The sequence below is a fragment of the Pistacia vera genome, unplaced genomic scaffold, assembly GCF_008641045.1.
Source record: "Pistacia vera cultivar Batoury unplaced genomic scaffold, PisVer_v2 Contig1207, whole genome shotgun sequence".
NCBI classification, from domain to species: Eukaryota; Viridiplantae; Streptophyta; class Magnoliopsida; order Sapindales; family Anacardiaceae; genus Pistacia; species Pistacia vera.
The window spans coordinates 177063-249151 of record NW_022195257.1 but is presented as its reverse complement, the minus strand read 5'-3'; the positions used below and the strand labels follow the sequence as shown (position 1 = coordinate 249151).

General features: G+C 35.2%; 2 protein-coding genes and 1 non-coding gene across 4 annotated transcripts; 1 reads left to right on the top strand and 2 right to left on the bottom strand.

Annotated features, from left to right (window-relative positions):
• Positions 1 to 24195: 24195 nt before the first annotated feature.
• On the bottom strand, positions 24196 to 32450 carry LOC116112829 (beta-amyrin synthase-like). 2 transcript variants are annotated; one of them, XM_031398956.1, is made up of 20 exons: positions 32371 to 32390; positions 31985 to 32210; positions 31362 to 31576; positions 30525 to 30710; positions 30242 to 30331; positions 29960 to 30157; positions 29790 to 29874; positions 29488 to 29654; positions 29199 to 29390; positions 28991 to 29104; positions 28679 to 28798; positions 28435 to 28557; positions 28256 to 28354; positions 27634 to 27690; positions 27488 to 27534; positions 27247 to 27390; positions 26717 to 26894; positions 25009 to 25089; positions 24834 to 24917; positions 24196 to 24512 (listed from the first exon to the last, which is right to left on the bottom strand). In XM_031398956.1, exons 3-20 carry the CDS (start codon positions 31560 to 31562, stop codon positions 24390 to 24392), a joined length of 2289 nt encoding a protein of 762 aa, XP_031254816.1. In that variant the 5' UTR covers positions 31563 to 31576; positions 31985 to 32210; positions 32371 to 32390; the 3' UTR covers positions 24196 to 24389. The 2 variants fall into 2 exon arrangements, with proteins under 2 accessions (XP_031254816.1, XP_031254808.1); XM_031398948.1 differs by lacking the exon at positions 31985 to 32210 and having other exon boundaries at positions 32371 to 32450.
• Positions 32451 to 36001: 3551 nt separating this feature from the next.
• LOC116112850 (18.1 kDa class I heat shock protein-like) lies at positions 36002 to 36545 on the top strand. The gene has a single exon (XM_031398980.1). The coding sequence runs from the start codon at positions 36037 to 36039 to the stop codon at positions 36508 to 36510; it is 474 nt and encodes a 157-aa protein (XP_031254840.1). The 5' UTR covers positions 36002 to 36036; the 3' UTR covers positions 36511 to 36545.
• A 23904-nt stretch (positions 36546 to 60449) lies between these two features.
• On the bottom strand, positions 60450 to 60556 carry LOC116112860. Its single transcript, XR_004125317.1, has one exon. It is a non-coding gene; the product is annotated as a small nucleolar RNA R71 (small nucleolar RNA).
• Between the last annotated feature and the right edge of the window lie 11533 nt (positions 60557 to 72089).

Here is a 72089-nt window from a genome sequence, read left to right as displayed (position 1 = left end):
GGCAAAATTTTAGGGTAGAATCGGAATCGACAGGTATCCGGGTGTCAATTCCGGCTCCTACCCAGAACCGACCGTAACAAGGTAGGTTCCGATTCCAAAAAATTGGAATCGATACTGTGCGGTTCTGGTTTCGATTCCAAATCAAAGGAACTAGAACCGGAATCGGAAACTGGGGCTAAATTGATATAATATTAAAGAATAGAGGTTTTTTGATATTTTGCATATGGGGTTTTTTTAATATTTTGCTTATCATATAAATATATAAGAAAATTTTGGTTTTTTTTTATATTAGTATCAAAAGTCTTATTGATTTTCATTAAAAGATCAGTTTTTCAAAATATTCTTATTAATATTTAAGTTTCACTTATTACTTGATTAAGAAATTAATATACATTAAGACATTTACGTTAAATAATAGCTTTTAAATGTTTATTATTGGTGAAAACAAACAATTAAATACTTATAATCAAGCATCAAATATCAAGTAAATATAAACAAATATATTATTTAATGTTTTTCACTTAATTGTTAGGGGTGTAGTTGTAATTTTATAAAGGTTTATTTATCATTTTAAAAAAAAAATTAGGAGGGTAATTGATATTTTTCAGGGTACCGGGAACCGGAACTGTAACCTGTAACATAGGTTTCGGTTCCAATTTTTAGGAACTGGAATCGAGGGTTTCGATTCTGGTGATTTTGGGTGGGTACGTAGCCCCGCCCACCCCTAAGTATCGAGTAATGATCACAATTTTTCTTTCAATGGTCCAGGTTTGATGCGATCAAACCTTGCCTCTCCCAATAAGTATCCAATTCGAACTTCTTAGTGGCACTAAAGTCACTCTTGTAGTAGTCAAATTCCTACACCATTTAAATATTGAAATTTAATAAGAAAAATTACAAAATAAACAAAACCTTATTAATCACAAGAATATACAAATGTATAGGGAGTAATGACTTACACAAATATCATCTCTAAGGATATTAGGACTACTAGTCTGTATTGAAGGGCTGGCGGGAACTTCATCGCAATTTAGACGCTCATAAGCAGCAAAAAACTTATAAAACTCCTGCTTGACCGACTCCAACTTTCTTGTAGCAACTGTTGGGTCATCAAATTTTTTGTAATAAAACTAAACAAACTCAAACTTGAAACATGGGTCCAAAATTGCTACAATGGCTAACACAACACAATAAGAATCCCAATATTTGTCAAACTTTACTTTCATTTGACTTGCCATGGTACTAATAGCTTCATCCTCATTCTCCATTTCTTCGTATAAACGCACTTGAACTCTCCACACATTTCTAAGGTACAAGTTTGTTGTGGGGTATTTGGAACCCGAAAAAAGAGTAGTGATATTATAAAATGGTTGCAAGAACTTGCAAATCCTCACCCTTCTGTCCCATTCTTCATCTGAAAGACAGTTTTTATAATTGGGATCTATCAATGACAAATGAATAAACACAAGACGGTATATTAACGCACTTTCAAGCAGTAAATAAGTGTAAGTGGAATTCCATCTTGTGGAGACATCCATTTACAATCCTTTTGAGCTTATCACACCAATTTGTGTAGCAAATTCTCCAAACTTGATTCTTTTAGCCTCACTTCCTTTAACATATTTCACACTTTCTCAGATCTTCTGTAAAGTTGCGCTACTAACTTTTAACCCTTCTTGGACTATGAGATTCAAGATATGTGCACAACATTGCACATGAAAAAAGGAACCACCACATAATAAAGCATTTTGCACACAAAGTTGACTATTTAAAATGTCTTCCATCTAATTATTATTATGTGTATTGTCCAAAGCAAGAGATAAAACTTTCTTTTAAATTCCCCAATCTTTTAAGAAACCATACACTGTTTCTAACAAAAAAACCCCTGAGTGTGGAGGAGGAATATGGCAAAAATTGAGAATTCTACTTTATAACTCCCAATTCTCATCAATATAGTGAGCCATTAAAGAAATGTACTCGTCGGTCATATGAGAACTCCAAATATCATAAATCAAGCATATTCTACCCCGAACCCTCTCTAAAGCAAGCTTAATCTTTTCCTTTTCCCTACTATATTTCTTTAAGCAATCCGCCTTAGCGGTGTCCCTAGTATAACGCTTAACTTCATGATTCAAATACATATGGACATCCCTATTTCCTTCATGCTCCACTATTGAATATGGGTAATTATGTTTCATGATTCCCATTGCCATCTTCTCACGATAAATCTCTTGAGAAATCCTCAAATGTCACAATTAAGTATCACAATCCATCATTAATTGATCTACATTACTGATGGTACGTTTAGGACAACCTTCCATATGATGCTTCAATTTTTTAGTCTAATGAGTAGAACTACCATATGCATAAAACTTATGAAAATCAAACACTTTGCCCTCTCATTCCCTTTCTGTAACGCCCACATGGAGGTACGTAATTTAATTTATGCTCTTATACCTTTAGTTGATTTTTGCTAAAGTTATTTTGAGAAAATGTGAGAAAAATGGCTTAAACTTGCATTTAGGGTAAAATGGTCTTTTCACTCAAAATTAGTTGAAAAAGTGGAGAGTGAAAAGAGATAGAATTTCATGAAGAATGCAATAAAAATGAAAGCATTATGGTAATTGACTAAGGGACATAGATGGAATTTTAAAGAAAGCGCAAGGGAAAAATGGGAAACTAATACATATATATATCTATGTTATATCAAATTGAAGAGTGAAACCCTAGCCACTCTTACCTATTTTCACGCCACTTTCACCTCCATATTCTCTCAAATTCTTCAATTCTTCTTCAAAGGAAATTCATAGGTTTTGGGTATTTTTTAGTGGATTTTCAATCCCAAGCAACTTTAGGTAAGATCCTTACACTAAGAAGTGATTTTTCATTTTTAAAGTGTTGAATTTTGATGGTTTGTGCTCATAGGATTTAAGAAGAAGAGAGTCTGATCAAAGAAGAGTCTTAAAGGGTTGGATTGCTCATGTCAAAGGTAAGTAAATCCCACCCAAGTTATGATTTGAGAAATCAAGTGTGTAGAGATTTTACATACATGTATATACTTATGATTTTGAGAATACTTATGATTTTGAGAATTGTTGATGAAATTGATGAATTATTGATGAGTTTGATTATTATTGATGAATAGAATTTAGCCATGAGAAGTGGTTTTGATTGTATGATGATTAATTGAAGTTTGGTTGAAGTTAGAAAGAGTTGAGTAGAATTTTTGGAGTGTATTGTTTTGGACAGGTTTGGTAATTGTTTAAGGGAGTTTTACTCCAAATATTGGTGGCTTGAGAAAGAGATAGAATTGTAGTCAAATTAGAGTTTGATTATGCATGCAATATGTTTGATGAAATGTCCAAGAGAAGTGTATGCATGAGTTTTATTCATTATGAATTGATAGAGTTTGTAGATGGTAGAAAGAAACTTATTTTTATGCTACATGCATCCTTGCATTTAACATTGGCATTTAGAAAGAATTATAAGCATGAAACCATCTACATGCATACATCTTCATAAAGCATGAAAAACCCCTAATATGTTTAAATGAGAAAATAGAAATAATGAAATATTAAAGATATTCAAATCTGAATTTTAGTTAAAGAAGTGTTAAAATAAAAAAAAAAAAAAAAAAAAAAAGGAAGGTTGTTGTGATGGGGAGCCCGTGAGTGACATAGTCCCACATGCACGCCGCCTTTAGTGAGCAGCCTCATAATTCAGAAAGAAGAATTGTACAGTCCGTTAGAAGTGTGTGTGGATGAGGGATGTACCCAGAATTAGAGAATTCACTAACACGGCCAAGGCTCCAAATCCATGCCTCAACCGAGTCCAATCGGCAAGAAAAGAAAGAATAGAAAAGAAAGAAAGAATAGAAAGAAAGAACAGAAAGAATAGAAAGAATGAATAGGAAAAAAAAAGAATAAAAAAAAAAAGAATAGAAAAGAATAGAAAAGAAAGAAAAAATAGAAAAGAAAGAAAGAATAAGAAACAGGAAACAGAATGAGAAAAATAGAAAGAAAATGCATAATTTATGCATTTGTGCATTTGCATCATGAAAATGCATAATACCATGCTCATTATCATGAGTAGTGAAAAATTAGAAATTGAGAGAAAAACAGTGAGCAAAACAGAGAAAGAATGAGAAAGAATAGAGAAAGAACAGAGAGAAGAACAGAGAAAGAATAGAGAATAATCGGGAAATGAGATGTAAGGAAAGAAAATTCATGACTTAAACAACGAAGAGAGAAGGGTAGCATAGCAGGTTTACTTACTGAGCAATTAGTGCTTACTCCGTTGTTTTTAATGTTTTACAGGTAATAGGTGAGTTGCGATTGCTCGGATCGTCACGCAATGGAAGGGATTGGGCTACACTGTCAAGTTGTTGTTTTTGAGTAGATTTTGTAAATATTTGTATATAAAGAAAAAATTAAATATGGGCCCATACTTTATTACTCGTTTATATATATGTGTATTTTCTTATATATTTTTTTTTATGAGTTTGGTTGATTATTTTACGAGTATACTAGCTAGAAAGAAGGTATTACATTTTTGGTATCAGAGCAAAGGTTTTGGGATTTGACAGTGTGCCCCTCTTACCACGTTGATGTTCCGTAGCCGACCGCTGTAAGTTATTTGTTTCCTTATTTGTAGTAGATGAGTAAATTGAGTTGATTAAAAGTGTTGGTTTATGTAGATGAGACGTAGAACCTGAGGAAGCAGTAGGAAGGAAATGAGCACGGGTGAACCTTCCAACCCTCCAGAATCTACTCCCCCTATCCTCGATGAAGCGAGGATTCGTAATATTATACAGCAAGTCTTGGCAGAAAATCGGGGAGGATCCGTAACGGACAGAGTTGAGACCCCGATTATTGTACCGACCCCCAGAGAGGAGAGAGAGAGGCTGGTACCCACAGTAGTGCAGAATTGTATTGAGCCGATTTACGGGTTGTCAAGTTAATATCAGCCGTCAGAATTTAGGGGTACAATGGACATATTAGAGACAGATGAATAGTTTAGGTCCGTGGAACGTACAATGGCACTTTTCCTCATGACAGATAGAGAAAAAATTCAAGAATTTATTAGTTTATAGCAAGGGTATAGTTTGGTAAAATAGTACTCGGTGAGATTTAATTCCCCTGCAAGGTTTGCGCTTGGTGTAGTGAGACAGCCTATTAAAGATGGATCTCTATGGATGTGTATAGATTACAAAGAGTTCAATAAAGTGACAGTGAAGAATAAATACCGTTACCTCACATAGATGATTTGTTTGATCAGTTGAAAGGAGCAACAATGTTTTCAAAGATTGATTTGAGGTCGGGTTATCACCAAGTAAGGGTTGCAGAGCAAGATATTGCCAAGACTGCTCCAAATATGGGCATTATGAGTTTGTGGTGATGCCTTTTGGGTTAACCAATGCCCCAACAATCTTTATGGACTTGATAAACTGGGTGTTTCAGGATTGTCTTGATTGATTCATAGTGGTGTTTATTGATGATATCCTAGTGTATTCTAAGAAAGAAAAGGAACATGAAGAACACCTAAGATTTGTGCTACAGCGATTGCAAGATAAAAAGCTGTTTGCCAAATTTTCTAAATGTGAGTTTTGGCTAGATCAAGTTATCTTTCTAGGTCATACCGTCTCAAAGGAGGGTGTATTAGTGGATCCAAGTAAGGTAAAAGCAATACTAGAATGGCAACAACCAAAGACAATAAAGGAAGTGAGAAGTTTCTTGGGGCTAGCAGACTATTATAGGCGGTTTGTAGCAGGGTTTGCTTAGTTGGCTAAACCGCTTATAGCTCTCACTAAACAGAGAACTCCTTTCATTTGGTCGAATGCCTGTGAAGAAAGTTTTCAAGAGTTAAAAAGAAAATTGACCACAGCTTCATTCCTGTGTTACCATAGGAGGGTGTAGATTATGACATTTATACAGATGCTTCATTTTAGGGACTTGGTGCAGTATTGATGCAGTTGGGTAAAGTAATAGCCTATGCTTCTCGTCAGTTAAAAGAGTATGAGACGAGATATCCGACACATCATCTAAAGTTGGCTGCTGTAGTTTTTGCACTGAAAATATGGAGGCATTATTTGTATGGAGCAAAGAGCAACATTTATACAGATCATAAAAGCTTGAAGTATTTCTTCACCCAAAGGGAGCTGAATATGAGACAGAGGAGATGGTTAGAGTTGGTTAAAGATTATGACTGTAAATTAAGTATCAACCTGGGAAAGCCAATGTAGTAGTCAACACCTTGAGTAGAAAAGCTTACTTGTCCCGACTCACAAGACAGAAAGAATTAATAGAAGAACTGTGCGAAGAACAGATTGAGGTCATACCAAGAAGGATTGCCAGATTAGAGGTACATTCCACTTTACTGGAAGAAATCAGAGAAAGCAAGCTGCCGATGAGTGGTGTCAGAAAATAAGTCAACAAGTGCTTGAGGGTAAGATACCAAAGTTCCATCTGTTAGATGGTGTCCTCCGTTTCAGGAGTTGTTTGTGCATTCCTCAAGATGATGAGTTAAAGAAGAGAATTCTTACGGAAGCTCATGACACACCATACACTGCTCATCCTGAAGCAACCAAGATGTATCAAGACTTAAAGAAATGCTATTGATGGCTAGGTATGAAGAAGGATATTGGAGATTTTGTAGCTAAGTGTCTGGTTTGTCAACAAGTGAAAGCAGAACACCAAAGGCCATCAGGGTTGCTTCAGCTGCTTAGTATTCCTGAATGGAAATGGGAGAGTATTTCGATGGATTTTATTATAGGTCTCCCTAAAGTGCAAAAAGGTTTTAATGCTATATGGGTAATAGTAGATAGATTAACCAAGTCAGCCCATTTTCTTCCAGTAAATGAGAGCACTACTTCGGATCAATTGGCCCAGATTTATATTAAAGAGATAGTGAGACTGCATGGAGTACCCAAGACCATAGTATCAGATAGAAATTTTAGATTTGTTTCAGTTTTCTGAACTAGTTTACAGAGGAACTTGGGTACCAGATTGGCTTTTAGTACCGCCTACCATCCTCAAACAGAGAGAACGAATAAGATACTTGAGGATATGTTGAGGGCTTTTTGCATAGATTACAGAATGTCCTGGCATGAGATGTTACCCTTGGTGGAGTTTGCTTATAATAATAGCTATTAGTCTATAATTAAGATGGCTCCTTACGAGGCCTTATATGGTAAACGTTGTAGATCTCCACTACATTGGGATGAGATAGGTGAGAAAGATGAGCTGAATACAACTCTCGGGCCAGAACTAACTCAGAAAATGATAAAAGATGTCAAGTTAATCAGAAGTAGAATGAAACAAGCCCAAGACAGGCAGAAAAGCTATGCAGACTTGATGAGGAAAGATGTTGAATTCGAAGTGGGTGATAAAGTGTTTCTAAGAGTTACCCCCTACAAACGGGTGATGCGTTTCTGTAACCAGGGAAAGTTAGCACCGAGATAAATTGGTCCATTTGAAGTATTACAGCGAGTGGGAAAGGTAGCCTATAGGTTGGTTCTACCACCCAGCATGGACAGAGTACACAATGTATTTCATGTCTCGATGCTTCGGAAATATGTAAGTGATCCCTCCCATATATTAAGTGTAGAGGATGTGGATTTAGAAGAAAATCTTGTGTAAGAGGAGCGTCCAGTTCAGATATTGGAAGAAAGATTAAAGAGCTCCGAAACAAGAGTATCCCTTTAGTGAAAGTCCTCTGGAGAAATCATAAAGTTGAAGAGGCTACATGGGAGGTGGAGCAAGATATGCAGAACTATTACCCGGAGTTGTTTGTTTGAATTTCAGGGATGAAATTCTTATAAGAGGGGGAAAATTGTAATGCCCACATGGAGGTACATAATTTAATTTATGCTCTTATACCTTTAGTTGATTTTTGCTAAAGTTATTTTGAGAAAATGTGAAGAAAATGCCTTAAACTTGCATTAAGAGTAAAATAGACTTTTAACTCAAAATTAGTTGAAAAAGTGGGGAGTGAAAAGAGATAGAATTTCATGGAGAATGCAATAAAAATGAGGGCATTATGGTAATTGACTAAGGGACATAGATGGAATTTTAAAGAAAGTGCAAGTGCAAAATGGGAAACTAATATATATATTTTTATGTTATATCAAATTGAAGAGTGAAACCTTAGCCACTCTTACCTATTTTCACGCCACTTTCACCTCCATATTCTCTCAAATTCTTCAATTCTTCTTCAAAGGAAATTCATAGGTTTTGGGTATTTTTGAGTGGATTTTCAATCCCAAGCAACTTTAGGTCAAGATCCTTCACTAAGAAGTGATTTTTCATTTTAAAGTGTTGAATTTTGATGGTTTGTGCTCATGATTTAAGAAGAAGAGAGTCTGATCAAGAGAGTCTTAAAGGGTTGGATTGCTCATGTCAAAGGTAAGTAAATCCCACCCAAGTTATGATTTGAGAAATCAAGTGTGTAAGAGATTTACATACATGTATATACTTATATTTGAGAATACTTATGATTTGAGAATTGTTGATGAAATTGATGAATTATTGATGAGTTTGATGATTATTGATGAATAGAATTTAGCCATGAGAAGTGGTTTTGATTGTATGATGATTAATTGAAGTTTGGTTGAAGTTAGAAAGAGTTGAGTAGAATTTTGGGAGTGTATTGTTTTGGACAGGTTTGGTATTGTTTAAGGGAGTTTTACTCCAAATATTGGTGGCTTGAGAAGAGATAGAATTGTAGTCAAATTAGAGTTTGATTATGCATGCAATATGTTTGATGAAATGTCCAAGAGAAGGGTATGCATGAGTTTTATTCATTTATGAATTGATATAGTCTGTAGATGTGTAAAGAAACTTATTTTTATGCTGCATGGCATCCTGCATTTAAACATTTGCATTTAGAAAGAATTATAAGCATGAAACCATCTACATGCATACTCTTCATAAGCATGAAAAAGCCCTAAAATAGTTAAAGAGAAATAGAAATAAATAGAATATTAAAGATATTCAAATCTGAAATTTTAGTTAAAGAAGTGTAAAAAGATAAAAAAAGAGAAGTTGTTGTATGGGAACCCGTGAGTGACATAGTCCCCATGCACACCCCCTTAGTGAGCGGCCTCATAATTCAGAAAGAAATGTACAGTCCTTAGAAGTGCGTGTGGATGAGGACTATACCCAGAATTAGAGAATTCACTCACACCCAGGCCCAAATCCATGCCTCAACCGAGTCCGCCGCAAAAAGAAAGAATAGAAGAGAAAGAATAAAGAAGAAAGAAAAATAGAAAGAATAGAAAAGAATAAGAAATAAAGAATAAGAAACAAAAAACAGAATGAGAAAATAGAAGAAATGCATAATTATGCATTTGTGCATTTGCCATGAAAATGCATAATACCATGCTCATTATCTGAGTATGCAAAATTAGAAATTGAGAGAAAAACAGTGAGCAAAACAAGAAAGAATGAGAAAGAACAGAGAAAGACAGAAGAAGAACAGGAAAGAATAGAGAATAATCGGGAAATGAGATGTAAAAAGAAAATTCAAGACTTAAAACGAAGAGAGAAGGTAGCATAGCTGGTTTACTTATAGCATTAATGCTCACTCTATGTATTTTAATGTTTGCAAGTAATAGGTGAGTTGCGATCGCTCGGAACGTCACCGCAATGGAAGGGATTGGGCTACACTGTCAAGTTGCTATTTTTTAGTAGATTTTGTAATATTTGTATATAAAAATAATATGGGCCCATACTTTATTACTCGTTTATATATATGTGTATTTTCTATATATTTTTTTTTATAGGTTTGTTGATTATTTACAGTATACTAGCTACAAAGAAGGTATTGCACTTTCTCATCTAGAAATGTTTATAAATTGACCCCAAACACTTAACTTTACGGGTTTTTTTGGACAAACAATATTAGCACTAGAGAGAGTTCAGCTACATTACGGCCACTTTCTATCACCTCATTAAACATATTTGTGGACTCCTTTATGCCAATCTAAAGGACACGACAAATATTATATTTAATCAACCACCATAACAATTCATCCGAAAGAATAAAAAACAAACACTCCGCAATTTTTACAAGCAAACCAACCGGACCAAATGGTTGGATTTTCCAATTGACCACTCCGCAACTCAAAAACAGCAAAAAACATTAAGACACAAAAACAGCACTAACTAAAAACAGAGCTTTGGGACAAACTAACCTAGTATAATTCAGGGTTCTTCTGCAACTCAGTAAGCTTCGGGACAAACTAATTTGCTAGCAAATAAAATAAGAAATAAATCCAGTAAGAAATAAGAATAATCTCCACAAAATAATAAATATCCATCCAACATTCACACAAAGAATAATTAGTAGCAAAATATAGTAAATTACTGTATGAGGGAAAAAATATTGTTGACAAAAATACAGGTCATTCATTCATTTCATTGTGCCTTGACCAAATCTTGCAACTTCACCTATGGAGGCCAAGAATCATGAAGGGCTTTTGGTTTCTTTGAGATAGTGATGTCAATACATATATATGTGCACAGAAAGCTTAATGTTTGGCCATTAATGGCATCCATTGAACTGGCTCTCTAAAGTTTGTTTAATCGATAAAACTTTATAGCTTGTTTACTTTTTTCCACAAAGGCACAAATACAGCTGCCATCTTTAAAGCTAACAACATTTGAATAAATCAGTAGCAAAATATATTAATATACCAGAGTGAGGAGTTGCTACCTCGCAGGTTGCAATATGGGAGTCGGTGGTCGAGAGTGAGACAGCGATGGCGTTAGAGTGATAGAATTGAGAGATTGAGCTACTTCAGACAACTACAGCGTGAGCAAAAAGATGTGAGAGATTGAGTACATGAGATGGCGACGGCTTCAAACGGCGATGACGAGACGATGAGAGTGAGAGAGATTGTTAGATTCAGAGTGTGTCGTGCTGCGTGAGACGGCATGACCGTGAGAGTGACTGCATGAGAAGCTTTCCGCAGAGTGAGAGAGATGAGAAGCTGCTGTTCGTCGGCGTGAGTTTGATAGCTAGTGTTCTGCATTGTTGACGTTAGTTTGAGAGAGTTTCCGTTGATTTTTTTTTTCACTTTAGGCTTAGGGTTTTTGTTTGTTTCTTCAAATTTTCAAATTAATTTTTTTTTTTTTATTTATTTTAAATCGAGTACTGGCGGGCATTACTCGGCCCACCCCTTTTTTCACGAGCGAGCCGGTACGAGCAATTATACAAGTAATTTTCAGATTAATTTTTTTTTAATTTATTATTTAAATACGAGTACTTGCGGCATTACTCAGCCACACCGCTTTTTTCACTAGCGGCCGGTACGGGCAATTTTTATACAAGTAATTTCAAAGGTGTAACAACTACTAACTAGTTAACATGCATGCATAATAACAATAAAATTGGGCCCAAACTTCTTTTCATATAATTCATATGTCTTTTATACACAAGAGTACCGTTTACAAAATTCAGTTTTAAAAGACAAAACAGGGGAAACAGTGTAGCTATTGCTCTTTCGCTTGCCGACGCCCCCTCCGACTGCATCAACACCTAGATCCTGCATCCACAAAGGAAAATAACGGGGTGAGCACAAAATGATGCGCGTAAGTAAAATCCTCTATCTGTCTGTCCCCGTAGTATAACTCTTAATTCTTTCCTATACTATTTCTGTTTCTACTAAATATCATGGCCTCATCTTACCGGAGGTACGGCCCGATGGCGTTCCACAGCACCATCTCACTCTCTATGACTATCGGGTGAATTCACACAGTACCAACCCGTTCTAGTGACTACCGAGTGGGGATCACAAAGCACCTCCTCGGTTTTCCTAACTATCTGGGAGACCACCTAGCACCTACCCTTTCTCATGACTTTGGGTAACGATCACCAAGCATTAACCCGTCTTAGTCACGCTGGGTGATGGTCACAAGCATCAACCCACTTCTACTAAATGTCGGATGAGGATCACAAAGCATCAACCCACTTATCTAATAACTAACCAGGGTGGTGGTCACAAGACCTCCACCCTTTTCTACTACTCATCGGGTGACGATCACAAAGCATCGACCCGTCTCTAAGGGCTATTCGGGTGGTGATCACGAAGTATCAACCCGATTCCCAATAACTGTCGGTGAGATCACAAAGCATCAACCCATCTATACTACTCTTCTAATTCACCTATTCTAGCATTTTCATTTCTCTCTACCCTTAGAGTAGTTGTACCCACCAAGCTCTCTACTCATAGGTAATTGCATACACAAGTTTCCACACTTTCTTAGGTCACTTTTCAATGCACAATTAGTACCTATGGATGGTTCAACTCCACCAATGCACTTATGAAATGCCAACATGCAATGTTGCAAGAATTAAGGTTCACTACTCACACTCAAACCTCTATTAGGCATTTCATCAAACAACTCAAGTGCACTATAAAACTCTACTATAACAATGATTCTAAACTTTTTCTCATCATCCAAAATGGGGAGAAACCCCTTCACATAACCATAAAACCTGTCAAATAAACACTTCCAAAAGGGATCCACAATCCCCTTCAATTCCATCTCAACTACTTTCCAACCAACAACTCATTTCTCATATTGCAAGGTGTAAACATTCCACAAGGCATGGAAATCTCTATTTAAACCTCCATACATGGCATATCAATGTATATCACAACATACATCTTCTATCAAAACCCTAATCAAGAAAATTCTTAATCTCAACTTGGGTTGGGATTTACTCTTTTTATGGAGAGACTTCACCACTATTCCTTTCACTTGGTTTGCTTGACTTTTTCTCTACTCTAACCAAAGAACAAAACCCTCAAACCTCAAAACTAAACTCACAAGTTTTCACAACTAAAGTAAGAATCCTTACCTTAGGAAGCCTTAGGTTGATTTTCTACCCCAAATCACTTCAAAAACCCCTTGGAACCCTTATCAAAAGAAGAGAAGTTGGGAGGAACAAGAATGGAGAGTTCGTTTTGAGAAAAGACTGAAGTTTGCTAACTCTTAATTCCTTTTAATGAAATTTATACCAAAGCATTCCCATTTTGCCCTTACTCTTCTTTGGGAATTCCATCTATATCCTTTGATTCATTACAAACTCACCCCCATATCAACATATTCTCCATGAAAAATCCTTACAATTAACTCCCCACTTTTCCTACTAATTAGGGGTAGAATGGTCAAATTGCCCTTAGGGAAGAAAATATCTAAAACTTGACAACATTTTAATCGGCCTGTCGCCGCGGCGAAGAAACTTCTGTCGCCGCGGCGAAACTATCCAGAGAGTTTCCCCGTGGTTTCAACACATCTTCGCCGCGGCGAAGATTCTTCTTCGCCCCGGCGAAGCTTGGCACACTAAATTTCTTCTATTTTCAACCAATTTCAGGGCAAGCATTCAACACAATACTCAGTCAAACAATATTACCAAAAACCAACTCAATTAAGAGTGAAAGAGGAAACAATAACTATGTACCTCAGGTGGGGCATTACAAAAGGTACCCGTACCGCCCGTTTGATGCAAGTACCCGTTGACTCGTGGGTACATGTACCTTTTTGCCAAGTCTAATTATTCACATAAAAACACACATTCTGTAACTAATTTCGTAGTATCGGAAAGTAATTTACCAGATTTGGATTCAACATTTAGCGTCTAAAATTGTTGGAATTTACCACTGATTTTTTGCTCACTAGATGATACATTCTTCGACTAACAGAATAGTCATGAAACACTTTTACCAACTTACCCTTACACATTTAGCGTATAATTTTTTTGGAATTCGCGACTAATTTTTGTCTCACTAAAAGGTATATTCTTCAACTCATTGATTAGTCGCGATACAATTTTACCAAATTATCCTTACACATTTAGCGTCTAAGTCAAAAGACTATTTCAAACAGCAATTAGTAACAAAATTGTTAGTTGCTAAAAAAACTTTCTGCGCCTAACCTAATATTTAGTTTCCCATTCTTTCTGCGACAGTGATTTTGCAAATACATGGCAATTACGTAAATTTAGACGCGTAAAACAATTAACATCTACATTGGACGATTTGCGTCTAATTTTGCTAGATGCCGAAAGCCATTTTTCTTGTAATGTTTGTTTTTAATTAGGTTTCATATACTTTGGTAGGCTTACAAATACCTTTGTTTAACCTTGCTTGTTAATGGTTGGAATGTGGTTCCATTGGTGATGCTTGATGGGATTTCAAGCTATTGGAGCTTAAGTGCGTCTTTGGTGTTGATTATTGAGAGGAGCTCAAGGTTGTTCAGGAGGTATCTTGGCGTGAAGCTTGCTGTGGTAGTTCGAAGTTCAACCAAAGGGTGAACTTTGAAGTATTGTGAAATTAGGGAGTGTTCTTAACTTTGGGTTTATAATTGAACTATAAATGTTTATCATAGTGGATTAGCTTCATCTGAACTTGGTCTTATGGATGTAGGTAGGTTGCTGAACCATGTAAAATTGCCTTGCGTGCTTTACTTTTTGTCTTGGATGTTTAGTTTATGTTGATGATGAATAACTCAACTCAAATGCACAAATCAATATTAGGCTAGTGTCAAACTGCACCAATCGGTGCACAAGGCGCTCCGATGTCTTAAGTCTAAGGATCACATGCACCACCATTCGTTAGAGGATTTGTTCCATAGACACTGGGATCCATCCATATGGAATCCTCTGGTGGGTCAGTCCAGTGAACTTACGCGGTGTTTCGCCTACAACAAGCACCATGTGTTGCACCAAGCTGTCAACAACAACCTTGACAGTGAGATGAGTACGCCTTCGATAGGGTCGTTCATACTATGATAGCCTTACCGTATTATTTATGCCTACTTTAGAATAATACTAAGGCTACGGACGTTTTAGAATGGCCACCATATGGCTCATAGGGTTCTCAATATCAAGATTTGAAAACACTTCATACCCTCGTCATGGTTACCATTCTAAAGACATATATCAATACATATTGCAATAATAATGATTTACGCGATATAGAATAAATACCTTATTGATTAATGAACATTATTACAAGAGGCAATTCTACAATAATTGATTGGCTCTACGGCATCTACTCAACACTTCTTAAAACGTACAAATTTCTTTCTTTATTCTTAAGCCACTCACTGAAGGCGGGGTGATGTAGGTAACTGTGGGTACAGTCCTCGTCCACATGCACTTCTTACGGACTGTACAAATCTTCTTCTTATTCTTAGGCGCTCAGAAGGGGCATGCATGTGGGAATATCTTCTTCTCTGTCACTCACGGGTTCCCATCACAACAACCTTATTTCTCTTATCTTTCTTTTAAAAGTAGTACTCAGTTTCTTCTTTTTCTTAATCATTTTCTTTCTTCTCTTTGTTCTAGTATGCTATATGCATGTATACATGTAGGTAGGCTTTTCTTATTATCTTTCTTAATTAACTATTTAAATGCAAGAATGAAATATGGCATATAGACATGCGATTTCTACTTTCTTTACCATTTACAAACTCACACCAAAATAACATGCATCATATCAATACATGCACTTCACTTTGAAATTTCATCAAACACTTTGTATACACAAAACAAACACTAAATTAGCTACACTTCTATCTCTCTTTCTAACTACAAGATTTGGGCCAAAATTCTCTAAAATCATCTTCAAACCTGGCCAGGAATTCTCACTCCATAATTCTACTCAAATTCTTTCTTAACTAATCCAAACTTCCATCAATCACAATATACGCAAACCCTACTTCTTATGGTGGAATTCTAACCAACACTCAACATCAATTCCAACAATTCTCAACAAGCACATAAATACATATAAAATATTTCTCTTACACGATTCTTGCTTAAATCATGACTAGGGTTGGATTACTTACCTTGAATTTGAGTAGTCCCAACATAGAATCTCTTTGGTAGACTTCATCTTCCTCTTAAACCTAAGCATTTAAAACTATAAGAGTTCAACACTTTAAAAATCTAATCTCACATCTTGGTGCAAGAATCTTACCTTGGATGCTTAGGATTGAAATTCTGCCAAAATCCTATAAATTTCCTTGGAAATTTGGTGAAGAAAATTTGAGAGAATATGGGGTAAAAGTGGCGTGGATAAGGCAAATGTGTCTAGGGTTTCAATTTTGAACCCTTAATATCACATAATATTATTTAACTTTCCTATTTTACTCTTGCATTCTATGAAATTCCATCTTTGCCCTTTAATCAATTACAATAGTGCCTCATTTCCATTGCATTCTACTACTTTTCACTTCCCACACTTTCAACCAATATGGGTGGAATGACCATTTTGCCCTTAAGCAGTTTTTCCAAAATTTTCCAAAAATTCTAGCAAGTTCTTTGCCCTAGTGAAAACGTTTTCTTCGCCTCAACGAGACACTTCCAGAGCATACGTTGCTGCAGGAACTTCTTTCCTTGCCATGGCTAAGTTTGTAATTCTAAGAACATGATTTGGGCGTGGGTACAATGCCGCGGGCGAAAAACTCCTTTGCCGCAACAAGGTCTGCAAATTCTAATTTTTCAATCTTTCACCTTGAAATAAGTAAAACTAAGGGCATTAGAACATAAATACGTACCTCATGTGGGTGTTACAAAATATAGTAGATACTATTTGAGGGAAAAAATATTGTTGATAGAAATACATGTCATTTCATCAATTTCTTGCCTTGACCAAATCTGCAACTTCACCTATGGAGGCCAAGAATCATGAAGGGCATATTTGGATTTCCTTGAGATGAGGGTTGTCTAAATACATATAATGGGCAACAGAGAGCTTGATGTTTGGCCATTAATGGCATCCATTGAACTAGCTCTTTATAAGTTTGTTTAATCAAATAAAACATTTATAGCTGTTTACTTTTGTTCCACAAAGGCACAAATACAGTGTCATCTTTAAAGCTAACAACATTTGAATAAATCAGTGGCAAAATATAGTAATATACCAGAGTGAGGAGTTGCTACCTTGTGGGTTGCAATACGGTGATTCAGTGGCTGAGAGTGAGACAGCGATAGCGTTAGAGTGACAGAAATGAGAGATTGGCTGCTTCAGACAACTACGAGTGAGAGCGACCAAGATTGAGAGATTGAGCTGCGTGGCGAAGCGATGGCTTCAGACGGCGATGATGAGACGATGAGAGTGAGAGAGATTGTCATATTCAGAGCTGTTGTCATGCTGCGTGAGATGGCATGACCATGAGAGTGAGTGCAGGGACGCGTCCATCAGAGTGAGAGAGATGAGAGCTGCTGTTCATCAGTGTGAGTTTGATAGCTGTTGTACTGCGTTGTTGATGTGAGTTTGAGAGAGTTTCAGTCGATTATTTTTTCAATTTAGGCTTAGGGTTTTGTTTTGTTTCTTCAAATTTCAAATTAAGTTTTATTTTTTATTTTTTATTTAAATACGGTACCTGCAGGCATTACCCGGCCCACCTGCTTTTTTCACGGCAAGCTGGGTGGGCAATTTTTAACAAGTAATTTTCAGAGGTAACTAGTACTAAGTACACACAATATGTGTACTACTCTACTATGCCTATAACGTGTTTATCAACCTTCGCTTTGGCGAACAAGCAAAACCGTCATTTTAAGTCGACCCATCACCATTAAGGAAAACTCCAATGCATTTTAACCTCCCACTGGTAGAAGTGTACCCTTCGCTTTGGCAAACAAGGTTTCGACGAACAGTGGTTTAATTAAAATCATGGTGATGGAAGGCTCACGTGACTTAATATCCTTTAATTGAGGGTTTGTTATTTAATGTCTCACCAGATTATTATCTTTGTTAGAATAACATTGTTTGGCATGATATTCAACATTCAACACTAGCATGCATTCTAAACACAATATTAAAACGTGCCAGTACATGTCCCAACTAAAACCGATTTCCTCGAGCCTAGAGGAATCTGTGGGTCACCTAGGGGTCTTGTAATAAACATCTTGAGTCTTCAAGTATGGTTGCCTAATACTTTGTTCCGTCTTCAAGTACATTACAAAAACATCATTCTAAATTTACAATAAGAATAATTATACAAAATTCTTTACATCAATAAAATTTAGAAACCTCGATTTACATTCGAGGGGAATGAGATGAGAAGAGAATGTACATTGAGAAGAGGAGAAAGGCAGGACACGCAGGCCCTATTTAATAAATTATACAACCATACATACCCAAAAATATTTTAAAACATTCACCATAGGTCTAAGGCTCGTGTACCGAGTACCATGCAATATACAAACAAGTACATAGCATACATTTAAAAAACAATCAATTTTTGAATCGGGTGGGTTATTTATTAATTACCCTCTTAAATGTGCAGAATGATCATTGGCTTTATAGGTTATTAAAACTGTAGTTCAGTCCCCTCGCAAAAAACACAAAATTGGGGCAGCAGCCACGTCGCCGCGGCAAAGTTTTATCTTCACCGCGGCGAAACCTGGAAATCCCCAATATGAACAATTTGCGTTTTTTTGCAGTTTTTGTGTAATAACACGAATCCAAATCAAGTCGAATGCACACACGTTCAATCAGGACATCAACCAACCAATATAACATCCATCAACACATTATTAAACCAATTTATCATTTGAATCATTCATCCATAAGTAGATTCTTCAGATTTTGCAGATTTTTCAAAAATAACATGTTATCAACCAAATACATGTTATAGTTCATACAATAAACTGTGAAAATTTGATACCTGAGGCTCTGATACCACTGTTAGTGAACGACCTAGTTACGCAGTGGAAAACAAAAACATAAACTACATGGACCGTTCCTTAGAACCAACATCTAGGTACAAAAATCACAGTTTATACAATATATATATTAAATCTGTAGAAAAATCTTTTCAAGGTTTAAGGAATCATACGCACATTTGGAAGCTCCTCCAAGTTGTCTCTGAATATATTTTGCTACCGACCCAAGTGTAGGATCGAACCGACGTAGTCCACACCAAGATAATCGCAAGGAACTAAAGAGGGATTTGCTAGATCCTCTTTAGCCTTTAGAACAAAGAAGAAAAATCAAAGAAAACTTTGATTCTTTGCAAAAAGCAAAACCTAGCGTGAGAGTGAGAAAAGGAGTCGTGTGTGTTTCTCTCAAATGAAATATTGAAAAATGAAAAATCTCTTGTTTTACAACTAAAACTTTTCTTTTATAGTAATATTTTAATTGCCCTATTCCCATATGAAATAGGCTTGGGCTCCAACCCAAACACCCAATGTTTCCAAACACTCCCAATTAGATATTTATTTTAATTCATCATTATCTCAATTAAAATCCATTAGTATATATTTAATATATATATATATTAACATTTAACAATAATGATAATTTATTTAAATATATGCTAGCAAATATTTAAATGTAATTTCACTTATTTAATTTTTCTAACAAATTAAATAAAAGGCTACGACCTTAGCAAATTTAATTGCACTGTGAAATTACCAAAATACTCCTTCGCCTAAAAATACAAAAATGCCCTTCTTACTTCCTGAGTCTTAAATTATCTTCTATGTGTGTGACCCATGGGCTCCTCATCATACCGGTAGTGTATAGCATCGCGATTAACACCAATTAATCGTCTTACTAATACACAGACCAAGATTGACCCCTAGCAAGGCACCATGGCCACTCGATAGATTCGGATTCAGCAAAGTAGCTACCTATCAACAATATGGTTATCCTACAATTCAATTCTTTCATCATACGTTATCTCGACGAGAGGAAGGCATAGAAATGGTGTCAACCCTCGATTACTCTTGATATTATGTATTCAGTTTCTGGACCAATGACCTGTATTATAAACTGGATAGAGCAACAACTCAATCCCACTGTGGCCACAATTTTAGTGTCATTTCCATATACTGAATTGCGCCGTGAGATAACTTCTCCCGTACCCGGCAGTGATGAATCCTCTGTCTATCCACCATAGTCTTGATACACTCCTTGATGCAGCCAATCACCACCGTATTGACAGCTTTGAATAGAACTGCATTAGGCTAGTGTCAAACTGCACCAATCGGTGCACAAGGCGCTCCGATGATCTTAAGTCTAAGGATCACATGCACCACCATTCGTTAGAGGATTTGTTCCATAGACACTGGGATTACCATCCATATGGAATCCTCTGGTGGGTCAGTCCAGTGAACTTACTGCGGTGTATTCGCCTACAACAAGCACCCATGTGTTGCACCAAGCTGTCACCAAACAACCTTGACAAGTGAGATTAGTCACTGCCTTTCGATAGGGTCGTTCAATACTATGATAGCCTTACCGTATTATTTATGCCCTTACTTTAGAATAATACTAAGGCTACGGACGTTTCTAGAATGGCCACCATATGGCTCATAGGGTTCTCACTATCAAGATTTGAAACACTTCATACCCTCGTCATGGTTCTACCATTCTAAAGACATATATCAATACATATTGCAATAATAATGATTTACGCGATATAGAATAAAATACCTTTTATTGATTAATGAACATTATTACAAAGAGTCAATTCTACAATAATTGATTGGCTCTACGGCATCTACTCTAACACTTCTTACAAACTGTACAAATTCTTCTTTCTTATTCTTAAGCCACTCACTGAAGGCGGTGTGCATGTAGGTATACTTTGCTGGGTACAGTCCTCGTCCACATGCACTTCTTACGGACTGTACAAATTCTTCTTTCTTATTCTTAGGCCGCTCACTGAAGGGGCATGCATGTGGGAATATTCTTCTTCTCTGTCACTCACGGGTTCCCCATCACAACAACCTTATTTTCTCTTATCTTTCTTTTAAAAAGTAGTACTCAGTTTCTTTTCTTTTCTTTAATCATTTTCTTTCTTTCTCTTTGTTCTTTAGTATGCTTATATGCATGTATACATGTAGGTAGGCTTTTTCTTATTATTCTTTCTTAATTTAACTATTTAAATGCAAGAATGAAATATGGCATATAGACATGCGATTCTCTACTTTCTTTACCATTTACAAACTCACACCAAAATAACATGCTATCATATCAATACATGCACTTCACTTTGAAATTTCATCAAACACTTTGTATACACAAACAAACACTAAATTAGCTACACTTCTATCTCTCTTTCTAACTACAAAGATTTGGGCCAAAATTCTCTAAAATCATCTTCAAACCTGGCCAGGAATTCTCACTCCATAATTCTACTCAAATTCTTTCTTAACTAATCCAAACTTCCATCAATCACAATATACGCAAACCCTACTTCTTATGGTGGAATTCTAACCAACACTCAACATCAATTCCATCAACAATTCTCAACAAGCACATAAATACATATAAAATATTTCTCTTACACGATTCTTGCTTAAATCATGACTAGGGTTGGATTTACTTACCTTGAATTTGAGTAGTCCCAACACTAGAATCTCTCTTTGGTAGACTTCATCTTCCTCTTAAACCCTAAGCATTTAAAACTATAAGAGTTCAACACTTTAAAAATCTAATCTCACATCTTGGTGCAAGAATCTTACCTTGGATGCTTAGGATTGAAATTCTGCCAAAATCCTATAAATTTCCTTGGAAATTTGGTGAAGAAAATTTGAGAGAATATGGGGTAAAAGTGGCGTGAGATAAGGCAAATGTGTCTAGGGTTTCAATTCTTGAACCCTTAATATCACATAATATTATTTATACTTTCCTATTTTACTCTTGCACTTTCTATGAAATTCCATCTTTGCCCTTTAATCAATTACAATAGTGCCTTCATTTCCATTGCATTCTACTACTTTTCACTCTCCACACTTTCAACCAATTATGGGTGGAATGACCATTTTGCCCTTAAGCAAGTTTTTCCAAAATTTTCTCAAAAATTCTAGCAAGTTCTTTGCCCTAGTGAAAACGTTTCTTCGCCTCAACGAGACATTCCAGAGCATACGTTGCTGCAGCGAACTTCTTTCCTTGCCATGGCTAAGTTTGTAATTCTAAGAACATGATTTGGGCAGTGTGTACAATGCCGCGGCGAAAAACTCCTTTGCCGCAACAAGGTCTGCAAATTCTAATTTTTCAATCTTTCACCTTGAAATAAGTAAAACTAAGGGCATTAGAACATAAATAACGTACCTCAATGTGGGTGTTACAAAAATATAGTAGATTACTATTTGAGGGAAAAAAATATTGTTGACAAAAATACAGGTCATTTCATTCAATTTCATTTGCCTTGACCAAATCTTGCAACTTCACCTATGGAGGCCAAGAATCATGAAGGGCATATTTGGATTTCCTTGAGATGAGTGTTGTCTAAATACATATATATGTGCACAGAAGAGCTTGATGTTTGGCCATTAATGGCATCCATTGAACTAGCTCTTTATAAGTTTGTTTAATCAAATAAAACATTTATAGCTTGTTTACTTTTGTTCCACAAAGGCACAAATACAGCTGTCATCTTTAAAGCTAACAACATTTGAATAAATCAGTGGCAAAATATAGTAATATACCAGAGTGAGGAGTTGCTACCTTGTTGGGTTGCAATACGGTGATTCAGTGGCTGAGAGTGAGACAGCGATAGCGTTAGAGTGACAGAAATTGAGAGATTGAGCTGCTTCAGACAACTACGACGTGAGAGCGACAAAGATTGAGAGATTGAGCTGCGTGAGACAGCGATGGCTTCAGACGGCGATGATGTGAGACGATGAGAGTGAGAGAGATTGTTAGATTCAGAGTTGTTGTCGTGCTGCGTGAGACGGCATGACCGTGAGAGTGACTGCATGAGAAGCTTTCCGTCAGAGTGAGAGAGATTGAGAGCTGCTGTTCATCAGTGTGAGTTTGATAGCTGTTGTACTGCGTTGTTGATGTGAGTTTGAGAGAGTTTCAGTCGATTTATTTTTTTTCAATTTAGGCTTAGGGTTTTGTTTTGTTTCTTCAAATTTTCAAATTAAGTTTTATTTTTTATTTTTTTATTTAAATACGAGTACCTGCAGGCATTACCCGGCCCACCTGCTTTTTTCACGAGCAAGCTGGGTGGGCAATTTTTATACAAGTAATTTTCAGAGGTACTCGTACTACCCGTTTGATGCAAGTACCCGTTGACCCATGTGTACAGGTACCTTTTTGCAAGATCTAATTATTCACATAAAAACACACATTCTATAACTAATTTCATAGTAGTGGAAAGTAATTTACCAGATTTGGATTCAACATTTAGTGTCTAAAATTGTTGGAATTTACAGCTAATTTCTTGCTCAGTAGATAATACATTCTTCGACTAACATAATAGTCGTGAAACATTTTTACCAAATTACCCTTACACATTTAGCAACTAATTTTTTTGAAATTCGCGGCTAATTTTTTTCTCACTAAAGGGTATATTCTTCAACTCATTGATTAGTCGCGATACAATTTAACCAAATTGCCCTTACACATTCAGCGTCTAAGTCAAAAGACTATTTCAAACAACAATTAGTAACAAAATTGTTAATTGCTAAAAAAAAAACTTTTTGCGTCTAACCTAATATTTAGTTTCCCATTCTTTCTACGACAGTGATTCTGGAACTACATGGCAATTACGTAAATTTAGACGCATAAAACAATTAACATCTACATTGGACGATTTGCGTCTAATTTTGCTAGATGCTGAAAGCCATTTTTCTTGTAACGTTTGTTTTTAATCAGGTTTCATATACTTTGGTAGGCTTACAAATACATTTGTTTAACCTTGCTTGTTAATGGTTGGAATGTGGTTCCATTGGTGATGCTTGATGGGATTTCAAGCTATTAGAGCTGAAGTGCGCCTTCGGTGTTAATTATTGAGAGGAGCTCAAGGTTGTTCAGGAGGTATCTTGGCATGAAGCTTGTTGTGGTAGTTCGAAGTTCAACCAAAGGGTGAAGTTTGAAGTATTGTGAATCAAGGAGTGTTCTTGCAATTAATGCTTAACTTTGGCTTTATAATTGAATTATAAATGTTTATCATAGTGGATTAGCTTCATCTAAACTTGGTCTTATGGATGTAGGTAGGTTGCCGAAGCATGTAAAATTGCCTTGTGTGCTTTACTTTTTGTCTTGGATGTTTAGTTTATGAATAACTCAACTCAAATGCACAAATCAATATGTTTAACCCATTCCACTCAAAAGCTTAATCAACTTGGTAAAGTGATAAAACTTTCATTTATTAATACATAGGTTTACTAATAAGTCTTTTTAATGGCAATATGAGTAAAACGAGTCTGAAAAAAGTTATGTATACTCTATAAATACAATAAATATTTATTGTGTATTCTTTATAAGTACAATAAATATTCATTTTATTAATACATAAATTTACTAATATGTCCTTTTAATGCCAAAATGAGCAACATGAGTCTGAATAAATTTTATTACTATGATGTATCAAATGTGACCTTACTTCGGAGATTCAATTAGTTCCCATGATAATTTAAAAGCTTTTTATCGGCAATAGAACCTTGTTACGATATTCTGCTAAAGCCCACAATGGGAATATATTCCTATATGTAGGATAGTGCAACGTGCAATTCCTCATGAAAACTCCCATGATTTCCTACAAGTAAAAAATTAATTATTTAGTTCTTGATAAACATTATACACTAACCAATATAACATTAGTTAATAATTTAAAAATGGTACATATAGAATTTAACTTTTTACTGTTACATTGTTATCAGTCTCATGCTCTAAGTTACCAATTTCACATCGCATGTTATGAATTTTACATCTTTTGAGTATTAATAATGGTATGATATTATCGTGCAAAACCCTTATTAAAGTTAAGTCTCCAAATAAGATTGAATACTTTGGTATAGGACTAATTTGTGGCATAAATGTTAAGGAAAAATTAAACTCAGAATAAAGCTAGAGTTACCTCTTGAGGATAATCACCATTTTCAAATTGAGAATTGATCAACAACTTTATACCTCGTTGAATAGGTATCGGATCTCTGATAGCCTACGATAAAGTAAATTTTAAATTTTCAATCATAGACTATGAAGAAATAATTCATTTACGAATATAAGATAGACAATGTAATTGAGTTTACCTGTCCCGAATGAATTAAACCAATCAAAGCCCACGCAGTTTGTACCAAATTTGATCTTTTACCTTCAAGAGGTGTGTATATCTATATCACCAAAAGTAAGAGGATAAGTTTTCTTTTGGCTATGGTGCAGAGTAATCAACATGGATAGTCTTTTACGGGTTTGTATTGGGCTCAAAATTTTGTTTGTGGATATGAAGTCCCAAATAAAAATCATGCAAGCAAGGTCAAGTGTAGACATCATTATAAATGGTATTAAAGCCATAGTGTGGACCAAGGATTTAGTGGTAAACCTAATGTTTCTTCGAATTAGTTTACGTTGAAGTTTAGCCAGAGACATGTGGTTTAGAAATATGGTATAAAGTTGTTGCTGTGCCCAACTGCTTACTAAAAGATTATTAGGTATAGTTATAAACACAACAATAATGCTGGAAACTTGCTACACTTGAAAAAACAAGGAGATCGTAATCTAATAGGAGAATTGAAATTCAGGTTGAGTATAATGATGAAATTGAATTAGAACAAGAAAATAACAGCAAGGAGAATGCATAACAAGATAAAAATTGTTGCAAGATTATAATTGATCAAATGAACATGGTAGGAGAACCATCAAACCACCCCAAAGACATTGACTATCAATAAAATATTTTCTTCTGCTGCAAAACATAGTTCAAGTAGAACTAACTTAGTAATTGGTTCACAATTAGATCTTCACCTTGATCAATTAGATGTCACGACAACTTTTTTCCAAAGTGATCTTGATATGCAGATTTATATGAGATAACCAATTAGATATTTAGCACGAGGGAAGGAAGATCATGCTTGTCTAGTGAAAAAACCCTTGTATGCACTAAAGTAAGCAATTAACATGTCAATGGACTGAAGTAATGGATTAAAAATGGCGTTCATAAAAATAGATATGATTGTGATGTTTATCATAAAAAGCTAGATCAATGTGGATAAATTGATTTACTCTTATATGTTGATGATATATTAGTGGTTTGCAAAGACTAACAAGAGATCAAGCTTCTAGAGCAACAACTAAATGAAATTTATTTCTAAGATCAATAGTTGTTACTGATTTCAAAATACAAGATGGAGAATTAGTTGTTTTGACTTTTGCAAGAGAGAAATGGCTTTAGAAATCTATTGCAAAGTTTTCTTGATGTGACCAATTTCTTCGTGAAAGACTATTACATTTAGTTATGTTGATCTAGGAAGGAAGTATTAAGAATAACTCCGATAAGGTAGCTACTTTTAATGTATTAGATACATGAGGAAAATTCTGTTGAAATTTTTTTTATATGACCGATGTAACTTTCTTCCAGTGAGTGATCTTTAACAGCTTCCTCTTTTTAGTAGATGTAGCATCACATTGAATCCGAACCACATAAACTCAGTTTTTATTGTTTACTTGCATAAATTTTGTTCTTTATTTTTAATTTGTGAAGTTTTGTTCATGTTGTGTGTGAAATAATTAAACTAAGTCCAAATTTTTGGGGTTAAAGATCCTACAATTTATATTTTGCCTATAAAGAAAGCTAAGAGCCTAAACTCTTCCAAAATTAGAAAGCTCACTCAATTAAGATAGCCTTTCTTTATTGTGAAACATGCACAGAGATTTGCGGTCTCACAAAGATGATATTAATAAGAGACATGACTGGACATGAAGAAATTGACACTGAATACTAATAAATACAAAATAATTTACCTTATTTGCGCAAGAAAGATAGCTATCTCCCCAACCACCATCTTCACCTTGCAATTTTAGCAGAAAATTAACTGCTCTACGCAAAGGCAAAGAATTGTCGTAAGTCTTGCCAGCAGCAACCAAACCTCCAATGGCAAAAAAAGTACCATATATGAAGCAAACTCCCCAATTTCCATACCTGAAAGCATGTTTGGCTATTTAGTAATTTTTTTTCCCCAACAATTTGATGAGAAGATATTGTTGAAAAAAAATAAATTCTAAAATTATTTTTATTTCTTACAATTAATATAAAATGGAGAAGTTTGTTTATCTTTATATTTTTTCGACTCATTTACATTTGAAACATGGAGAAAAGTATATTAGTTTAAACTGCCTGCAGACTACATAAAATTATTAGTCTGTTAATCATAACCATTCATCTATTACTATTTTTTTAATGGATAATAATTAAACTAATAGTAATCATTAAAACACAACAAGTTTTTCAATAGATATAAATATATATAATATAGAAAAAAAAAGAAATATACCATGAACCATCTTTAAGTTGTTCCTTTTCGATGTATTGCACAGCTTTTTGGATGAAATTATTAATCTCTTTAGGTCTTTGATTTGGGTATAATTTCTGAAACAGAACAAATGCCTGGATTGCTGCTGCAGTGCACTCAATATACCTAAATCACTTGTCTTTTAGCATATATATGCAAGGAATTCAAACAAATCAATTTGTAAAATTGCAAAAAGGGAAATGATAAAAGGTGTTTTGCTTACGTGTGCTCAACAACAAGGTCCTCAAGAAACTCTACAGGATTGAGCCACTGAAGAAGAATACCAAAACAAGGCAGAGACATTGTCAAGGATTTTGAAATTACGAAAATAATGGAAGATTATTTCATTAATATTGCTAAAGTATCTACCTCCAAAAGTAGTGAAGCACCTGCTGGCTCCCAAACTGCTAACCCTCCATTGTTATCCTACGATCATTAATTTGTAAAATTCCATGAGTTAATATTATTAAAATAAAGTGATGCATATTCTACAAAGCATGTGATGGCATGATGTGTCAATGAATTAAGTAACTCCACCATGAGTCATCCAAGTACATGCCAAAAATAAGTGAGACAGTAGCCGTGATTTAGCTACTAAGCAAAGTTGTACCACGAATCCACAAATTAGACCATGATAAAGTTGGGTAAAGGAGTTAGCATACAAATTATGCCATATGGCTTCATGTATCATCCAAGAAGAAATGTAGCTAATGAATCAACAAGAATCGCTTCATGCAAAGTGATATTTTATGCTTGTATTAACTGCCTAAAACAATTATAAATAAGCATGCTTCTTTATTTGTAGATCATCACAAACACTAGAAATTGAGAGTTATTAGCAAGGGAGTAAGCTAGCTCTTAACCGTGTACTCTCTTTGATAATAGAAATTTCTATCTCTATATTATAGTCATCACAAATACAAACAGTTATGTCCAGGCTACAATTAGCAAACTGAAACATACTTTAAGCATGGAATTAGTTAATCCTGACCTGAAGAAAAAGTATGAAATTGACAGCCTCGAATAGCCACTCAGGTTCCATTTTCTCTCCAACAATATCAGGATGCATCATTGAGAGAAGTAGGCAGCACTACGAATAGAATAAATAATTAAATAAAGATTCGGCTTCAACTTTTGTTTCTTTATGTTAAAAATTCATCAATCAATTACCTTAAAACTCTCAGCAGTGCAATCAGAAACTGGCCATCCGTGATCTTGATCAGAGAAAGGCCAAGCTCCTTTGGAAATGTGACGGAACATGCTTTTAAAGTCGCCAAGAGGATTATCCTTGATCTTCAAAAATTTCAATTTAATGGCATGATTTAATGAAGGCCAGAGCAAACTGAAGAACAAAAATTTATATGCATGCTATAGTATAATTCCAGAAATGCTTGCAGCATTTAAATATGAAAACCTGAGTTTTTTTTAAAAAGTGATGTCCTTTAGCGACTGTAGGTCCAAATTCATCAATGAGGTTGGTAGCAATAAGAGCTTGAAGACCAAGAGAAGTATCCCAAACTTGACTGCCGAACGTCTACATAAGGATTACAAGTATTAAATTAAGCATTATATTTCTATCTCGGCTTACTGTAAAGAATTTGTGGATATATCTTTTACCCATCTCAAATAGTGGGGTCTTGATTCTAAATTCAAAATATCTCGACAGATTTACAATATCTTGACAATGTGTCAATTCTATTTATTGTTACTAACTATGAGTACTAACCTGAATCTTCATTCCATCTTCCGCAAGCCAAAAGTAATCTTGAATTCTAGCAAGATGCTTCTTAAACGGAACTCCATTGGGATCTTCAACCCAACAAGCAAGCATACACAATGGCTATTCAATTCAATTTGCGTTAATTCAATTGTCATCTATTTTTTAGATATAGTTTGAAAAATAATAGTAGTTCAAATATAAGAATTAATTTTACCTTTTCAACACTTCCGATAGTTATGTATCGACTACTCTCATCTTCATAATGAATCAACTTCATTGTTTCTTGAAGTGCCCTCTCTCTAATGAGCTTCTTCAAAGGCCAACGGGTAAGGAGAGGCTCAGTTGCTAAGTAAAGACTATCCCAAAGTACATCTTGTACGAATGGATGGGGATAGTACAAATCTTCCTGCGATAACAATATTTTATTAGTTAATATACGCTCTATATGCATAAAAAAACCATTTTCTGTGTAATTATGATTGCCAAGAGAAGGGTAAACTCACCTTTGCACATAGATGACGCACTTTCCTCCAGTTGATTTCATTGTAAGGTTGAGTGTGGAGTTCATCTCTTAGTTGTTGAATTAGTGGTGTAATTGGACCAACAAATCTCTTCCCATATAAATAAGAAAGTGGCATGTAAACAAGTCGACAATAACACCACATTTTTGCTGCATTCATGAGGAAAACTGTCAATTAAATAACTATAAAACAAGCACAAAATAAACAATATTGAAGCTTAAGTGGGGAAAACAAAAAAATTCAGCCAATATTGCCAATAAAGATGGAGTGTGAGATGCACAAACAAGGATGAATTGGGAAAAAAGAAGGAAGGATCCAAAACTCTGGAGGCATTGGGTTGATTCCAGACCAATCAAAAACACCAAGAATCTGTAGCATATATAGGAAAAACAAATAAAAGATATTAGGATAAAAAAAATTTATTGTTCCTCAAATACTTTAGATATGGTCATACCGAAAGCCAATTTTTGCCCCAGGAAGGTATATATGTTACACCACCACGGTCGCGGATCCATTTTCGAGCTCTCGCAAGAGCATTATTTTCACCATCATCAGGTCCGAATCCCAGTAGACGAAAACAAATGTAAGTAAGAACTGTGCCAAACATGCTGCTATGGTCCTCTATGTGCATTCCCCATCCACCATCTTCATGCTGCAGCAGCGAACACAATCAATTTTACGATCAAAGTTAAATGTATAATGTTTTTCAATTCCCCTTTCTAAATAAAATCAGTACCTGATGATTGTAAAAGTAACGGAGGACTTCCTTGCGATGCTCAGCTGTGAATACAGTATCAAGATGCCCTGTAATGTAACAGCACATTACCTGGAATGTGCATAGATAGAGATGGAAGAGTTTTACTCATCAACATGGTCCAAATATTGAACAAATATACCACTTTCCAAAAAATTAAAACAATCTATTGAGATATTTTTCATTAGGTGAAATGGTTAGTAACTTTCATGAGATAGTTTGAAAGTATATATGGCCACAAATAATGAGCACAAAGGGCACTTACAAAAGGTTGAATGAAATAGAATGGGCCGGCATTTTCCGAAGGCCAATGACCATCGCTGGCTTGTATAGCTGAAAAGAAATGGGCAGCTCTCCTCATTGCAGTCGTTGCAGTTTCATACGTAATTTCCTCACAATCCTTAACCTTCACCTGTGGTATTGTTTGTTTGAAGTTCTGCTCTCTCAGGAACTACGTTTGTCCAATAAAAAGAAAATAACTAAGCCTCTTCAACATTACATTGAGATTTCAAATTTACAAAGATGCTTAGATGGTGTAATTTATTAGAGGAAATTTAGAGCATCAATGATCGAAAGAACTTAGATATTTTCTTCACTGGGGTTAAATCTCATAGTATACTAAAATAATGAAAAGAACTTTACATATATAATATATTACAAAATTAAAAGACATATTCATAGTATTTTCGTCATATAAATTTATAATTATTTAATGAATTAACCAAAGGTGTTAAGTTTCGATTAAAATTGAATTGAAGATAATATAAATATTCTTAATTATTATTATCTTTATTGAAAGAATTTATAAATCATTTGTCGATTTATTATTAATTTTATAGACCATTTAAAATGATTTACTAAAAATAAATCAACATAATGGAAATATATCGACCATGTATAAAAGTCGACAATTATAATAAATTTGGAAATATTTAAATATGAACATAATGTGAGAGAAACTAATTGATCCTGAAATTAAAAAGAAATTTAAAGAAATTAAACTGTAAAAAGTAAAACCATACAAATAAACACAAGGTTACATATGGTGAGTGGGATCAGCAGCCTCCACTCGCCTCAGTGTAGGTCTATGTATTAACCATACCTGTAACCGCCAAAGTACATCAGCAGATGGCTTAACCTGATGACTATTGTTACGATAATTTTGGCGGGCCTCTTCAATTTCAGCCAGCTCTTCAGGTGTTCCTGCACTTGGATCAAATTCCCATATTTGTCTCCCCACATAACTGTTTGTGCTAGATATGTATGGGCTATCACCACCCTTCGCAATCTTCAGCCTCCACATATTAATTAATTGCTCTGAGACACAACCCATTTCATGTTATATATCAAGATGATGCTATGAGCATTCAAGTCTTAAAACTGTAATGGCATTATCAATACAGTATGTTAAAACGTATAGTAGATACCTCACTTGATATTTATTTCAATTAATAATAAATTACCACCAAAAAAAAAAAAAAAAAAAGAAAAAAAAAAAAAAAAAACGCACACACTTTGCATTTTCTAAAATGCAAAGAAATATAATCATGAATAATATCATCAATGTATTGGATAAAAAATTAATTTGGTTTGATTCATTATTTGAAATAGAAAAGAAAATTTGTTAGCATTGGATCCGTCCACCACATTACATACACATTCTTTTATTCCACATGAGGCAGAGAGAGTATTTACTATGAAAACAAAGAGAAAGAAATAGTATACAGTTTCTAGAAACGCAAAGAAATCCAATCTCGAACGCCGTACAATTCTTTTTGCCAAGAAATATCATTTAAATTCTGTTATTCGCATACGGGAAGTTTGTGTTTTTCTTCTTCTGTTCCCTTTTTTTTCTTTTTGGCTTTTGTCAGTCCATGCAATATATCCTATTTCTTATTGGCTTTATATTCGATCTCTCTCCATAAAAACGATACCAACTAGACAAAGAAAGCTGAAAAATCATAAGGAATATGACTGTAAATTCGTGAGAAAGATTTGTAGAATAAAAATTTAAAAAAAAAAATGTCCGAATAGAAAAGGAAAAGGAAAAAGAAAAGAAAAAAAGAAAGACGAAGAAATAAGAAACTAGTTAGCAAATCGTAGGAACTTACTATATAGAAAAGAGATAGGTTGAAGTTGCCTGCAGTGGAGATGGATTGACGGGGAAGTTAATTCACACGCCTATATTTATAGATAAGTTGAATGTGTTTCGATCTAACTATCCATCCTTACAAATGAACTGTTAACAAGTTGACTTGAAGAAGATTCTTAGCTCGTTTTAAATGTAATAATATTTATGCAGATGGAGAATGCGAACGTTGAAAGTACCTAACAATGACGGGCTACTGTCGTAACATGTACAAGGTCACCCAGGTACAATAAATTTTCTGAGCATTGAAAGTAACGTAACGATAAATTTTCTGAACTTTTATAAATATATCGATTTTTTCCTTGGCCTCTAAATACAACTTCTGAAATTCATTTTATACTTTGAATTTCTTGTTTGTTGAACATTAGACTTTGTTTGAATTCCTAACTTCGCCCTTGAACATGAATTAACTATCTTTAATCTATGCCTATCGAAATGGAGTTCCCGAATCAAAAGCCTAAGACATCTATTATTATAATATCACAACCAGGGATTGAGGAAAGAACGGAAAGGTGGGGGTAGCTGTCCCCACTGGATATTTTTTTAAAAGTATGCCCTTTCTTGTAAAATATCAGAAATCTAAAAAAACCTAACTTCATGTTAGCAAGGTACCCTGATAGAAATGTGTAAAATGAAAGAGTGTGACTGTGGATCATGAAAAATGTCTTCTATATACCTTTAACACATAGTAATCACATTTAACATTTGTTGAATGCTCGGAACACTAAAAATAATGAAAAAATATTTTGTAAGAGAAAATGTAAAACAACAAGATAATTAAGAAAATGTGAATGATGATTGTTTGATTTTTGTTAAGAAGTTATTTGTCCTAGTAATCTAAAAGCACTTGAAAAAAAAAGAAATTGTGAATCATGATTTTATTCAAAGAATCAACTGGAAAAAAAAAAGAAACCCAACCAACCAACTAATAACCATATATTACTAAATCAATTCGAAATAGTAAACTCTCCAAATAGTAGAAGTCTTTATTTTTCAATAGTTGGGAGGTTTGGACGTTTGGTACATTATTTAGATCCCAAGTCAAGCCAAACGAAATAATTAGACCAAAAGACGACTATGTGGCAGAAAAATGCACAATAAATAAAACAAAAAAATGGCAGGTACACTGAAAAATTAAACTGGAACAAGTAGAATATAATACTTTCAACAAAAAAAACATCAACAACTATTGAGCTTATGATGTGGGGCTCCATGGGATAAATAGTGCAACAATGTTAGAATGCCATGATTTTTTAATTTTAACAAAGATACCGCCAAGGTTAACAGTGTTGACTTGCAAACAAAACTAGTAAACACTGTTAACCTTCTTAACAAATGTAACCAACTTTGCTAAAGCAGAATAGCAATCTAATACAAACACTTAAAGCACCTTCATTCTTCAACTGATTAAGCACCTTAATTCCTCTCTTCAACATTTTGCGCATGGGTTTTATCAACTACTTATACGATTAAGCATTTGTGGAGGAAAAATATCTACTGTCCCTAATTTATAGACTTAATAACTGTTCAGGAATATTAATATTTTACTAACAATTATGTCTCTATAATTGAGAGAATGTTGGGTATTGTGTATACTTTTCTTAGCCTTAATGGATTGTCTGCCTACGGCGACTAATTTGGGTAAGTCCAAAAGGGTTAGGTTTCTATTATGTATTTTTTGTAATAGTGAATTAAAGTTTTAAACCTTTTACAAGTTGTTAAAACTTAAGCGGAATAGGTTCACTTGTTCATTTTGTGCTTTATGAGTTGTTTAAAAGATAATCAACATAAGTAAATCATCCATGACAGAAAATAAAAAGCACATCTCATTTTTACATGGTTCGACAACTTGCCTACATTCATAGGACCAAGTCCAGAAGAAATTAATCCACAATGAAAAACTTATGTGTTCAAATACAAAGCTAAAGACAAGTACTGGTTGCAAAACACTCCTTGTTTACTGAACACTTCAATCTTCACTCTTTGGTTGAACATCAAGCCAGCATAGCTAGCTTCACTCCACAAAACCATCTGGTCACCCTTAAGCTCCTCTCAAGGTTCAATGCCGAAAAAGCACTTCAGCTTCAGCAGCTTGAACTCCCCCTCCAAGCCAACCATTGGAACCTGTTAAAAAAAAAAAAAAAAAAAAAAAAAAAAAAAAAAAACCTCAAACAAAGGAGAGTTAACAAGGTAATTTTAGACCCCGTTTTACTCAGTTTTTAGTTGGTAATGGATCTATATTGTGGGTGAATCGAGGACTGATTTTTGAGCATTTTCTTTTTCGTGTAATCAATAGTGAGATTAGGTAAACAGCAGACTCGATCTTGTCGAAACCTGATGACAAAACAAGCAAAAAGTGACATAGGCCCGATACCCCATTTTACTCAGTTTTTTTAGCCCATAATGGATCTCTATTGTGAGTGAATTAAGGACCAGTTTTTTTGTGTTTTCTTTTCCGTCTAATCAATACTAAGGTTAGGTAAACAACATACTCAATCTTGTTGAAAACCTGATGACAAAACGAGCAAAAAGCCACTTAGGGCTGATACCCCATTTTACTCAGTTTTCAGCCGATAAACCTAGTCCAAAAAAAAAAAAACCTCAACAAATATTCAAATAAGATACAGAGGTATATCCAAGCTTTGCAAAACAAAATGCATTGACAAAGAGAAAATGTGGAAAATATGCGCACAATGCTAGAAGACAAAGCAGCCAATAAATTGCTTTTTGGTTTTGACCTTTTAGGAAAGTTCACACAATCTTTGTTGGCACCATGGACAAGGCAAAACAAATCTTCCAATGCACCTTATGAACAATGACAAGTGTACATGGACCACAAACACATATCTTAGCCAAGAATAAAATTGCATCATTGAAAAAAAAGCGCAACATGTGTATGAAAAATATCTGGCAGATGAGTGTCATCACACAAACTCTGATGTGCCCATATGACATACATGAAAACATAAATAATTGAGTGTGGTCACATTGATAGAGAGTCATGACATTGGAATTGAAACTAAAATGATAGTGCATGAGTCAAAATGAAGTCCCCACACCAAGACTAGTGTTCCTAGTTAGTAAAAACGCGTATTGTACGCGAATTATACGGACAACCGTATAATTCGCGTATAAAATACACGTATACGAATTTTATAAATTCTGTCGAATTATACGCGTATTTTAAGCCCTCCCGTATAATTCGCGAATAATTGAAAAAAAAAGGGTCACCCCCAAAACGACGTCGTTTAGTGGGTTTTTAACTAAAAATTAAAGCAGATCTCGGTCTTCAGTTCTTCAGTTCTTCTTCGGTTCTTCCTTACTTCAGTTCTTCTTCAGCTTTTCTTCCTCAAATCTTCACATTTTCAGCTTTAAGCAACCGACTCAAGAAGATGAGTGATGGCACTAGTGTTTCGGTGTTGGCGTGTTGCAGAGACATGAAAAAAGAAAACTGTAGAAGCTTACAGAACTCTCTCCGTTTCTCTGTTTAGATAAAGATTTCCTAAGAAAGCCGTGAATGTACCAGACTCCTCTTTTGCTTGCTATATATAGTCGTACTTAGTACAATCAGTTTCATCAATAAAGCAAGAATTTATAATACACAAACGAAAAACTTAGAAATTACACAATGGCTCTAAGTCTTTTCGGTGGCCGCAGGAGCAACGTGTTCGACCCTTTCTCTCTTGACATTTGGGATCCTTTTGAAGGCTTCCCATTCACCACCACGGTTGCTAATGCACCCTCATCTGCACGCGACACCTCAGCCATTGCCAACACCAGAATTGACTGGAAGGAGACCCCGGAAGCTCACGTCTTCCAGGCTGATCTTCCAGGGCTAAAGAAGGAGGAAGTGAAAGTCGAGGTTGAAGGCGGAAGTGTTCTTCAGATAAGTGGAGAGAGGAGCCAAGAGAACGAGGAGAAGAATGATAAGTGGCACCGCGTTGAGAGGAGCAGTGGGAAGTTTACGAGGAGGTTCAGGTTGCCGGAGAATGCTAAGATGGATCAGATCAAGGCTAGCATGGAGAATGGTGTGCTTACTGTGACTGTGCCGAAACAGGAAGAGAAGAAACCTGAGGTCAAGTCTATTGAAATCTCCAGCTAAACAGAAAGAAAAAAGAGTGCCTCTGGGCTTGAATGGTGATGAAAATGTTTTGTTTAGTATCTTGTATTTCTGGTTCTTTTATGTAATACCCTTGAAATGTTGAATACTTTGCATTTAAATGTTATGTGAGTCCATAAAAGTGTTAAAACTAAGATTGATATTGCCGTATTTTTCAAAACGTATTATTGACAATGCACCGTATTAAACCCGTATATACCCGTACCATATTTTTTCCGTATCCGAATTTTATAGCCGAATTTTTATAAACATATTTTTCACCGTTTGCCGTATTATACCCGTAAAATTCCCGTACCCTTTTTTTGCCGTACCTGTATTTACTAACTAGGCTAGTGTTACCACACTAAACTCATAAGTTGACAAAATACTTACAATGTCCCCCTTTGTCAAACTTATGAACAAAGCACAATCTTTTCACAAACACACCTATCTCAACACAACTATAACCAAATAACATGAGACAAGTGAGAAACAATCCAACGTAAACAAATCTCATAAACCATAAACAACGATGCATATAAGATAAGTTGGAAAAAAAACCACAATGACTTGAACAAAGACTTAACATTTTCATCTATACACAAATTTGCACTAAGTCATACACAAACAGAACTGAATAACTCCCCCTCGCAACGTAAACTCCCCTTAAATAAATACACCAACTCACATACAAGAGATAAACAATTAGGAGTAAATAAGGGTTAGTTCAGTTCACAAAATTAGAGCCAAACAAGATTCAAATATGCAAAACAAAAAAATCAAACAATTTGTTGCATGGATCTCTGTATCAACAAACACAATGAGTTCCATCAGAAAAAAAAAAAAAATCAATTCATAAAAATATTCAACCATAAGAAACATAAACTGATTAGATCGCAATTTAACTAAACAAGCAAAGGAGAAAATTCAGCTTTACAAAATAAAATCTGCAAGAGAAAATTAAAAAAATTTCCAAGAGTTCTCTTTTTAGTGTGATCACATCAACAACACGTCATCACACCACCAACTCCATCATCCAAGAAAAAACAAAGAGCAAAGCAGCAGCAACAAAATCTCAATAATTCACTCCCCCTCTTAATTCATAACGTTTGCCTCTAGACATCCGTTCAATCTCCTCACCGGAACCTTTCTCACAACCATTGTTTTTGTCTTTCTTTTGCTACGAGAACTTGAGGAAATAGACAATTGTGGTGGAATTGTCTCAACTGGTTCAAGATAACCAATGGTAGGAGGCACATCAAGGTTAGGCTCAGTAGGAGGAATATCTTCAATTTAAGTGTCTATTAGAGTTTCTTCCTCAAAATCATGTTGATCGATTTTAGGATCAACCATGTGAGCAACATCAGGTTGGAGTTGTTCTTCATTTTCAACATCATTAACAACAAAAGCATCAAAGACAACAACAAGATCAATATGTGCTTGCCCTTGTTCGTTATCAGAGTCATTGACATTTTGATCAACATGTAATACCCACATTTAGAAATATGGTAAGGATGATTTGATAGTCATAGTGAATATATTTAACTAGTTTTATAGAGGAATTCCATAAAGGTTTCGATAGGGGCAAAATGGTCATTTCACATAGAATCACGCGTTCAAGTGAAAAGTGAGTGCGATAAATATAATGTATTAAGTGTGCTAGCCATGGGAATAGAGTGGTAGAAAGGTTATGAAAAATACACGTGATGTGATACCGAGATAAATACGTGTTTGTAAAGTAATAGGAAGAAATTAAAGCATAAGTATAAAATGGTCTTTTCACTCATAATTAGAGTTTATGATAGGAAGTGAAAATGACCAAGAACATGTATTAAATCTATTGAAAGTGAGGTTATATCGATAAATGCACGTATGGCATAATTGAGATTATCATAAAAGTGCAAGGGCAAAATGGGAATATATATATATTCAATTATAAGACTTCAATTGAAAAAACCCAAACCATTTTGCATGCCAAAAACACCAGCCACCTTCTTCCTCCATTTCTTCAAAGTCGTCCAGGAGAATTACATGAGAATTCATGCCTAAGTGAATATATGTTCATTTTACAGCTTTCTAAGGTAAGAATTTTAGCAAAAGTTTGTGATTTGTGTTTTATAAGTATGAGTTCTCATGAATTTATGTGTTTTAGCATGAATTAATGGAGAAAGTGAGCAAAGGAAGCAAAGAAAAGGATTCTTGCAAGAAAAATGGTAAGTGAATCAAACTGAAACCTTGTTTTGAGCCATAATTGTAATTGTTGATTATTGTATGGTTGTATATGATGTATGGTGAGAATTGTTGGCCATTTAAATGCTTGAATGATGTGTAAAAGTTCAGCCATGAAGATAGTTCATTTGTATGTGATGATTTGGCGAATTATAGATGAAATATGGAAGAAGTATTGATGGAATGTTGGAATGATGCTTTCGGCCAGATTAGGAGTTGAGTTTTTGGTGAGTTTTGTTCCAATTTTGAGGTATTTGGAGAGATGTGGAAGTGTGGCCAACCAAGTACTTGTATGTGCATGTAAATTGTTTGATAAAAATTTAAAAAGAAGTGCATGCATAAATTTGTTGAATATCGTTGAAGATATTATTTGAGAAAGGAAAGAATTGATGTTAAAAGGTTGTATTAGACTTGTTAGTTTAATGAAATGAATGGCCTTTAGTGCATAGTTCAAGTTGCTTGAACTTTTAGCATTAGTTTGAATGGCATATTGTATGTAGTCATTGAATTATGAGTTTTGAAACCTATGACTTTAGAAAAGCGATGGCAAGAATTGCATACTAAACTATTGCAATAGTGTAGTATTGATGATAGTAAAAGATTGGTGATTATATTATAATATTACAATATGCCACAATAAGTTGTCAAGCTTGTATGCTTAAAATTAGAAAGATCATCCAAATAATGGCTTGGCCAAATGAGTATGTTGTTGTTTCTTGTTTTGCGATTAGTTACAAGCAATATGTAATAAGTGATTTTATTGTATAAAGAATAAAAAAGCTTTCCCAAGTATAGATATCAAAAGAAACATCAAAGAAATAGAAGTTTGGTTTATGTATTAAATACATGACCATTTTAGAAATTGATTGGTATGAGTATAGTTTTCATGCCTTATTATATATTACAAGCTGTAGAATTGTGCTAGAAGATCTTGAGAATATGTTGTATTGGCCAAAAGTTTAGTTAAGAATGTTAGAAAGAAATTAGAATTTAGCCAAAGTATATATGTTGTGCCATATGTTAGATTGAATTTACAATGATTAATATGGCAATATAGATTAATGTATAGAATGTAGCCAAAAGAAAAGAAGAAAGAAGGGCATGTATAACAATTGAAGTTAATGGTCATGTAAGAGAATGCAAATTTATGGCATTAAGATTTGTATTTAGAAAGTTGTACAAGGCATGTTTGTTACATTAGAAAAATATTAGAGAGTTGTTTAATGACATGATTATGTGACATATAAGTTTGAGAAAATCTAGTAGCATAATTGGGCAAGTTAGTAGACTTAATACCTAAGCTGTGGCATAGATTTTTATAGAAGAAATTAGATTGCCCAAAATGTAGAATTCATTCCCTAGTTGAATTGTGTCGTTTTAATATCTCACTAATAGAATTATAGAAGAGTAGAATTTGTGAGAGATAATGTAATTGTGTACGTGTACATTTTACATAGCATGATAGAATTTAAGAATTACATAATTATAGAGAAATTATAGAATCGCGTATGTACGCATGATGCATAGAATTCATAAATAAATAATAAAATAGAAAATGTTTAAGTTAAGCGTGTTATTAGAATAGAACTTTGGGCTTTCTAGAAAAATATAGAAATAGAAGCCTTAGAATTAATAGAATACATGCTAGAGTCAAACACGTATTTTTGGATTATGCATAGACAACATATAAATACATGACATAGCATAGCATGTATTTTAGAAATTTTAAAATTATTGGAAAATGTCTAGCTAGTTATATTTCAGATTTATAGAGCATGTTTTCAGAGGGCTGTTATGATGAGGAACCTGCGAGCATTCGATGGGTTAGTGTAACAACTGCTATAAACTAGTACAATGAATGCATAATAATAATAGAAAATAGGCCCAAAACTTTTCTTTTATTATATGTAATAAGTCCTTTATACACAAAGAGCATTATTTGCAAAATGCCATTTAAGAAGACAAAAACAGGGGAAACAGTGTAGCTATTGCTCCTCGCTTGCCGACGCCCTTTCGACTGCATCATCGCCTAGTTCCTGCATCCACAAAGGAAAAGAATGGGGTGAGCACAAAATAATGCTCAGTAAGTAAACCCTCTATCTGTCTATCCCCGTATGTAAATCTCTTAATTCTTTCCTCACACTTTCTATTGCTTTCTATTAAACGTCATGGCCTTATCTTACCGGAGGTACGGCCGGATGGCGTTCACACAGCACCATCGTGCTCTTCATGACTGTCGGGTGGAGTTCACACAGCACCAACCCGCTCTTAGTGACTACCGAGTGGGGATCACGAAGCATCTACCCGGTTTTCATAACTATCGGGTGGAGACCACAAAGCACCTACCCGTTCTTCATGACTTTCGGGTGACAATCACAAAGCATCAACCTGTTCCTAATAACTTTCGGGTAATAATCACAAAGCATCAACCCCTTTCTAATAACTGACGGGTGATGATCACAAAGCATCAACCCATTTCTAATAACTATCAGGTGATGATCACAAAGCATCAACCCATTTCTAATAACTATCGGGTGATGATCACAAAGCATCAACCCATTTCTAATAACTAACCGGGCGACGATCACAAAGCATCAACCCGTTTCTAATAACTATCGGGTGATGATCACAAAGCATCAACCCATCTCTAATACTCTTCTCATTCATTCTACTCTAGCACTTCTCATTCTCCCTGCCCTTAGAGTAGTTGCATTCACAAAGTTCTCTACTCATAGAACAAGTGCCTACATAAAGTTTTCTACTCTTTCTTAAGTCATTTCTCAATGCACAATTAATGTCTATGGATGGTTCATCTCCACTAATGTACNGAGTGTTTATTTATATGAGCTAATAAGGGTTTAGCCTTACAAACCCTCCCATTCTCTACACCCAAATACCACTTCCACTCTCTATTTCTCTCAACTCTTCATCTAATTTGCTAAGGAAATTGAGGGATTTTGGTTGGATTTTGATAGGGATTTAATCCTAAGCATCAAGAGGTAAGGATTCTTACTCTAGATATGAGAATAATTTGTATAAGTGTTGGATTCTTATTAAGTTTATGCTTAGGGTTTGAGAGAAAGAAGAAATCCAACAAAGATAGAGAGCTTTTGTGGAACTACTCAAGCATAAGGTAAGTAAATCCAACCTAAGCTAAGATTTAAGTGATCAAATGTGTTATTATGCATGTATATGCTTACGAATTTGAGATTGATTGTTGAGAATGATATTATTGATGAGAAGATGACTTTTGATGAGTAGATTTGAGCCATGAGAAGTAGAATTGATGTTGTGGTGACCAAGTGAAGTTTGGTTGCATTTAGAAAGAATTTGAGTAGAATATTAGAAGTGTTTTTCCTAGCCAGGATTTGTGTTGATTCAAAGGAGTTTTACTCCAATTATGGATGGTTTAAGAAAGAAGTAGAGATTTACTAAAGATAGAAATTATGTATGCATGCTTATTGTTTGATGAAATGCCTAAGAGAAGCATGTGCATAAGTAGAAAACTTAATTTTGTGCAACAGTGCATATATGCATTGCATAATTGCACTTAAGAAAAAAACATAAGCATGAGCCATCCACATGCATATATTTGCATATGCATAAGAACTTAAAGAAAGAAAAAAGAGAAAGAAAGAAAAGCACTAAAGAATTACAGAAAGAAAAGTGCTAAAGAAGAGAAAAGAATAGGTTGTTGCGATGGGGAACCTGTGGGTGATAAGAAGAAGAAATTCGCTCATACACGCCACCTTAAGTGAGCGGCATAAGAAGACTAAGAATTTGTACGGCCCGTAGGAGTGTATGTGGATGAGGGCTGTACCAAGAAGAATTTCCTACATGCACGCCACCTTAATTGAGTGGCCTAAGAAGAAGAAAAAATTTGTACAGTCCGCAAGAGTGCATGTAGATGAGGATTGTACTCACTCACATGGCTAGGGTTCTGAATCCATGCATCAACCGAGTCCGATGGGCAAAGAATAAGAAAGAAAGAATAAGAAAGAATAAGAAAGAATAAGAATAAGGAAGAATGAGAAAGCTTGAGCCAACAAGAAAGAAAGAAAAGAAAAGAAGAGCTTGAGCAAGCAAGAAAAGAAAAGAATGAGAAAGCTTGAGTGAGCAAGAAAAGAATAGAAAGAAAAGAAAAGAAACAGAATAAGAAATAGAAAAGAAGAAAGAAAATGCATTTCTATGCATTACTACATGTGCATTTCATTCATGCATGTTACCATGATTTCCTTCATGGTTAGTGACAATAAGAAAGAATAGAGAAAAAGAAAGAACAGAAAGAAAGAAAGAACAGAGAGAAAGAAAGAAAGAAAGAAAGAAAGAAAGAAAGAAAAGAACAGTGAGAATTAGAAACATAAAAAGAAAAGAGAAAGAACAAAGAAAGAATGAAGACAGAATAAAGTAAGGAAAGAACCAAAGAGGAAGTTACGGAGATAGAAGAGAAGATGATTTACTTACTAAGCATTTTGTGCTCACCCCGTTATTTTTCCATGATTTGTAGGAAATAGATGAGAAGCGGTCAGATGGACGTCAAGAAGCTGAGAGACATGGCACCACTGTCCACCGTTGCTAAAGTTTTTGTACATATTATTTTGTATTTTGTATTATGTAAAGAATTAAATGTTAAGTAAAAAGAAAATTTTGGGTCCATCTACTTTTCTTTTGACAAGTATGTATGTTTTCCTTAGTATATTTTCTAAGTATATTAGTAGAAAGAAGTTATTACATTGTGCACGCATACATTTTACATAGCATGATAGAATTGAAGAATTACATAATTATGTAGAAATTATAGAATCGCGTATGTACACACAATGCATAGAATTCAAAAATAAAGAATAAAATAGAAATTTTTTAAGTTAAGCGTGTTATTAGATTAGAACTTTGGGCTTTTCAAAAAAATATAGAAATAAAAGCTTTAGAATTAATAGAATACATGCTTGAGTCAGACACATATTTTGGGATCATGCATATACAACATATAAATACATGACATAGCATAGCATGTAATTCATAAATTTTAAAATTATTGGAAAATATCTAGTTGTTATATTTCAAATTTACAGAGCATGTTTTCAAAGGGCTATTGTGATAGGGAACCTGTGAGCATTCGATGCGTTTGTTAGCGGTGACAAAGATGTAGAAGTTTCCCACATGCACGCCGCCATTAGTGAGCAGCCTCAGAATAGAAAACGGAATTGTACAGTCTGTTAGAAGTGTATGTGGATGAGGACTGTACCCAGAAAGAATTTCAAAATACGCTCACACGGCCAAGGTTCCAAATCCATGCCTTAACCTAGTCCAATCAGCAAACTAGAACATAATACAGAAAGAGAAAAAGAAAGAATTTTAGAATATGAAATAGAAAACAGAAAGAATTTTAGAAAGAATAGAAAAGAATTTCATAAAGAATTAGAAAAGAATTTTCAGAAAAAATACAAACATGATCATTTGCATATGCATCAGACATTTTATGTGCATTGCATTTTATGCATTTATGCATAGGTTAAAGAGTTTATTTTATCATTGCGTATCTAACTAGCCAAGAAAAGAAAATAGAAGCCCATGAGAATGGAGAAGAAAAGAAAATAGAAGCCTACGAGAATAGAAAAGAAATTAGAGATATACGAGAAAAGAACAGAAATTAGATACATGCTAGAAAAGAATAGAAATTAGAAACATGTCAAATAGCAAGAAACTTAGTGATTCGTTGAGTAGAGAAGGAAATAGAAAGATGTAATCTAACAGAGAAGAGAAATGATAAAGAATGGTACAACACTAGAAAAATTTGAGAAAAAAATAGAAGACTGCTAAGTAGTACGCATGAGAATAAAGAGAGAAAGCAAGCAAAAATTTAGAAGTAGTACAGCAGAAACGAGGACAGTGGAGTAAGAGCACCGTTAGGTTTTATTTACTTACTGAGTATTTATAGCTCACCCCGTTGCTTTCTTTGTTTTTGTAGGTATTAGATTGCAGCAGTCGGGAGACATCAAGCTAGCGAGAGGGTTGCACACACTGTCTCAGTAAAGGAATTAATGTGGATTTATGTATGTATTTTCGGTAGTAATAATATTTAGAAAACATATTCATGCTTTCCTGTTCATTAGAAAATGATTCTTATTATTTTATATATGTGAGAAATAGTCATTGTGTAATAGTATTTTATAACTGGATTAAGGATAAAAAATTTAGACGAACACTCTTTTTAAGCTAGCAATTATCTGGATTCTCTCTATAGGATAGTCAGTGAATATTGCCTAGTGAGAGATTACACAACAAGGGATTTCTATTGATCTTCATCAGTCATGGACACGTTCAGAGCAACATCATCATCAACATGAACATCAGTTTGTGCAATTTTAATGTTTTTCACCAACTATTCTAGGGAACCCACTCTTGCATTCAAGGTGGTGTGAAGATTATCAATCTTCTATTCAATACCCTGCAAAAAGTCAAGAATCCTAGACTGCCAGTTGTTTGTTTTGACAAGAGCAACATGAGAGGATGATGGGACATCCATGGTAGGGGCAGTCAAAGACACTGTGGTCTTGATGGTTTTAGAGGATTTTGTTTTGATCTTAAGATGGGTCTCATTTGACTGTTTTATTGGGCCATAAAAATCAACAATCCTGTGGATCAAGGAGGGGAACGGTAAGGCTAAGTTCTTTACTTTGGCTTCGGCAACAACTCTAATGTTGGAGAACATCAAGGTTGCCAAGTCAATTCTTTTCCCTTTGGCAATTCCAAAGATCAGTTGGGCTTTATCTAATCTAAGGGAAGAATTGTGATGAGATGGTGACCAATTGGTTAATGTGATGTTGAATAGTCTTGTAGAATGTGGTCAACACATTGGTAGCAAGATAGCCACACGTTGGCTATGTGGTCACAAACCCACCAGTGAGGTCTTTAGCCATATTGTCCAAATCTTCAGGCTTTACAAACAGATCATCAGATTTTTCCACAAAAAGTAATCTAAGTGTAAACCTAATCATAGCAAGAGTAAACTCCATCCAAGTACCTCTAACACACACCTGATTATTGTGTAAACTAACCTGGTCAAGATCTTTCCTAAAGTTTGCATAAAATTCCTATACAAAGCCTTGACAAGGGAAGATGGGATTTTCAACATATATTTCCCATTTCCTTTCACTCACAATTGATGCAATAATAGAAAAATCAAACAGCTTGACATTTGATTCACAAACAATGGGTCTATGCATAATGTTTTTCTTAAACCTAGACTTAGAAAAAGGTGACCTAAAGGTTTGGCAAGAGAGCTTTTTGTGTGTTTCTTCCTCTTGGTTGGTTGCTCATCAGATGACGAAGAACTAGCATTAGGAGAGATTGAGATTGATTAAGGGGCCGAAGGAGTGTTCTCATTGGAGGACGTTGAGTGCTCACCTTTAAAGACTTGAGAGGTCTGACCTTCCCTTGATCTTTTCTTTGATTTTGCAGCTTGGTGAATGCGGCACTAAAGGATTGTTGGTGCTTCATTGATCAAGAAATCAACACTCGTTACATTCAACAAAAAAATTATGAAGAGAATTTGAGAGCAAAGTGAAGGAACCATGTCGTGGCAAGCACAGAATAACAAAAAAAAAAAAAAATCCTTGCCATGTCATGATTCCATTAGCCAAGATCACGATTTTGACTAAATTAATCAACATAAAGATTAACCAAACAAGGTTATGTGATTTACCGCAGTTGGCGGTTCCTCCTCGGGATCTCTCCAACTAGTTGCTATCAATCCAACATAGGATTGAGTCCAGGCAAGCTAGAGATCACCCTGAGATTGATTGCTAGACCAATCAAATGGCTTAAGTGGAGGTGGCGGAAAAATTGAGAGAAAAATCTTAAGGGTAGCTAGGGTTTTTGGCATGAATTGGGAGAGAGAGCGAGAGAAAGAAAATAGCTTGATTTTATTCAACTATTTTTCCCAAAAGAATTCTCATACTTAAACTAAAAACCATCCTCCTTTTATAGTGTAAATCCAAATAGGAATTCAATAAGGATTACAATCCTTGAACCCCTATTTTGGAAGGATTCCACTAATCCTAAAAGGAAAGGATAATGTCTCTTAGAGATATTATCCTATTTAAATATCAAATACTTTAATTAAATAAATAAAGCTATTTATATAATTCCATAAAAAAAAAATATATATATATATATAATAATTAAATAAATACATTTATTTAATCCATATATATTTATATATATGTATATTTAATATTCAGGTTTCAATATATATTTAATTAAATTAAATATATCTCCATATTAATTAAAATTAATATGAATCCAATTTTGCTAAAAACTCTTCCAATAAATTGGATAATGGCATCAACCTCTTAGCAAAATTACCAAAGTGCTATTTTCTTCATAATGACGAAAATGCCCCCGAACTCCTAAATTACCAAAATACCCTTTTTGGTCCAAGGATAAGATTGTCCTTCCATTTCCATTTCTCGCTTAACAACCTTCTATGTGTGTGACCAGAAGGCTTTTCACTTTGCCGGCAATGTCTCGATAACTAATTAAGCATCAAGCAATTAGTGTTTTCGTACACCAATCAAGATTGGCCTCTAACAAGGCATCATGATTCCCCATTAAGTAAAGAATCAATGATTTAGGCTTACCTTGTCTTCGGTATGGTTATCGTGCAATTTGATGGATATCATCATCTTTTATCTCGTCAAGGTTTGAGGTACATAAATAGTGTCTACCTCAAAAGCTACCTTGACATGTTCGATATTTTGTTCTTGAATCTAACAACTAAAAAATTGGATTCAAGCACCAACTCAAATCCACCGCAGCCACGGATTTGAGATCATAGTTCTTTAACCAAATATCTCACTGAGATAAGATCTCCTATAACCAGAAGTGATGACTCCTTTGTTAATCCACCATAGCCATAGTGTACTTCTCAATGTAACCAATCACCACCGTTTTGGTAATCCCTAAAGGAGACAATGTTAGGTTAGTGTCAAATCATATCAATATTTACACACGACACTCTGATGATATCAAGTCAAAGGACCACATGCATCACAATCCGAGCTAGAGTAGGTGCCCTAGAGCCAATCAATTATTGTAGAATTCACTCTTTGTAATAATGTTCATTGATCAATAAAAGGCATTTTATTCTATATCACATAAATCATATTGTATGTATTGATATATGTCCTTAGAATCGTAGAATCCTGACGAGGGTATCAGGTGTTTCAAATCCTGATAATGAGAACCCTATGAGCACATATGGTGGCCATTCTAGAAACGTCCATAGCCCTAGTATTATTCTGAAGTAAGGGCACAAATAATACGGTAAGGCTGTCATAGTGTTGAACGACCCTATCGAAAGGCAGTGATTGATCTCACTTGTCAATGTTGTTTGGTGACAACTTGATGCAACACATGGGTGCTTATTGTAGGCAAGTTCACTAGACTAACCCACAAGAGGATTCCATATGGATGGTAACCCCAGTGTCTATGGAACAAATCCTATAACGAATGGTGGTGCATGTGATCCTTAGACTTGAGGTCACCGGAGCGTCTTGTGCACCGATTTGTGTAGTTTGACACTAGCCCAACACAGTTCTATTTAGAGCTGTCAATACAGTAGTGATTAGCTACATCAAGGAGTGTATCAAGACTATTGTGGATTGATAGAGGATTCATCACTTTCTAGTACGGGAGAAGTTATCTCACGGCGCAATTCAGTAAATGGCAATGACACAAAAACCGTGGCCACAATCGGATTGAGTTGTTGCTCAATCTAGTTTATTATTCTGGTCATTGGTCCAGTAATTGAATATATATATATATATATATATAGTAACTAAGATGGACACTATTTTTGTGCCTCGGTCTCGATGAGATAATAGATGATGAAAGAATTGAATTGTACGGTAACCATATCGTTGATAGGTAGTTACTTCGCTGAATCTGAATCTATCGGGTGGCCATGATGCCTTGCTAGGGGCCAATCTTGGTCTGTGTGTAGTGAGACGATTAAGGCTAAAGCATATAAATAGTATCAACTTCAGATGTTATCCTAATGTGTTAATATCTTGTTATCGGATCAACGACCAAATTAAAATTAGATTGAGTGATGACTCAATCCCACTATGGCCATAGATTTATGTGTCATGTCCACTTAACCAAATTGCGACGTGGGATAAATCTCTGTTATACCCAAGAGTGATCAATTATATATTGATCCACCATGGCCACAATATACTACTCAATGCAGCCAATCACTACCGTACTTATAGCCCTAAATAAGATTATGTTAGGCTAGTGTCAAACTACACCAATAGGTAAACAAGATGCTCTGGTGATCTAAAGTTTAAGGATCACATGCACCACCATCTATTAGAGGATTTGTTTCATAGACACTGGGGTTACCATCCATATAGAATCCTTCAGTGGGTTAATCCAATTGTCACCCACGCATTGCACCAAGTTATCACTAAACAACTTTAACATGTGAGATATGTCACTACCTTTCAGTAGGGTCGTTTAACTCTATGAGAGCCTTATCAAATTATATGTGCCCTAGATCAAAATAATACTAGGACTACGGACATTTCTAGAATGACCATCATATGTGATCATAGAGTCCTCACAATCAAGATTTAAAACACTTGATTCCCTTGTAATACCCAAGATGTCAAAGGTATGTTCCAAACTCAAAATAGTCCTTTAGATGTTAATTTTATGTTAAAAACCATAAAATCTAACTAAGGGCAAAATAGTCAATTCATTTGGAACGGTATGAATCAATTATCCATAGAAAGGAATTAGGGGCAAAATAGTCATTTTGCCTATGGATAAGCATTAAAAAAGTCAAGGATGAGTTGGCTTAATTGCATTTAATGGCATTAATTAAGTAATAATTATGTTTAGTGTGAAATGACCAAAATGCCCTTATATGAAGAATTAAGGACTTATGAGTTATACAATTAAAATAATTGGGCCAATAGTATAATTTTGCCAATAGAATAATTTTTCCAATAGTATAATTTTGGAAAATTAATGAAATATTTTCCTATAAATGAGAGGAAATTCGTTCAAACCAAAGGAGAGAGCATTTCTTCAACTTTCTTCCATTTTCTCTCAACTCTTCCATGAAACAAGCCTTCTCTCTCTAAGTTTTAAAGGAGTTTTGCATAATTTTTCAAGGAGAACAAGATAGGAGCCTTGGATCTTCAAGTTGAAGGGTTTACGGTAAGGATTAAAAACCTTAGTTTTGATGTGATTTGAAGATTTGAAGTAGATGTTGAGGTATAATGTTATATATTTAGGATTAAGGTGTAAAAGAAGACAAAGGCAAATGATTTGTTGGAGGAATTCTTTAAAAATGTAAGGAAGAACCTCCCATGACTTTAGGGATTATGCTACGGTTTGCAGATTTTTATGAAACCTTAAATTAAGGCTTTAAGGCATAGAATTAGTTGATGGCAAGTGTAGTTGAACTCATTTATTCTATTTATTGCCTTGAATTCATTATACATGAAGTTATTGCTATTTATGTTTCATTAGTTGTTATGTTTGATTGAAGAAAATGAAGTGTGGATGCCAATTGTGGCAAAACTTGTAGTATTGGAGGCCACATGATGTTGAATGTTTGCTATTAGAAGTGTTGATGTGTTGTTTGCATTAGCTTACAATGTTATAACAATAATGGATGATTATGGGAATGAGATTTTACACTTCCTTTAAGATGTTAAAGACTATTAAGGGGAGTTTTATTTGATCCATAAGTTGACATATTGGTTAGTTGTCAATAGGAATTGATGTGGCATAGTTTAATATGAAAAATTCATATTTGGTAAGCTTGGGGTTATGTTAAACATGCTTCAGTATTTTGACCATAACTTGAGTTATAAAAATTGAAATGAGTTGATTCTTGAAGCATTAGAAATTTAAGAGATAGCCCTACAACTTTTATGTGTAGGCCAAGAGCCAATTCGTTTAAAAAATGGATGGAAATGGCCTGAAATATAAGCTTCTAGTTATTAAAGTTTAAGATTTAACATAATTAATTTTTATGATTATGAATTGATTATATATTGACGTGATTAAGCCATGTACTAATGTTTACCCATTAGTTAGATGATCTTTGAGAGATATACATGGTCATGATGTCAATGCATGATTAATGTTATGAAATGGTATGAAGATGCAATGTAATACATGTTTTAGGATGATGTATGTGAGCAAGAGGTAATGTAAATGGATTGACAATCCATAGATGAATTACAAGCATTAAGCTCACCAAAATATGTATTTACATGCCATAAGATGTTAGAGATGCATATAGACATGATAGAGATGTATATAGACATGATGGAGATGTATATAGACATGATGGAAAACGCATAAGCATATCCTCGTATACCGGTTGAGGAAAGATGAATATATGCTTGAGATGCTAAATAACGAGTAAACACGCCTCCCGATGATATGAGCTCTAGATGAATTTGAGGCGATGATATGAAGTGTTTAAGATGCTAAGAGAAGTCCAATCGACTACACATTAAATGCTTCATATGCATTTAGTTGCACTACATGAGTTATGATGTTATTTACATCATGAGATGAATTATACTCATGTTAGATAATATTTAGATGTTATATCATGACATGTAATGTGTGTGTAGTATGTTTACATACTTATTTGTATGTGTGTGTAGTATGTTTACATACTTATTTGTATGTGTATGCATTGATGTTTATATAGCCATGGGATAAAATGATGAAAGTCATATGAAATAGAAATAAAAAAAAAAAAGGGAAATATTGCTAGATGAAAAAGATAAGTGGTGTGTTAACAAATATGTTTAAATGAGGGTCAAATAGAACATTTAGAATGGAATGGATCATTCCTTATTGAGTGATTAGCGCTCACTCTTTCATTGTTAATTGCTTTACAGGTAGACTAGAAACGAAGGATGCTAGAGACAGCGGGGCTACACGTGAGATGAGATAATTTATTGTCATCTTGATGTTTTTATCTTGATGTAAATAATGTAAACGATATATGTTTATGAAACACCTTTGGAAGCTTCCACCCTATAAATATGTTTTGATTGTGTAATTTCCGGATAAATTCTTAAAGTTTTTGAAATTATAAGTTTGGATCTTGCGTAACATCTTATATGCATGTATTGGATATTATTATTATTATCCTTACACAGGTCTTTTCTAAATACAACTCGTTTTCCAGACATGTATCCCTGGGATTCTTATTGAGGGATATTCAGAGGATACCTGATTGGAGGGGGGGTTTTACATCCATCGTCATGGTTCTACCACTCTAAGGACATATATCAAATCATATAAGAATATGATTTATATGATATAGAAGAATGTCTTTATTTGATAACTATGATATTATGAAGAGTCAAATATGATTGGCTTTAAGGCACCTACTCTAACAATGAACTCTAGTCAACGTTTAGGTACCCATTTTTAAAGCACGGTGGAAAAGGTTTTACCAAGTTGATTAAACATTATCAAGTTAAGTGTGAATCAACAAACATAAGCATGAAGCGTGAAGAACACAAGTATATACATGATTCTACTAAAATCACTCTTAACTTACATCCATGGGACCTTGTCCAAATCGAAGCTAATCCACCAAATCATCAAACATTACAAGAAAAATCCAGAGTTGAATTTAGATACAACAAAGAAAAACCCCATGTTCTAAATTGCAGCTATTTCCTCAACCTGCAAGTCATTTCCGACAAACCCTAGTTAATTACAATGATGACAGGGATTACGTGTAATAATTCATTGATGTACTCAATTGCCAAGAATTTTCCAGGCTAACAATAATAATTCCACTAACATATCCCCACTAATGACCGTCATTATGCCTCATATAAATACAAAACTTAAACCCTCAAGGGGGGGAGGACCAGTCCCACTTGTTCTTATGATTCCTTGTATTCACTCATCCTAATGAAAATTAGTGGAGTAGCATTGTCTATGATTCAACCGAACCACTTTAGAAAGCTCGCCTCTTTATTATCACTATTGGCTAACGTCACCATATACTTTGATCTTGTGCTAACTACTTGGGTTTATCCCCACTAACACCCCAGAGTCATGCACCCATCTTGCTCGGTTCCAACGCGATCAACTGAGTATCTTTGGTTNCCAGAAGCGAATGATGCTAGAGATAGCAGGGCTACAAGTGAGAGGAGATGATTTATTGTCATCATGATGTTTTTATCTTGATGTAAATAATGTAAATGATAAATGTTTGTAAAACACCTTTGGAAGCTTCCACCCTGTAAATATGTTTTGATTGTGTAATTTTCGGATAAATTCTTAAAGTTTTTGAAATTATAAGTTTGGATCCTGCGTGACATCTTATATGCATGTTTTGGATATTATTATTATTATCCTTATACTGGTTTTTTCTGAATACAACTCGTTCTCCAGACATGTATCCTTGGGATTCTCATTGAGGGATATTCAGAGGATACCTGACTGGAGGGGGATTTTACAGTGAAGGTGGCAGAAAAATTGAGAGAAAACACTCAAGGGTGGCTAGGGATTTTGGCATGAATTGGGAGAGAGAGCAAGAGAAAGAAAATAGCTTGATTTTATACAACTATATTTCCCAAAAGAATTCTCATACTTAAACTAAAAACCTCCTTTTATAATGTAAATCCAAATAGGTATTCAATAAGGATTACAATCCTTGAATCCCTATTTTGGAAGGATTCCACTAATCCTAAAAGGAAAGGATAACATCTCTAAGAGATATTATCCTATTTAAATATCAAATACTTTAATTAAATAAATAAAGCTATTTATTTAATTCCATAAACATATATAAACTAATTAAGTAAATATATTTATTTAATCAATACATACATACATCCATACATACATACATACATACATACATACATACATACATATATATAATAGTCGGGTTTTAATATATATTTAATAAAATTAAATATATCTCCATATTAATTAAAATTAATATGATTCCAATTTTGCTAAAAACTCTTCCAATAAATTTGATAATGGCATCAACCCCTAACCAAAATTACCAATGTGCCCTTTTCACCCATAATGACGAAAATGCCCCCGGACTCCCAAATTACCAAAATACCCTTTTCGGCTAGAGGATAAGATTGTCCTTCCATTTCCATTTCTCGCTTAACTACCTTCGATGTGTGTGACCCAAAGGCTCTTCACTTTGCCGGCAATGTCTCGATAACTAATTAAGCATCAAGCAATTAGTGTTTTCGTACACCAATCAAGATTGGCCTCTAGCAAAGCATCATGATTCTCCAGTAAGTAAAGAATCAATGATTTAGGCTTACCTTATCTTCGGTATGGTTACCATGCAATTCTATCCATTTCATCTTCTTTTATCTCATCAAGGTTTGAGGTACAAAAAAAGTGTCTACCTGAAAAGCTACCTTGACATGTTCTATATTTTTTTCTTGAATCTAACAACTATAAAATTGGATTCAAGCACCAACTCGATTCCACCGCAGCCATAGATTTGAGATCGTAGTTCTTTAACCAAATATCTCACCGAGATAAGATCTCTTATAACTAGGAGTGATGGCTCCTTTGTTGATCCACCATAGCCATTGTGTACTTCTCGATGCAACCAATCACCACCATTTTGGTAATCCCTAAAAGAGACAACATTAGGCTAGTGCAAATCTCATCGATATTTACACATGACGCTCTAATGATATCAAGTCAAAGGACCACATGCACCACCATCCGTACGAGGATATATTCCATAGACATTAGGTTTACCATCTCGTGTGGAATCCTCTGATGGGCCAGTCCAGTGTACTTACACAAGCAAGCACCCATGCGTTGCACCAAGTTAATGCCAACAACTTGACATGTGAGCTCTACCACTACCTTTTGATAGCGTTGTTCAATGCGAAGATAGTCTCTCCATATAACTTGTGTCCTTGATCAAAACTATACTATGACTACGGACGGTTTAAGCAAGGCCACCATTTGTGCTCATAGGGTTCTTACAATTAAGATTTATAACACTTAATTCCCTTGTCACTGGCTCCAACCTTTCTAAGGACATATACTATTTTCTTTACGTGTAGTAAATAGATGCTACGATATAGATGCTCATAAATAAGCGATGCCTTTTTATTCATTTATTTGAAATGAGTTTACAAGAGCTAAATTGTTGGCTCTAGTGCACCTACTCTAACAATCTCCCACTTGCACTATAGCGAATCATTTATACATTTGATCCCATATGATGCTATGTGTCTATCATACTTCTGATGCGATAGAGCTTTTGTAAGTGGGTTTATGATGTTATCATCAGTAGGTACTCTGTCAATTTGTACGTCACCTCTCTTCACGATTTCTCTAATGAGAGGATACCGCAGAGGATATGCTTGGACTGTTGGTGAGATTGTGCTTCTTTAGCCTAAGTTATGGCATCATTGTTGTCACAATAAAGCACAATTGGATCAACAATGCTCAGAACCACCATTAGTTCAGTCACAAACTTCTTGATCCAAACAGCCTCTTTGGTCATATCACCCAATGCGATGTACTTGGCTTCCATTGTAGAATCTGCTACAGTGATTTGTTTTGAACTTTTCCAGCTCACTGCAGCCCCATTAATAAGAAAGAACATGTAACATGAATGCGATCAATAGCCATCCTTGTCAATTTGAAAACTAGCATCACTATACCCTCTTATAGTAAGATCATCTTTGTCAGGAAACGATCCGTTGAGGTAGCCGAAAACAAAACAATAATAACAAGGATCGTTCCATAGAACCAAGATTAGGGTACAACTTTTACAGTTTATATCGCAATAAGAATTTGTAGAAAATTAATCTAGAGTTTAAGAAACCATATGCACGTTTGGAGGCTCCTCCAAATTTGTCTCTAAATGTATTTTGCTACCAACCCAAGTGTAGGGTCGAACTGACGTAGTCTACACGAAGACAAACGCAAGGAACTAAGGAGGGATTTGCTAGATCCCTCTTGAGCCTTAAGAACAAAGAAGAAATGAAGAGAAATTGACTTTTAGGCAAAAACGATGGCTGGTGTGGGAGAGAGTTTGGGGTTGTGTGTTTTCTCTTTTTCAATGAAAAATGTGAATGAATGAATCTCTTAACTTTTTACAAATAAAACATTTCTTTTATAGTAACATTTTAATTGCCTAATTCCCATATGGAATAGGCTTGGGCTCCAACCCAAAAACCCCATGTTTCCAAACACTCCCAATTAGATATTTATTTTAATTCATCATTATCTCAATTAAAATCAATTAATACATATATATTAACATTTAACAATAATGATAATTTATTTAAATATATGCTAACACATATTTAAATGTAATTTCACTTATTTAATTTTTCTAACAAATTAAATAGAAGGCTACGACCTCAGCAAATTTAATTGCACTATGAAATTACCAAAATACCCTTTTGCCCAAAAAGACGAAAACGCTCTTCTTTCTTCTCTAGTCTTAAATTATCTTCTATGTGTGTGACCCATAGGCTCCTCATCATATCGGTAGTGTATAGTGTCTCGATTAACACCAATTAATTGTCTCACTAATACACAGACCAAGATTGGCCCCTAGCAAGGCATCATGGCCACCCAATAGATTCAGATTCAGCAAAGTAGCTACTTGTCAATGATATGGTTACCGTACAATTTGATCCTTTCATCATATGTTATCTCGACGAGATGAAGGCATAAAAATAGTGTCAACCTCCGGTTACTCTCGATATTATGTATTCAGTTTCTAGACCAATGACCTGTATTATAAACTGGATAGAGTAACAACTCAATCCCACTGTGGCCACAGTTTTAGTGTCATTGCCATATATTGAATTGCGCTGTGAGATAACTTCTCCTGTACCCGGGAGTGATGAATCCTCTGTCTATCCACCATAGTCTTGATAGACTCCTTGATCCAGCCAATCACCACCATATCGACAGCTCTGAAAAGAACTGCATTAGGCTAGTGTCAAACTACACCAATCCGTGCACAAGGCGCTCCAGTGATCTCAAGTCTAAGGATCACATGCACCACCATTGTTTAGAGGATTTGTTCCATAGACACTGGGGTTACCATCTATATGGAATCCTCTGGTGGGTCAGTCCAGTAAACTTGCTGTAGTGTAATCGCCTACAGCATGCATCCATGTGTTGCACCAGGTTATCACCAAACAACCTTGATAAGTGAGATTAGTCACTGCCTTTCGACAGGGTCGTTCAACACTATGATAGCCTTACCATATTATATGTGCCCTTACTTCAGAATAATACTGGGGCTACGGACGTTTCTAGAATGGCCGCCATATGTGCTCATAGGGTTCTCACTATCAAGATTTGAAACACTTGATACCCTCCTCACAGTTCTACCATTCTAAGGACATATGTCAATACATATTGCAATAATAATGATTTACGTGATATAGAATAAAATGCCTTTTATTATTGATTAATGAACATTTTTCCAAAGAGTCAATTCTACAATAATTGATTGGCTCTAGGGCATCTACTATAACAATCTCCCACTTGCACTATAGAAAATCATTCATGTATTTAATACCAAATGATCTCAAGTGCCTTTCATGCTTCTGCTGCTACAAAGGCTTTGTCAGTGGATCTGCAAGATTGTCGTCAGTATGCACTTTACTAATCTGCATGTCTTTCCTCTCAACTATCCCTCTGATGAGATGGAATCATCTGAGTATGTGTCTGGACTTCTGATGAGACCATGGTTCCTTGGCTTGAGCAATTGCTCCATTGCTATCACAATAGATGTCTATAGGATCAACAATCGTGGGAACCACACCAAGTTCAATAATGAACTTATTAATCCAGACTGCCTCCTTGGCCGCATCTGACAATGCAATATACTCAGCTTCCATTGTAGAGTCCCCTACAGTGCTTTGCTTGGAGCTCTTCCAGCTCACTGCACCACCATTGAGACAAAATACAAACCTTGATTGCAATTGATAATCATCTTTGTCCGTTTGGAAACTAGCATCATTGTATCCTCTTATAGTGAGCTCATCTTCCCCTCCATAAACCAAGAACATATCCTTAGGCCTCTTCAGGTACTTAAGAACATTCTTCACAGCCATCCAGTGATGCTCACCTAGATCTGATTGATATCTACTACAAGTGCTCAAAGCACATAAGGCATCAATCTGAGTACATAACATGACATACATGATGGATCCAATTGCTGATGCATATGGGATCCTCTTCATCCTATCTCTCTCATCTTGTGTTCTAGGACACAATTCCTTAGAGAGATAAACACCATGTGAAATCGGAAGAAATCCCTTCTTGGATTCTTCCATACTGAATCTTTTCAGTACTTTCTCAATATATGCACTCTGACTTAGACCAAGCAACCTATGCGATCTATCATGATGGATCTTTATTCTAAGGATGTAGGTTGCTTCCCCTAAGTCCTTCATGGTGAAACACTTGGATAACCAAGTCTTTATCGACTGCATGTTCGATATATCATTCCCGATTAGAAGTATGTCATCGATATACAACAGTAGGAATACTACTACGCTCCCACTCACTTTCTTGTAAACACAGGGCTCATCTTCGTTCTTGATAAAACCGAATTCTTTTACAGCATCAAAACGAATGTTCCAGCTCCTCGAAGCTTGCTTGAGTCCATAAATGGATCTCTGCAACTTGCATACCCTATCAGCTTGCCCATTGATAATCTTAGGATTATACTAGTTTATTTAAGCTTTTAGGCCGGATTTTAGATACTTCTTAGTCTATTTTTGCCTGAATTGATACTTAATTCCTTACATTTCATGTTTCAGGTTAAAAATGGAAATTTGGAGCGAATAAAGGTGGATTTGGAGTTTTTGGACTCAGAAGCACGCGGAAGGCAATTCTGGAATTTCAGAATTCTTCAGGAAGCTTCGCCGCGGCGAAGGTTGTTCTTCGCCGCAGCGAAATGGGCCAGTGACGCACTAGATTCAGATTCTATCTTTGCCGCGGTGAAGTCTGCGTATTCTACTTTTTGTAAAACGCACAGTTTCGTGTTTAGGCTAAGTTGTATTATATTGGGCGAGGTATAAATTGGAGACTGAGTCTATTTGTCTAGGGCGTTCGTGGAGTGATAGGGAGAGTTTTTCACGTTATTTTCATATTGATTTTTGAGTGATTTTTGGATTAACAAGGTTGGAAGATTCGAGGAAACCAGTGGATTCATCAAATTGGGGAGATTCTTTTCCTTTTCTTTTGTATCCATTATGTTGAACCTAGAGTTTTGCATTTCTTTTAATTGTTTATTTGATTTAGCCATGAACTAACCTATTTTGGGTTAGGGTTTTGACGTAGTTCGGATTCTAATGGGTTAGAGAATTGATGATTATTAATTTCATATAATTTTGTGTTGATTGTGTGATTATTCTATTTTTATTGTTTGTATATGATGAACATGATGACATCGAGAGATAATTTATGTTAAGCGTCTTGGATAATCACCGTTGTATTATTGGATGCTAGAGATAGATTCAAGAACCGATGAAATCAATCTAGGATTCTTGTGCTTAATGAACTTAGATTTATTAACTTTCATTTTGTTGGGTGCGGAAGGTTAATAGGGAAGAGTAGGACAACATAGCCTGAGAAGGTATGTTGGACACTTTAGAGAGTTCGATTTACAATCAATGCATGAGAATATGAATTTAGTTTAATTCTCCAAGTTTAACCCATAGAGTCCGAATGAAGTCAAAACCCTACCCATTTGTTTGAATTGATTTTATCCCGTTTAATTCTCACTTTCATAGTTTAAGTTTATCTTAGTAAAATTTTGTTTTAATCATAGTTTAAATTGCTCCCTTTAATCCAAAAAGAATTCGATTGCTTCAACTTGAGAACGTTAGGAAACTTAGTGCTTAGTGACCAATCCTCATGGGAACGATACTCACTCATCATTATATTACTTGTGCGATTAGTATACTTGCTACATATTGCATGTTGTAAGAAACACACATCAAATTTTTGGCGCCGTTGCCGGGGATTGAGTTTTAAGTTAACATTGAGTTTTTCTATAGTTAGCTGGATTGAAGTTTTAATTTTTGTTTTAAATTTTCAGTTGGTTTGTGATCTCACTTTCCTTTGTTGATTCTGTGCAGTTTATGCGAAGAGCAAGACGTCAGCCAGTGGTTCCTGTTGATCTTGAGATTGAGAGAACCACCAGATGACTTAACAGAGAAAGAAGAGAAAGAGAAAGAGAAAGAGAGAATTTAGTGGTTGAAATAGAAGAGATAGTTGTTGAAATGGCAGAACCAGAAAATAGGACACTAAGGGAATTCTCAGTTCCCATGGTTAATGGCAGTGGGTCGAGTATTACTAAGCCTACGGTGCAAGCCAACAACTTTAAGATTAAGCCGGCAATCATTCAGATGATCTAGCAGTCGGTAAGGTTTAATGGAGATTTGAAGGAAGATCCGAATCAGCATATTACAAATTTCTTGGAAATTTGTGACACCTTCAAATCGAACGGAGTATCGGATGACACCATTAGATTGAGGTTATTCCCATTCTCATTGGGGGATAAAGTTAAGGGGTTGTTAATGGCATTACCACTAGGGACTATCACAACTTGGAATGATCTAGCACAGAAATTCCTTACCAAATTCTTCCCTCCAGCTAAATCGACAAAACTCAGAAATGATATCACATCATTTCTACAAGATGAGTCCGAGTCATTGTATGAGGCTTGGGAGAGGTACAAGGAGTTAATGAGGAAATGTCCACACCATGGGTTGCCAGTTTGGCTTCAAGTCCAAACATTCTACAATGGACTGATGGGTAATGTGCAAACCATGGTGGATGCAGCATCAGGAGGAGCCTTGCAGAATAAGACACCAAAGGAGGCTTATGAGTTGCTTGAGGTTTTGGCAAGCAACAACTATCAAAGACCAAATGAGAGAGTAATACAAAGAAAATCTTCGGGTCTTCATGAAGTTGATGCCTTCACAGCCATCTCAGCCCAACTCACAGCACTTCAGAAACAGTTGGGAAGTATGCAGGTAAACTCTGTACAAGTACCTCAACTAACTTGTGATTTTTGTGTAGGAAACCATGTGAGCAGCGAGTGTCAAGTGGGGAATACATTTGCTTCGTCATCTTCATCATCGGAGCAAGTGAACTACTTGGCAGGAAATCAGAGGCAACCAAACAACCCGTACTCCAACACATACAACCTCCTGCCATTCTATTCCAACCACCAGAGTTGGCGCATCACACACCACCCGTACCGTTTCCTCAAAGACTCAGAAAAGAAAATCAGGATAAGCAGTTTATTAAATTTCTTGATGTTTTTAAAAAACTGCATATTAACATTCCTTTTGCAGATGCATTGCAACAGATGCCGAGCTACGCGAAATTTCTTAGGGAAATTTTATCGAACAAGAGGAAGCTAGAAGATGAGGAAACGGTGATGCTTACGGAGGAGTGCAGCGCCATTCTCCAGAAGAAGCTGCCCCTGAAACTCAAAGATCCAGGGAGTTTTACTATCCCGTGTACTATAGGAGATATCACCTTTGATCGAGTTTTATGTGACCTAGGTGCTAGCATTAACCTTATGCCTTTTTCTGTTTTCAGGAAACTAGGAATTAGTGAAGTAAAGCCGACAACCATATGCTTGCAACTTGTAGATCGATCAATAAAGCATCCGAGGGGCATTGTGGAGGATGTGTTGATTAAGGTGGACAAGTTTTTTTTCCTGCGGATTTCTTTGTGTTGGATATGGAAGAAGACAAAGAGATTCCTCTTATCTTGGGACGACCATTCCTAGCTACTGGAAGAGCTTTAATCGACGTTCAAGAAGGGAAGTTGATCATAAGGATGCAAGATGAAGAAATAACATTTAATGTCCTTGAATCAATGAGAACTCCACCTAAACAAGAGTCGTGTTTAAAAATTGATGTGATGGATCAGTCAAGAATTGAAACCTTCCAACTGAATAATCCTAAGGTGGAAATTAAGAGCTGCATTGTCAAACCGAATCAGTTCGAGAGTGAGGACCATTTCGGAAGGGGTTGCACAAAATTCTGAGACAAGCCGTAGTTGAGTTTGAGTTCGCACAAGGAACAGGTCTCTGAGATCAAAAAGGGTGAAGTAAAGCCAAGAAAATGGAAGGCGGTAGGTGAGAAGAGTCGAGCTACCAAAGTTATAACCAAGGGATGGAAATGGGTGGTGAAACTCTCAATAAGGCCACTGTGTGAAAAAGATCATCAGCAAATGAAGCTCCAGTACGAGGGAAATTTTTGGGATGTGATGTACTTGGATAGACCGGGCTGATGTGAAGAATTGAGAGAGTCGAGCTTACTGACGATAAACAAGCGCTTCTTAGGAGGCAACCCAAGTGCTTAAATTTTTATTAATTTATTTTTATTTCAGTGTGTTGAATGTTTTTGATTCTTTTTAATTTTTTTTGTGTTTTTGGGTGTTTCAGGTGAAGTTTTCAGCTAATATAAGAGGGAAAATGCTCCAGACTTCGCCGGGGCGAAGAAGTATTCTTCGCCGCGGTGACGCACATTAGGTAAAAATAAATTTTGCAAGTCCCAGACTTCGCCGTGGCAAAGATTTTTCTTCGCCGGGGCGAAGCAACCTGAATTTTTTGTGATAGCTACTGTATTTTATCGCCCCAGCAAGGAATTTGTCTTTGCCGCAGCGAAGAAGGTTGGACGACATTTTTCTAAGGAAATTTTGCCGCGATGAAATTTTGCCCTGTCACATCCATGACCTTATGAGTGATTTTTGGGCATCTTATCGATTGAACTGGGTTGAGACCTAAACATAAAAGTTGTAGCTCTGTCTCTAAGCTTTAAAACATGGCCAAGATCATAGAAATCTGATGTATATAACTCGAGATATGCCTTCTTTAATATGACCTATGCAGAATGACTACCTCAAAATATTTTTTAGTCTAATAATCTATGATTGATTTCAAGTATGGGAATGTTGTTGGTAGAAAATACTAGTTCTCTAATGAGATTTTTATATGCCATAATGCATTCTCACATTCTCACATTTGCATTTAGAACGAATAGCAAAGAATTAGCATAGTTCCATGCACATACACATGGATGAGAATAGTAAAGAATAAAGAAAAAGAAAGAAAATAATTAATTGTAAAAAGATAAGAGAAGACAAAGTTATTGCGATGGGGAACCCGTGAGTGACAGAGAAGAATAGTCCCACATACATGCCACCTTAAGTGAGTGGCCTCGAAATCAGAAAGAAGTAAGTGTATAGTTCGTTAGAAGTGTATGTGGATGAGAACAGTAGCAACAAAATTTACCTACATGTATGCCGCCTTTAGTGAGCGGCCTCAGAATCAAAAAGAAGAGTTGTACAGTCTGATAGAAGTGCATATAGATGAGGACTGTACCCACTCACATGGCTAGGGTTCCGAATCCATGCCTCAACCGAGTCCGATTGGCATAGAAAGAAAGATAAGAAATAAAGAATAGAAAGAAAGAATAGAAAGAAAGAAAGAATAGAAAGAAAGAAAGAATAGAACGAAAGAAAGAGTATAACACAGAAAGAAAGAACAAAACAGAAATAAAGAAAGAACAGAATAGAAAGAAAGAAAGAATAGAACCCATAAAGAAATAACATAACAAAAAGAAAGAAAGAGTAGAACACATAAAGAAAGAACAGAATAGAAATAAAGAAAGAACAGAATAGAAAGAAAGAAAGAATAGAACCCATAAAAAAATAACATAACAGAAAGAAAGAAAGAATAGAACACAGAAAGAAAGAACAGAACAAGAAGAAAGAAAGAATAGAACACAGAAAGAAAGAACATAATAGAAAGAAAGAAGAGAAACAAAAAACAAAAAAGAAATTGCATTCTTTATGCATTTATGCACATGCATCATGGCATTCATATTATTCAGAATTAGTTTCTCCAATTGTGCTTACATGTTAGTAAGTGAGAAACAAGAATAGAGAAAGAACAGAGAGAAAGAACAAAAAAAGAAGAAAGAATGGAGAGATAGAACAGAAAAAGAATAGAGATAGAACAGAGAGAAAGTATAGAAAAGTACAGAGAAGAAGAGAGAAGTGTGATGTAAGGAAAGAATTCAGAATATGAGCAACGGAGATAGAAGGGTAACATAGCGGGTTTACTTACTAAGCAATTAGTGCTTACCCCGTTGTTTTCAATGTTTTTGCGGGTAGTAGATGAGATGCGGTCGCTTGGAATGTCAAGATGCGGAAGGGTCGGGCAACATTGTTGAGCTTCTTGAGAAATTTATTTACACTGTGTATAGTTTTGTATATATAAAGAAAAATTGGGCCCATTATTTTATACTCATTTACATATATATTTTCATAATATATATATTTAGTGAGTTTTACTGTTTATTTTACGAGTATACTAGCTAGAGAGAGAGAGTCATTACAAAGTCATTATACTTCAAGAGATGAAAAACAGAGTGGATAAATCACTCACAACATACATTTCATAAGAGAGAAACATTTCTCATGTCACAACACAGATCATATACACTATCAACTTTAAAACAAGAAAATTTTTCTCATGACATTATTCAAGAAAAACTGTAACTCTACTCTAGTTGAATCAATCCAATGGACTTCCTCAAATTTACAAAAGTTTGAAAGTTTAAAGCCTTTTTAACCAAGTCTGTTAGTTGAGAGTTTTTGTTTACATGTGCAAGTGTGATGACTCTATCTTTAACTAAGTCTCTAATAAAATGGTGCCTAATGTCAATGTGCTTAGTTCTAGAGTGTTGCACTGGATTCTTAGAAGATTTTGATTGCACTAGTATTATCATAGAACCCAATCACACACTCTTGATCAAATCCATAATCACACAACATTTGTTTGATCCACAAAAATTGTGTACAATAGCTTCCTACAGCAATGTACTTTACCTCAATAGTTGAGAGTGAAATGGAGTTCTACTTCTTACTATAACAAGTCACAAGGTTGTTACCAAGATAGAAACACCCACCAGATGTACTTTTTCTATCATCCAAGCTTCTAGTCTGGTCTGCATCACTATAACCAACCAAAGTAAGATTAGTATCATAAGCAAACCATAAACCAAAATCATATGTACCTAAGACATGTTTCATGATTCTTTTCACGGTTGTTTAATGGAGGTCTGTGGGGTTAGCTTGAAAAATGGCACAAACACCTACACTAAAACACAAGTTAGGTCTACTTGTAGTTAAGTACAAAAAGGCTCCCTATTATGTTTTTAAACAATTTGTTATCTACCTTCTTTCCATTTTCATCTTTGGACAGCTTAAGGGTATAACTCATAGGTGTTTTGGCAAGTTAAGCATTTTTAAGATTAAACCTCTTAAGCATATTTTTGGCATATTTAATTGTGACACAAATTTACCACTATTAAATTGCTTAATTTGAAGTCCTAAAAACATTTTCAATTCACCTACCATGTTCATTTCAAATTCATTTTTCAAAAGGCAACAAATTCATTCAAATGAGTTTGAGATGTGGATCCAAAAACAATATCATCAACATAAATCTGTGCACATAAAAACTCGCTATCTGTAATGCCCACATCGAGGTATGTAGCTTTACTTATGCCATTATACCCTTAATTGAATTTTGTTAAAGTTATTTTGAAAAAGTGTGAAGGAAATGCCTTAAAATTTCATTAAGGGTAAAATGGTCTTTTCACTCATAATTAGTTGAAATTGTGGGGAGTGAAAAGAGGTAGAATTTCATGGAGAATGCAATAAAAATGTGTTAGAGTAGATGCCCTAGAGCCAATCAATTATTGTAGAATTGACTCTTTGTAATAATGTTCATTAATCAATAATAAAAGGCATTTTATTTATCACGTAAATCATTATTATTGCAATATGTATTGATATATGTCCTTATAATTGTAGAACCGTGACAAGGGTATCAAGTGTTTCAAATCTTGATAGTGAGAACCCTATGAGCACATATGGTGGCCATTCTAGAAACGTCCGTAGCCCTAGTATTATTCTGAAGTAAGGGCAAAGATAATACAGTAAGGCTATCATAGTATTGAACGACCTTGTCGAAAGGCAGTGACTGGTCTCACTTGTCAAAGTTGTTTGGTGACAACCTGGTGCAACATATGGGTGCTTGCTGTAGGCGAGTACACTGTAGCAAGTTCACTGGATTGACCCACCAGAGGATTCCATATGGATGGTAACCTAGTGTCTATGGAACAAATCCTCTAACGAATGGTGGTGCATGTGATCCTTAGACTTGAGATCACTGGAGCGCCTTGTGCACCGATTGGTGTGGTTTGACACTAGCCTAACTCAGTTCTTTTCAGAGCTGTCAATACGGTGGTGATTGGCTGCATCGAGGAGTGTATCAAGACGATGGTGGATAGACAGAGGATCCATCACTCCTGGGTATGGGAGAAGTTATCTCATGGCGTAATTCAGTATATGGCAATGACAATAAAACTATGGCCACAGTGGGATTGAGTTGTTGCTTTATCTAGTTTATAATACATGTCATTGGTCCAGAAACTGAATACATAATATCGAGAGTAACCGAAGGTTGACACTATTTCTATGCCTTCGTCTCGTCGAGATAATGTATAATGAAAGGATCGAATTGTACGGTAACCATATCGTTGACAGGTATCTACTTTGCTAAATCCAAATCTATCGGGTTGCCATGATGCCTTGCTAGGGGCCAATCTTGGTCTGTGTACAGTGAGACAATTAATTGGTATTAATCGCGATACTATATACTGCCAGTATGATGAGGAGCCTATGGGTCACACACATAGAAGACAATTTAAGATCCAAGAAGAAGGAAGGGTGTTTTCGTCTTTTTAAGGCAAAAGGATATTTTGGTAATTTCAAAGTGCAATTAAATTTGCTGGAGGTCGTAGCCTTTATTTAATTAGAAAAATTAAATAAGTGAAATTACGTTTAAATATGTGTTCACATATATTTAATTAAATCATCATTGTTGTTAAATGTTAATATATAGATTAAATATATATTAATTGATTTGAATTAAGATAATGATGAAATAAAAATATCTAATTGGCAATGTTTGGTAACATGGGGTGTTTGGGTTGGACCCCAAGCCCATTCCATATTGGAATAGGATAACTAATTTTTTACTATAAAAGAATAACGTTTCTTTGTAAAAATATATGACTTTTCATTATTTCATTCTCTTGAAAACACAAACATAGCAACCCCATTTCTCTCCCACGGCAGAAACCCATTTTGCCTAAAATCAATTCATTTTGATTTCATTCCTCTTTAATCTTAAAGCCAAAGAGGATCTAGCAAATCCCTCTTTGGTTCTTTGTGATTGTCTTCATGTGGACTACGTTGGTTCAATCCTACGCTTGGGTCAGTAGCAAAAACGTTCAAAGACAAACGTGGTGGAGCCTCCAAACGTGCGTATGATTCTCTTAACTCATGATTAACCTTTTTGTGCAGATTTTACTTTAATATAAATTGTAAAATTATACCCTTGATCTTGGCTCATGTAAACGATCCTTGTATTATATTTTTTTTGTATCCGCTGCGTATATGGGACCATTTACTTACAAAATGAGGGCATTATGGTAATTGACTAAGGGACATAGATGAAATTTTATAGAAAGTGCAAGGGCAATATCAAGAATTGAAGAGTGAAACCCTAGCCACTTCTTCTCCTCTTTCACGCCACTTACTACCCAAATTCTCTCAGTTTCTTCCTTTTCAAGGGAAATCCATAGATTTTGGGTAATTTTTAGTGGATTTTCAATCCCAAGCATCCTTAGGTAAGATCCTTGCACTAAGAAGTGAGTTTTAATTTTTCAAGTGTTGAATTTTGATGATTTGTGTTCATAGGATTTAAGAGAAAGAGAGTTGGATCAAAGAAGATTATTAAAGTGTTGGATTGCTCACATCTAAGGTAAGTAAATCCTACCCTAAGTATGATTTAAGTAATATTGTGTAGAGAATTTCTTTTATGCATATATGTGTTTTATATGAAGAATTGTTGGTGGATTTGGTGTTGAATGATGATTAAAACTTGTCCATGAGAAGTAGTGTTTGTGTATTTGATATTTGATGTGAGTTTGGATGAATGGAAGAATTGGAGTAGAAATTTTGGAGTGTATATTTTGGATAGGTTTGGCGTTAAAGATAGAAGATTTTATACCAAATTTTTGCTGGCCTATAAGAGAGGTAGAAGTGTAGCCAAATTAGAGTTGATTTGTGCACATGAATTGTTTGATGAAATGTCAAAGAGAAGTGCATGTATGAGTATGATTATGTGTTACCTTGGGATGAGTTTGTAGATGGTAGAGAATGACATGTTTGCATTCCATATTGCATTATTGCATCTAAACATGTGAATTTAGACAGAATTATAAGCATGCATACATACTCATAAGAGCATGAAAAAGCACTAAAGAATGTTAAAGAGTAAATAGAAAGAAATGAGAATATTAAAGAAGTTCAAATATAAATTTTTATTTAAAGAAGTGTAAAAAGATAAAAAGAAGAGAAGGTTGTTGCGATGGGGAGCCTGTGAGTGACATAGCCCTACATGCACGCCGCCTTTAGTGAGCGGCCTCATAATCCAGAAAGAAGAATTGTACAATCCGTTAGAAGTGCGTGTGGATGAGGGCTATACCCAGAATTAGAGAATTTACTCACACGGCCAAGGTTCCAAATCCATGCCTCAACCGAGTCCGATCAGTAGGAAAGAAAGAAAGAATAGAAAAGAAAGAAAGAAAGAATAGAAAGAAAGAACGAATAGAAAAGAAAGAATGAATAGAAAAGAAAGAAATAAAGAAAAAAAAGAATAAGAAAGAAAGAAAAGAAAGAATAGAAAGAAAGAAAGAAATACAAAAAAAGAAACAGAAAATAGAATAAGAAAAATAGCAAAGAAAATGCATATTCTATGCATTTGTGCATTTGCATCATATCCATGCATAATACCATGCTTATTATCATGAGTAGTGAGAAATTAGAAAATTGAGAGAAGAACAGAAAGAAAAACAGAGAAAGAATAGAGAGAAACAAAGAAAGAATAGAGAAAGAGCAGAGAACAGAGAGAAAGAACAAAGTTAAAAACAGAGTAAGAGTAGAGAATGAATAGAGAAGAACGGGTAAGTGTGAAGTAAGGAAAGAAATTCAGAATTTAAGCAACGGAGAGAGAAATGTAGCATAGCGGGTTTATTTACTAAGCAATTAGTTGCTCACCCTGTTGTTTTCAATGTTTTTGCAGGTAATAGGTGAGATGCGGTCACTTGGAACATCACGCAGTGGAAGGATTGCGCAAAACTATCAAGTTACTGTTTTGAGATTTGTATATATTATGTAAAGATTTGTATATAAAGAAAAATTAAATATGGACCCATAATTTTATACTCGTTTATGAGTATATTTTCTTTTATATATATTTAGTGAGTTTTACTGTTATTTTACGAGTATACTAGCTAGAAAGAAAGTATTACACCATCAAAATGCTTAATGAAAAGTGTTTTATTAACATTTCCTCTCTTATAGTTGTGATCAATGAGAAATGAGGTAAGCCTCTCATACCAGGCTCTTGGGGCTTGTTTCAACCATACAAAGCTTTCTTCAACTTGAAAACATTGTCTGGCTTATGGGGATCCTGAAATCTGTTAGTAAACGGTCCCGTATACGCAGCGGAAACAAAAAATAAAATAACAGGATCGTTTACATGAGCCAAGATCAAGGGTATGATTTTAACAATTTATATTAAATAAAATCTGCATAAATATTCAACATGAGTTAAGAGAAACATGAGCCAAGATCAAGGGTATGATTTTAACAATTTATATTAAATAAAATCTGCATAAATATACAACATGAGTTAAGAGAAACAAACGCACGTTGAAGGCTCCTCCAAATTTGTTGTCGAACGTTTTGCTACCGATCCAAGTGTAGGATCGAACCTGCGTAGTCCACACGAAGACAATCTTAAAAGAACCAAAGAGGGATTTGCTAGATCCTCTTTGGCTTCAAGATTAAGAAGAAAAGCCAAATCAATTGAATTGATTTTTAGGCTCTTGGTGTTACTGCCGTGGGAGAGGCAAAAATTGGGCTGCTGTGGTTTTTTGTATTCAAAAGAGAAAAAACCCTTAATTAAAAAATCACACACTTTTCCTTTTATACTTAAAAACATTGCCCTAATCCCATACGGAATAGCTTGGCTCCAACCCAAACGCCCCATGTTGCCAAACACTCCCATTTGTATTTATTATTTCCATCATTATCTCAATTAAAATCAATTAATATATATATTTAAATATCTATTATATTAACATTTAACAATAATGATATATATTTAAATATGTGCGAACACATATTTAAACGTAATTTCACTTATTTAATTTTTCTAACAAATTAATAAAGCTACGACCTCAGCAAATTTAATTGCACTGTGAAATTACCAAAATACCCTTTCGCCTTAAAAGACGAAAACGCCTTCTTCTTCTTCTTGCATCTTAAATTGTCTTCTAGTGTGTGACCCTTAGGCTCCTCATCATATCGGTAGTGTATAGTATTGCGATTAACACCAATTATCGTCCCACTGATACCCAGACCAGATTGGCCCCTAGCAAGGCATCATGGCCACCGATAGATTCGGATTCAGCAAAGTAGCTACCTGTCACGATATGGTTACCGTGCAATTCGATCCTTTCATCATACGTATCTCGACGAGACGAAGGCATAGAAGTAGTGTCAACCTTCGGTACTCTCGATATTTTTATTCAGTTTCTGGACTAATAACCGTTTAAACTGGATAGAGCAACAACTCATCCCACTGTGGCCACAGTTTTAGTGTCATTGCCATACTGAATTGCGCCGTGAGATAATTTCTCCCGTACCCAGGAGTGATGAATCCTCGTCAATCCACCATAGTCTTGATACACTCCTTGATCACAGCCAATCACCACCATATTGACAGCTCTGAAAAGAACTGTGTTAGGCTAGTGTCAAACTACACCAATCGGTGCACAAGGGCCTCCGGTGATCTCAAGTCTAAGGATCACATGCACCACCATTCTTAGAGGATTTGTTCCATAGACACTGGGTTCCATCCATATGAATCCTCTGGTGGGTCAGTCCAGTGAACTTGTGTTGGTGTTCTCGCCTACAACAAACACCCATGGTGTGCACCAGGTTGTCACCAAACAACCTTGACAGTGGATCAGTCACTGCCTTTCGACAGGGTTGTCAACACTATGATGCCTTACCGTATTATCTGTGCCCTTAGTTCAGAATAATACTGGGGCTACTGACGTTTCTAGAATGGCCACCATATGTGCTCATAGGGTTCTCACTATCAAGATTTGAAACACTTGATACCCTCGTCACGGCTCTACCATTCTAAGGACATATATCAATACATATTGCAATAATAATGATTTACGCGATATAGAATAAAATGCCTTTTATTGATTAATGAACATTATTACAAAGAGTCAATTCTACAATAATTGATTGGCTCTAGGGCATCTACTCTAACAAAATCCAGTAGGCTGCTCTACATACACCTCTTCCATCAACATCCCATTCAGGAATGCACTCTTTACATCCATCTGGTAAGGCTTTGTGTTCAGGCAGCATGCAACGACTAACAACAATCTTATGGACTCTAGTCTAGCCACGTGGGAAATTGCCTCATTAATGTCAATACCCTCCACTTGTGTGTATCCTTGTGCAACAAGTCTGGCCTTGTTTCTGAAAATGTTCCAAAACTCATCAAACCTGTTTTTGAAAATCCATTTGGTTCTTATAATATTTATACCTTCAGAGGAACTAAGCTCCAAACATTATTTCTCTTGAACTATTCAAGCTCCTCATGCATGGTAGCAATCCAACAATCATTCTCTAGAGCTTGCTTTGTATTCTTTGGTTCTGTAAGAGAAACATAACGCAAGTGATTAATTTCATTCAACCTTTTTCTTTTAACTACCATTACCTCTTCGGGATTTCCAATCATAGTGGATGGTGGATGAGCTTTGTTGATCCAAGAGGGTAGTCATTTGCTTGTGGGATTATTTCTCTAAGTGATCTTATTGGACAAGTCAACAATCAATTAAATTCCTAGTCTTTGGGAAACTAATCCCTATTGAGTAGCAATGGTGCTCACATCAGGTGCTAGTGTCGTCACATCGCCTTGAGTTTGAGTTCTAGAAGGATTCAATGTGGACAAATCATCTTGACTTGCGGTCACTGTTGGGATTCATGCATTTTGGACATGAAAAAGGGTAGAATGATGGACAAGTTGATGGATGCAAGGTAGAACACAAACA

What these genes read in the sequence shown, in the direction of transcription:
- LOC116112829 (XM_031398948.1), bottom strand. Translation starts at nt 31,562, where the DNA reads ATGTGGAGGCTGAAGATTGCGAAGGGTGGTGATAGCCCATACATATCT. An exon ending in TGCGTCATCTATGTGCAAAG is followed by an intron (nt 29,391 to 29,487) that starts GTGAGTTTACCC and finishes TTGTTATCGCAG; the next exon opens with GAAGATTTGTACTATCCCCA. An exon ending in GACCTTGTTGTTGAGCACAC is followed by an intron (nt 27,391 to 27,487) that starts GTAAGCAAAACA and finishes CAAGTGATTTAG; the next exon opens with GTATATTGAGTGCACTGCAG.
- LOC116112850 (XM_031398980.1), top strand. Translation starts at nt 36,037, where the DNA reads ATGGCTCTAAGTCTTTTCGGTGGCCGCAGGAGCAACGTGTTCGACCCT.